This window comes from Meles meles, chromosome 10, assembly GCF_922984935.1.
Source record: "Meles meles chromosome 10, mMelMel3.1 paternal haplotype, whole genome shotgun sequence".
NCBI lineage: Eukaryota > Metazoa > Chordata > Mammalia > Carnivora > Mustelidae > Meles > Meles meles.
In genome coordinates, this window is record NC_060075.1 from 50,809,415 (window position 1) to 50,881,503 (window position 72,089).

Genomic DNA, 72,089 nt, shown 5'->3' on the forward strand with positions numbered 1-72,089 from the left:
TTAACATCCAAACTGGGACAGTTGTGAAGCTGAAAGAGAGGCCATTTATAATTAGGCCAGGATGACAACATAAGCCAGAACTGCTCCAGGCAAGCTGCCTACTTTTATGGGGACAAGCCACCCTCTCCAACAGTCATGACTTAGTCTTGCCAGGCAGTGATGTTTTCCTAACTGTTATTTTCAAAATGTTAATTTGGGGCAATCACCTTTATACATTAAAAATCTCTTACTATGGGGTGCCTGGGGGGCTCAGTAGGTTAAGCCTCTGCCTTCAGCTCAGGTCATGGTCTCAGGGTCCTGGGATCAGCCCAGCATCAAGGCTGTCTGCTCAGCAGGGAGCCTGCTTCCCCTTCTCTCTGCCTGCTTCTCTGCCTACTTATGATCTCTTGTCTGTCAAATAAATAAATAAAATCTTTTTTTAAAAATCCCTTCTATATGGATGACTACTGTATAATTTCAGAACAAATTTGAGAAATTAAAATGACAAGAAACAAAGAGTATACTTACATGCAGATATACGAGATCGCTCTGGACTTTCTTTAAGTGACCACGGCAAAGGGTAAGGGGAAATCTGGGCTGTGGTGTTCCTTTACTCCAAGCTCATGACCTGGGCCAACACATGGAAGTGTACTTACCGTCCCTTGAAGCATGGGAAACTGCACAAAGTAATATTATAGTCCCTCTCCATTTCACAAAAATCAGATTTGGGCAAATGAAACGCTCACCTTTTGGCTTGAAAATGGAATATACATCAGTAAATATGAGAATGTGTTTTCCTGGGAAACAACCCTCATTTAGAAACAGCCAGGTGGCATCCAGAAATTCTGACCTCAACTCCGGGTTGACTCAAGTGAAACTGACTACTTAGGATCCCTGCCTTCAAGCTGCCACCAGCCATCCGTTATCCACCCTTGGCTAGCCAAGGTAGGGTTTTCTGTATTAAAGCATGAGACCTTCTGCTTTAGGATTCTCCAGTGACCCTGACATACATGAACCTGAGGCAAAAAAAAAAAAAAAAAAAAAAAAAAGCTCCCTAGCATCCTTGAAGCGGCAGGGATTTCTCCAAACACAAGGGCTACATCTAAGATTATGCCCTACCTACCAGGCTGCCTCTCACCTGGGTCTGTGTGAAGACCAGCTGTGATAATGACACATATTACATGGATGTCTTTTGCTAACTGGAAAACACCGTAACAACATGATTTATTATTCTCATTTCGGTGTTTTCTGGATAAAGTTGAAATATTTGGGCAGTTATAGAATGAACAGTAGCATATCCAAATCCATGCATGATACACCGTGTTTTCATGGGGTTGTGTTCCACTGAAAGGCAATTTACATATCTCTCTAACTGTCACGAGCAACCTACACTTAGCAGGTCCGAAGTAGCCTCCAGCGAAGACATAGATGGGATCTCATTGAGCTCTAGGGAATAAATGACTTCCAAGGAAAGAAAGAACGAAAAGGAAGAACAAGAAAGAGAGAGAGAGAGAGAGAGAACTCGTGATGCTTTCCACAGAACAGTTTGCAGGGTATCTTAAGAGCCAGGGACAACCACCCATATGACTATCCAAAGGAAAACCTTGTTAAAACGAGGTCGTATTTTCCCTCCGAATAAGAAGATAGAAAGTGGCAGGGGAACTGGAAATGGAGGATGACCTTGCAGTGTCGGGGAGAAACCTGGTTTCTGTGCACGGTGTGACAGGTCTCAGGCGCCCATGCTCACAGGGCAGGGCAAAACCGCAAAGGGACAGCAAAAGTGCACACATTAGACACCTACTGTAAGGAACTGTTGACAGAACAGTTCTTCATCAGTGTATAAATTATCATCTTTTATTGAGATTGTTCACTCTCCTATCTCATGATAAACCTGTCCATGGTGTATGTGTGTGTTTGTGTATGTAGTCGTGGATGCAGGTTGTTGAGGGAGCGCCTGTATGTGCCCGTGTGGGTTCGCTATCTCATCAGATGTGATTAAGGGAAAAAAAGGGGGGGGTGCCTGTTCTTTGTTTATTTTGCAGATAAATCTCATCTCTAATCCGGATGCAGAGCAATGTCTCTTGCAAAGGAAAGGAAGCCCCTCCCCCGCCCCATGGCATCCATATAAATCACAGGTTTTATTCCTCTGCTGTGAGGGGCATTAGGGGAGCCGTACAACGTTGCGGACTCTCATTGGGTGATGCTTCATTATTTGGAGGAAAATCCCCAGGGCCAAAACGTTATTTAAATGTGCTATGAAAATAAATCTGATTTATATGTGTGTCGTCTGCTGAGCCGCTCGTCCCTGTTACTGCAGGTGTTGCTGGGACCAGGATTAGCGCCTGGATTTATCACCAGCTCGAGCTGCACACATGCTCCGTGACAGGACATTGTCTGCATCTCCAAAAGTTCCAGAAGGGAGACAGTGTTTGCTGAGTGGTGGGTTTGGGACATGCACTGGTGTGGTTGACTTTTATGGGCTGAAAATGTGCGTGCGCGCGTGCGTGTGCATGTGTGTGTGTGTGTGTAGCCTGGACCGTGTTCATTTGAAGCGTGCGGGGAACGGACACTTTGTACTCAGATGCATCCATTTCCAATGGCAGCAGAATGGTGTTTCTGGTCAAAAAGAGAAAGAAGAAAGCACGAATTTCCTTTCAGCTCGGGGCTGGGGCCCATATGTTTAGCTCAAAGTGAGTGGAAATCTCTGAAAAGCAGACTTGGGCTAATAAATGTCAGCAAGCCTTCAGCCCAAATGGGATTTGATTAGCAGGAAGGAGTGTGGTTGGGGTGTTTCCATTACCAAAGAAAGAAATGCAGGGAAGGCCTTGTGTTAAGGGGGTGGAGAGCCTCGGCGATCCCCTCCTTTCTCCGTGGGCGTGCACTTACGCTCTGTAAACCCGGGTCCCACCATGACCCCTACCACAGGCAGAGGGGTGCCAACCCATTGCTCCAGACACGGAGACTCACGGTGGGAAGGGGGTAGCAGAGCTAGACTAGACACCGCTTGTCACTCGGTAGGTGACAGGCCCAACCAAGACAAACCAGCCTGTGTGGATTCTTAAAGCAGCCCTGCCTTTCTGCCCATTTCAGATGAAGAAACCAAGGGCCACAGAGGTAACGATCTCATGATTTGGAATTCTATAGTCACAGAGCATCCAGGTCCTCCGCTTTCAGAACTCATCTTCTCCGGACATGTGCTTAACTGGTAGCAGCCTGTGTTTTGCTGGTCTTGTCTCCAGCTCTCATATCCTCTAGTTTTCTTCAAGATTAAGGGTCCTGAATTATATCCAAAATAATAAGAACCATCATCAAATCCGTTTTCAGATTGTTGGGGGGAAACAAATAAAGGAACTTACAAATACACTCTATTGGGCTTTTATTTTAAATATGAAACAGCGGTGGTGGTGGAGGGACGGCAACATGGGTGAAGGCGGTCAAAAGGTACAAACTTCCAGCTATAAAATAAGTTAAGTTCTGGGCACGTCAGGTGAAACGTGGTAACCCTAGTTAGCAATACTATGTTGCATATTTGAAAGTTGCTGAGAGTAGATCTTAAAAGTTCTCATCACAAGAAAAAAAGAATTCTGTAACTATGTATGGTGATGGATGTTGACTAGACTCACAGTGGTGATCACTTGGCAAACTAGACAAATACTGAATCATTATGTTGTACATCTGAAGCCAACATAATGTTATATGTCAACTATACCTCCATTTAAAAAATAAAATAAAAATAAAAAATAAAATTAGAGACAGTAACTCTGGAGACCTCAGACTTTTTGACTTTCAGTTTTGAAATAATTTTAGATCCACGTGAAAGTGGTAAAAATGGTGCCAAGAATTCCTATGTCCTCTTCGTTCAGATTCCTCTAGTGTTAGTATTATACCATGTTTGCTGCATTATTTTGTGTGTGTGTGAATTACGTGTGCATATCTGTGTGTGTGTCAATACTTTTCTAAATGGTTTGGGACTAAGTTGTAGACATGCCTCCCCTCTACTCCTGAATATTTTAGGGTCTATTTCCTAAATTCATTTCTGTAACCAGAGTGCAGTTATGAAATCCAGGAATCAACATTACTACAATAGTATTATCTAACTGGCAGACCTTATTCCACTTTCAGGAATTGTCCTACTAATGTTTTTCTAGAAAAATTGGTTTTACTTCAAGTTTGTGTGAAACTTGTGTCCCACTTGTGTGGACTTGTGTGAGTTTGTGCTAAAATTTTAGGCTATTAAACTAAAAACTGAATATTACTATATATGTACATATATATGTAGGTATGTGATATGTATATAAGATAATATATATAAATACACACACACATAAAAAAAATCCTCCCATATCATTAAATGTCAATTAAATGTCAATAATTAAATAATTAAATGTCAATAACTGACCAATTAAAAATGTTTATATCCTTGCACCAAAAACAAGAGCCAGGTTCTGGGTTACTCTGTGCATTCCTGTTCAGTGTTAAGTCTATATACGCCCTTGGTCCCCCAGGGGATCTGCACCTTTGGCTTCTCGAGGCTTTCTGCAAGGACACTCCGGCTCTGAACCCAGAGTGGGCAAAACGAAGGTCCAAAGGGGTTTTTTGGCAAAGTGTTACGAGAAAGGGCACTTCAGTCTGTAAACGGCTTTCTGTGAGACTCGGCTCCTAGCGAAGTTGGGATACTGGAGGGGTGTCCCTCGTCAGAGCTGCGACAAGTAGGTGATCTGGCTCCCAAGATCACATTGTGTGTCCTAAGACCCACAGATAGGCAATTGACAGGATGAAAAAACAACATTGCCCAAGGATTTAGTGCTGTCCACCAAGAAGGATTAGTGGAACGCCTTTATAATACCGGTGCTGACAGACAGGACTAGCAACTGTTTTATGGGCTACGGACTGAGTTATATCAGGCCTCGCCTGTGGGTAGCCGTTATGTTTCAGCCAACATGATTTGACCTGTGGTTTATTCGAATCGGTGTCATAATAAGTTGGGTTTTAAGGGCGTTTACTTTTCCATATATACGCTCGAGTATAGTAAACCTGTTCTAAAACCAAGCCAATTGGGGCTTCCGTTTCCCCCCACTGGTGCACGGGGAGGATGCGGGTGTCGGCAACGCCTTCCCCTCCAAGATATGTCCATCCAGAATGTCTGTAAAGCTCTTTATTCCTCAGAGGGAAATGATTTTGGTCTTAGGAAGGAAACACATGGCTTTCTTCTTACAGCTTCAAACTCCGTCTTGCCAGCTGCCTTTCTTTCCCTCCGCTTGGCACTAATGAAAGGAGACTTTGATGAGCCCAGTGAGTGGCCCATCCAGAGGGAGGGATGCAGAGAGACTCCGCTTTCTGGAAGGTGCTCCCCCGAGAGCGTTTCTGCCTTATCTCTGACACACATCCCAGAGAAACATCATACGCTTTGGACGCAGAGCCCCCAGAGGCCTGATTTACCTGCCGGAGTGAATTTCTTTGGGTTCCGGTCCTTGGAGAAGCAGCTCTGGGAGGGCAAACCAGCTCCCACGTTCTGCTGCCATGTCTCCCCAGTCCCTCCTGCGCCTGGTATGCCCAAAAGTAAATTCCTGCCCTTTTTTTGTTGTTGTTTAAATTTTTTTAAAGGTGTGAGCAATCTGTCCTACGTTCTCCCACCCCTGCTGGGATTTATGATCCAGTTCCCATTTTACTACATGATCTTGGCAGGCTCCCCTCGTTGAAATTCAAACCGAAGCAACTTGATGGGGGAACGGACATAAAAATATTAATTTGGTGGATATTAAAAAAAATCACACTGGTTATAAATCAGGGGCTGTCCACTGCTTCCTTTCATCATCTAAATGGTCCTTCTAACCAGACCACAAATCTTGCTGGGGAGGAGGAGGGGGTTTGGAAGGTGGGGGTTCCCTTCCTGAGGTTTTGGAGACAGCTTACATCCAACACACTTCCTCAAACCTGGCTTTGTTTTCCAAAGGTAATAAAAAGTGAGTACTTCTGGTACAGGCAGGCTAATTAGCTGGCCTCGCAGAACAGACGGGGCTTAAAAGAAAGTTGGCTTGGTCTAAAAGAAATCAGGTTGTGGAAATGTCTAAATTTTGATTAAAAATCGTGTTTGAGAGACTCAGGAGGAATGTTCTACTTCTCCAAGGCTGTGGAGACCATTGTGTTGCAATGGTGGCAGACGGAGATTGGGTGAAGTAGGGTTGGGTTGGTGAGCAGGCATGGGGGCCGGCAGACCAGGGCAGGCACAGATACCTGTGACCAAGACCGAGGAGGAGGAAGGCTTGCCCCTGACTCCACTGACACCTCCCAAGCCAGCCTTTGGATTTTAATAGGGAGCCATGGCTAGAGATGGCTAGGGGAGGGAGGGTGGTTACATTCCTGTGGGGTAGAATTCAGAAAAAGTGGCAGAGAATTTCTCTTCCTATAATGAGAATTTAATGGACTCTTTCATTTCCATCTTACGGCTGATCTTTACAGTTAAAAGACTCTTGATAGGTACTTTAAAATTTCATGAAAACTCCGGTAATTGGTTTTGAAAAACTGTGGGTAGTTGGGAGGCTAAATACTCTTATAAGAAGGCAGTAATACAAATGGAAAGGCGTCCGCATTACGAGGGCCCACATATGCAAATGGGTGTGTAGCTATGAAGAGAAGTTCATTAGCGTCCTAGAAGTCCAAGGGTTTCTTTAATGCTGCAAAATCGAATAAAGCGAACAAATCAGAAATTTGACCAGGCCAGGCTCACAGCTAACGTGTGTGCTGTAACAGAGCTCGGAAGACATCTGGGTCTTGACATTAAAGAGAGAAACCTGCAGTAGCTGGAAAAGAGGCAACCGGTTTTCTATAAAAATCAAAGCGAGGTCTCGATTCAAAATATTACCTTGATAGCAGGAAGAAAAACGACTGTAGACCGTTTTTTGAAGGGAAAACATTTCTAACCAACAATTGGTTCATTTTACTTTTCTGCCATCTTTATAGGCAACATTAGAGAAGGGGCCTCCTTTCTGCCTAACGAGGATACTGATGGGAATTATTTCGTCTTGAACAGCTTTTTCTACTTGGTTACCGTGCAATCTAATACTGACAGTGCCTTGGACTTGAAAAATGATATTCTCATCTCTGAGAAATGGAAAATGGGAGAAGGTGCAGTCGTTCTGAGCCTCACTCTAAAGCAATTATGATCTCTTCACAACTCTCAGACAAGAATTGATTTTTATTTTTAGATTATTAAGCTGTGGGTGTAAGGAAGTCAGGGTGTGTGACCTAGTTTTGACCTTGTTGATTGAATTCTCCAATTGATTCAATATTGGAAAGGAAAGCTTTAAAAAAAAAAGTGTTTCTTGCTTTATACTCTCCCCAAATTGACTTTGCTTCTTTTCCACCTTTACCAAAATCTTCATGTTCATACAGACAGACGAATAAACAGGGTAGTAGTGCAGAGTATTGGAATAGAATGTAAACATATCAGAATTAATTGCAATGTCCTAAGGAAACCCAGAAGTAACGAAAACTGCCAAAAGATGATGATGTTGGGTATGTTCGATGCCATCAATGATGCACTTCCTCTCAGACATCTGCAGTAGTCAGGTATCCAGCTTTTATACTCACATCATGGGTATTCACTTTACTATGTGTTTTGGGAGTCGTGGTGTTTCCATGTGCTCTTATGTGCTGACTACAACTGTTCCACTGAGTCTAATAGGGTCCTCTAGCTAGATTCAAAGCCCCACCCAAGAGGTAAAAGGACCTGCTTGACTGTATGTCCCTGTGGGTCACTATCCTTCCTTCTCTGATCACACTGAACAGCTCAGATATACACCTCACTTGGGCCAACTTCCAAATTTTTAAAATTTAAATTCAATTAACATATAATGTATTATTTGTTTCAAGGATACAGGTTTGTGATTCATCAGTCTTAACACAACACACAGTGCTCACCGCAACACATACCCTCCCCGATATCCATCACCCAGCCACCCCATCCCTCCACCCACCCCCCTCCAGCAACTCAGTTCGTGTGTTTGTTTCCTAGGATTAGTTTGTTTCCTAGGATTAAGAGGCTCATACGCAGCCATCAGAAAAAATGAAATCTTGCCATTTGCAACGACGTGGATGGAACAAGAGGGTATTACGCTAAGTGAAATAAGTCAATCAGAGAAAGACAATTATCATATGATCTGACTGGTATGAGGAATTTAAGAAACAAGGCAGAGGATCGTAGGGGAAGAGAGGAAAAAAATGAAACAAGACAAAACCAGAGAGGGAGACAAACCATAACCATCTTCCAATTCTAAAACCCAGCCTGGAGTGTGCACCCTAGAGCTCACCAATTTCCTGCCGTCCCAGCCTGGGCCTTGAAGCTGGCTGGCACCCTCCCTGCTCCTTGAGAACCTGTATTAATTCCTCACTGGGCTTCTCTGATGGAATGTTTCCTCCTGCCCATACAGCTATCCAGCGCTCACCAAACCTTCCATGCGTTTCCCCTACACTGTCTCCTCCAGCTTGAGCTCATCCTGCTCGCTTCCCAGCCTCTGTGGCATTTCTGGCAGGGACAGGCTGGCTTAGCATTTCACAAAGAGATTATCTGTTCTTGTCCCCTGGAGATAACGTCCCTGAGTTTCCCATTTGCCATCTGCAAAATGCTAATATATGCAGAGCTGCTGTGAGGATGAGACCAGACAGAGCTCAGGGCTTGGCTTCCAGGAGGCGCTCAGGGAACGTGTTCAGCCCTCCCTTCTGCCTGAGGACCATGTCACGTTTCTGCTGTATCTTCCTCTCCACCTCACAGTGTCAATGAAAGTGTACTTGTGTGTTGCGGTTGCAGTTGAATTGTTAAGCAAAAATGGAACCCCTGCACTCTATCCTACTTAAGTCTAGGCAGAATTATACTTCTCCTTGACCTGGGGGTGGGGAGGGAAAGGGAAGGTCAAATGCTTGGGCCGGGATGACCTGGTCTGATGTGGGTTAGCCTAGAAAAGGGAGAGAAAGCTGACCACTCATGGCAGAACAGTCCAGAATTCTGCGTCTCTGAGCTTGAGGGGCTTTGAAGATGAGCCAAAGCAAATGTCTCATATTGTTGAGCACTGCAGGCTCTAGGATACCCTGTGGCAGGGAGGGCCCCAGTAGTAGACCAAAATAATCACCAACACAGTATTCGCTACTTAGAGAAATGTGGTTATGACAAGGAAAGATTCTCGGGACGTGTTGACCCCTCCTTAAGACAAAAAAGCAGGAAACCTGGAACAACTTAATTTTTTCGAAAAGAGCTGTGACGTTTGCATCCTATCTGTCGAGCTGGTGATTATCCCTAAACAGGCAGTCTGCTCCTTTCCTCCTGAAAGGACCTCTCAGCAAAGCAGAGCCGCGGGGAGCACTCGTGATTCCACGAGGTGGGACCATCCCGGCTAAGCGGGCTTCTGCTGAAAGCAGAGACCAGAGACTGGAATTCATATTTCACGCTCGTTGTATTTGGTTTAGTCTGGGAAAATGGACTAAAATGCAATGCATGTGCATACATAAATGCCATAAAATTAGTGTAGACAGCTGGCAAATCATTAATTAACAGCAGTAATGGTCTTCAAATAGCGCTCAGGGGAGGCCACAGAGAGAGGAAGTTTCCCGGACCCGGTTTCCGTTTGGTCCACGACCTGAATCCATCTTCCTAAAAAAGAAGGCAGGTGGGATGAGGCAAGGAGCAAAAGCCACAGAAATGTCACTCTAACACCTTCTGTCCGCCCTCCCTCCTCACCAGCCCCAAAGAGGACAAACGCTGAAGGAGCCACACCAGCCGTCTGTCTGCAGGGCTTCTCCCAAACCAGACAGACGCCAAATAAGCAGCAGGCACGGGAGCATGGGCCCAGCACAGGATAATTGTGCCATAAATATAATTAAAGTCAGCAGGAAGACCATTATGGAGGAAACCAAACTTAGAAAAAAATTAGTGCTAGTGAAGAAAATATCATACATTCTTTTTATTTCCATTTAATTTTGTTTACATGATTCATACAGTTTCTAAGAGGATCCCTGGAGAACATTAGGCCGGCACCACATGCATAAACATTCATATATAACATGTAAATTAGAAACAATCTCAGGATTTATATAGAAATTACAGCCACTTCTAGCAAATTAATTCAATGACAGAAAAAGGGTTACTGTCTCTCTTCAAATCAAGAGGGGGAAATATTGAGCAAAGCAGATTTATTTATTCAAGAGGCTTATTCCTTGCCAGGAGCTGATGTCCCCTTGGCCTGGAGATTTCCATTTTTTTATTGGATATGTTTTGGTGATTGAATTTACTTTGAATACAGGAGCAGTCAATGAGGACCATAATGGGTGGTTTTAAGTTATAGTATTGCTAATACAGTCATAAAGTCGATTAGGCTCAAAGAGTTGGCTGTGGGGAAATGATGGAAAAAGGCAAGTTGCTCGAGTTAAAATATTCAAGAATATCGAATCTGAGAGCTGCATGGCCTTGAGAGTATAAACTTACCATTTTATAGATGAAGAAACTGAGTGCCAGAGAGAAATTGTTCTGCTCAAGAAAAAAAAAAAAGGAAATAAATGAACTACAAAGTCAGACTAGAACCCAGTCCTTCTCCCCTATAATTAATACCCTAATCACACCATCAAACCACTCCTCTTCTCTATTTTAATACAATGGAAAAGTGACATTGGAGTGAGGTTTTTCTTGTAGGTTTTGTATGGTGATTTTGCCATTGGGGATTATGGTAGATTGATTGTCAAAATGGCCCCAATTCTTCACCTTCCTCCTATCTGTCTTTCTCAATGTGACTTTAGAGTCCTTGAATCTGGGCCGGGCTTGTGACTTGCTTTGGCCAACAGAACCCATGGAGCCATGCATGTTTCCACTGCTCTTTCCCGACATGATAAGGAAAAGCCAGGGCTCACCTGCTACAGAAAGAGAGACATAGCTGGGTTTGCAGCAAAAAGAAGTATGGGGACATACTTCTATTAAAAAATTCCTTTAAAAAATTCCTTTTTTAGTCACCTGAAATTCTAATTGAACTTGGCGTCCTGTGTTTTATCTGCACGGGTAAGAGAAGATACTATTCTGTATCAGTTAGCCAACTCCTAAACATACGTGAGAGCCCAGTCAAGATCCGCACATCTGTCTGCCCAACCCACGGCTGAGCGCAGGTATATAAGTGAGGCCCCACAAGGCCAGCAGAACTGCCCTTAGACTCACAAGCAAAAATAAATATTTACCCGTACAAGACACTGAGGTTTGGCAATTGTTATGTGATGCTATTGTGGCAGAAGCTAACTAACTTAGGGACCAGCCAGTAAAAAACATTCTAGGAAAAGGAATTTGATTTGGGCTTCAGATGAGGACAGTCTAATTGTTGTGATGTGCTGTATGCAAGCAGAAATAGCAGGAAAGAAATATCTTGACATACATTCCAAGGCTAGAGACTTCATGCATAAGTACATGTTAATAGAATATGAGTCTTACGCATATTTTTGCCTTTGGGGGTCTTGCCTTTGCTCTGGTGTTTTATTTTAAATGACCCACTTTGCAATTATGTCTTTGTGACAGAGAGCTTTCCAGAATGAGATAATGTGGCTTTTTTTTTTTTTAATTTCTTTAGGCTTGTGATAAACTCCCTGGCCTAGTGCTTACTTGTGCTCTTCCTTTCCTACCTTCGTGTGTCTCCGTTCCCGTCCTTCGGGGAGGCAGGTGGTATAAGTGAAGGTTCATCCCGGGGCCCAGTAATTGTGCTTGATCTCCATTTACGGTGACATTTTGTCCAAAGGTCAGCTCCACCAGTCAGAGGCCTGAGCTATATGTCGTGTCCTTGTATCTGTACTTTCCAAAGCCCACTCACCCTGACTGCCCTCTCTCTGTGAAAGCCATCAGGGCGGGTGTTGGAATCTCTCTTTTGCAGATGAGGAAACCGAGGCTCGAAGTCTTCACGTGACTTTCCCAAGGGCATACAGCCCAGCTCCTGGCAGATTCAAACCCAGAACCCAGATCCTAGTCCACTACCTTTGGACTCTTTCTGGCACACTCTGCTGTCACCCTCACCCTAGGGCTTTGGACAACTGATGTCATGTCTGGGTGGTAAACGAGTGCTTGAGTAACGTTTCTGTCCGCGGTGAACGGGAGTGGAGGCAGGATGTTCTGAAAGTCGCCGCTAAGAATCCCCAGATTCCCAGCAGTGTTCAGTGCACATGACTGACGCCTGGATCAAGTGTTCACGCTGTGACAGCCAATCTCAGCCTCTGTAGAACTCCAGAGCAGAGTTCTACATTGTGGATGAATCAGTCCATATCTCTGTTTTCAGATTATGTTATGGTTCCTAAAGGTATACTTTGAGATATAATGTTCTGCCTGGAGCCACGGTCCATTTAAAAGCAGGGCTGCTGGGGCACCTGGGTGGCTCAGTGGGTTAAGCCTCTGCCTCCAGCTCAGGTCATGATCTCAAGGTCCTGGGATCGAGTCCCGCATCGGGCTCTCTGCTTGGCAGGGAGCCTGCTTCCTCCTTTCTCTCTCTGCCTACTTGTGATCTCTGTCAAATAAATAAATAAAATCTTAAAAAAAAAAAAAGCAGGGCTGCTTACAGGTTGTTGGTTGAGAACAACTGAAGGCAGGTAAAAGGAAAAATACCAGGACATTACCCCCAGGAAATTTCTTTTTCTCCAAATCCATAGAACAAAGGCATGAGCCACCCATGCAAATGTAACACTTGTCTTGATTCTCTGTTTGATTCTGGAGTATCAGTACTGTTAGTATTGGGTTTAGGGTGAACAATTATCCTGATTTGCCCTGGACTAAGGTACTTCTTGGGCTGTGGGACATTCAGGGCTAACACTGGATCTGTCCAGGCAAACTGAGATGCTGTCCCTCTTTCTGGTCTGCGTAGCTCTTTTTTTTTTTTTTTTTAAGATTTTATTTATTTGACAGAGAGACACACACAGCGAGAGAGAGGCAACACAAGCAGAGAGAATGGGAGAAGGAGAAGCAGGCTTCCAGCCAAGCAGGGAGCCGGGTACAAGGCTTGATCCCAGACCCTGGGACATGACCTGAGCTGAAGGCAGACGAGTAATGACTGAGCCACCCAAGCACGCCCCACATAGCTCTTTGAGATCAGCTGACGAAGACAGATCTCCTCCACCTCCACCAAGGGGCACCAAGTCACGTCTCCCACACTGTTGGTCTTACACACAAAGATCCTTCCACAGAGAAAAGACACCATATGCATATTTTGAAAGAAAGAAAAAGAATGTCTCGCCCTGGCCTCTCAGAACTCATAGGCACCTGATCAGGGAAGAGGACCGGCTTGGGAACTAGGAGACTGACTCAGTTACTAAGTGGTTGTGTAAACTTTTGCCAGTCATTCATTGACTGTACTTCAGTTTTCTCATCTGCAAAGAGGGGCAGGGAGTAGAGGTTTCTAAGGTCCTTTCTCTGTTATATATTCTAGAGTTTTATAGTCTAGGGACCAATGAGGTCGTTCCACCTTGCCTTGACTCTTTTCACCCTGATGCCACAGGAGACCCTCACCAAGCTCTTCTAGAGGCCTCTCTTTGAACTCAGCCCAAAAGATGGAGCCCAGCTCAAGGTCAGACATGGGGCAGAGTCTCAGGGTTCTTGTTTGAGAGTAAACCCTTTAGATCAATGCTGTCTCGCAAAATTTTCTCTGCTGGTGGATGTGTTCTATATCTACTGTCCAACATTATGGCCACCAGTCATATGTGACTATATAAATTTAAACTTAATTAAAATAGAATGAATTTTAAAATTTAGCTCCTGAATCCAAAGAACCACATTTCAAGTCTTCTAGTAGCCACATGTGGCTAATGGCTGCCATATTGAACAGCATCTATCTAGGTCATTTTCATCATAGCGAAAAGTTCTATTGGACAGCACAGTTCTAGAGAGCCACCCCGAGCATCTTCTCAGTAGCCTGAGAGGTATCCAGGGTAGGAAAAAAAAGAGGAGGAAGGCAGGGAATGGGAGAGAGAAACTCCTTCATCATTAGTAATTTTTATGTATTGGTGGGATTGTGGGAATGATGTAATCACATTACTGGAGATGGAACATCTTAAGTCTTCGCACAGGCTATGGCCTTTTAAAAGTTAGTAAAAAGGACATGAAAATATGTGCTTCACTAAAGCCAAAGTAAAAGGCCCTGATAACTTTTTTCCCATCCATATCGCCTACGGAATTAACTTTTCAGTCAACTATAGAAAGCATCAAGAAAGAAAATTAAACAGCTAAATGTGAAAAGTTGTGGAAAATTCTCTCCCTTTGCAAGAATCATGGCTCAAAAGTTTTCCCAGGCATCCTGTAGGATGAAAAATGCCTGGAGACTGCTTTGTTTATCACTGAGATTAAGCAAAAATCAAAACGTCGGGTGAAGAGTTCAACTCCTGGAATAGCATTACCATCCTTGTTGTGGAAGTGAGTAAGGGATGCTTTGTGGAACAGAAACCCCAATGATGATGTGGGGGATGAAGAACTGGAACCCCAGGAGCACATTCGTAGTTCCAGCTCTGCCACTGGGGGTTGTGTGACCTTCAACAAGGGGGGCAGTCGCTCGCTTGCTCGCACCAGAAAGCTGCCATGCCCCCTTTGGCTTTGGTGTCAGCGAAGGACATCTTTTCATGTCCTTTTTATGAACTTCTACAAGATCATTGCCTCTGACAAACTGACCCTCCCTGGGCCTTGTTTTTTATCTGCAGTTGGAGAAAGATGATGCTGGGCAGGGTCTTGGACATCTTCGTTGTTCTCGGGTCACTTTTGAGACCACGTTGTTGACTCCTGCTGTGGACACTAGAGCTACCTGTCTTATCATATCCCTAAACACTTTCTCTTAACACTCACAAATGATCCGTGTTGTCAGTTGCCCTCACCGAAGGCTTCCATCATCACACCTCCAAGCATCTGAGACCTGGCAAATGTTTAGGTTTTCTGGAAGCCTCACACACAAGGATGTTCAGCATTTAGCTACCGTCTCAGAGCCAGGAGCAAACACTTCTCAGGAAGCAGAGGCCCCAGCAATCCTGTATGTACACAAGTGAGAACTGAGGCTCTACCAGACTTGGAAGTACAGCTGCAGGGTCAGGGAGACCAGATGATGGGGAGCTGCTTCCAGCTCTGCCTCTCGTCAGCTGCACCACCAGCGGCAAGTTCTTACATTTCTCTGGACCTCAGCTCTTTACACTGTGAAGCACAGATAATAATGTGGTGGCAGACAAGGCTGGTTCACTGGGAAGCTGAGGAAGCTCAGGCTTCAGGGCCCCTCACTTGCAATAGCCCCTTTCAAGACCCTGTGCTTCATTTTGGCTTTTTTGGTGATGGTTGCTGTTGCCATCGTAATTTCATGATCTTTTCCTCAAAGAGGGACCTCCAAATTGTATAAGCTTCAGACCCCAAAAACCAGGTGCCGATATTTAAAAACAACATGGCGCCCAGATAGGCTACCCTCCCTAAAGAGATTACCCATCAAACAAGCTTGTGGAGCCAGCCCAGTCTGCAGCTTTTCTATTTCTTCCAGATGCCGTTCTCTCTCACAACCCAGCACACCTGTAGGCCATGTTAGTTTGTGCCTCTCAACAAAACAGGAAAGGGAACACCCACTAAGTCAGGAGCACCTCTCAGGGACCACAGTGCCTGTTCTTAGAGACCACATAATCATGAAATCCAAGGTCTAAAAATTACCTTCAGGGGTCCTTTACACACTCCCCCTCTCAAAAGATATTCCTTCCTCTCCTTTCCTGCAGGTTCCCTCCCCAAATGGAGATTCCACAATCTCCTTTTAAAACCTGGTCTGGTCTTATGTCATCAACATCCTTACGAACGTCTCCCTTCAGCCTCCCCCTAATTTACTTTCCCTCCTAATTCAAATATGACAATGCCTTTGACTTCCTTTTTTGTCCTGTTTTATGCAGATCACAAAACACTTCCAAGACATACTTGCTTGCCTGTTGCATACTCAGAATTTGCTGCATTAGCCTTTTTAGAAAGAAGTAACTGAGGTTCAAGTGGTACAAGACTTGCCCAGAATAGTAGATGGTGGGGTCAGGACCCTGAAAGGAAAGTTCTGCTCTGTTATCCCCATTGTTGCCAGAGGCGGGTAGAAGGCATGGCAGACATAAAATGATTTTTGGAGGAGCCAAAGCTCAGGAACAGCTTGAGCCGAAGGCAGACGCCCAACCGACTGAGCCACCCAGGTGCCCCTCCGGAACAGCTTGACTCCCAGGGCCTGTTTCTCCTCTGGGGCAGCTGTCTCTGCTTCTTCTGAGGCCAGAGGCTCTGTCATTAGAACCTCCTTCCTCGGTCACTGGACTCAGAATTATCAGTTCCTGTTCTTGGTGATAATCCAAACTTCCAGCAGGTGGTAAGGAAGGTACTCATGCCTCAATTCAACCTCAGGCTCCCCACACCACCCCACCTCCCCATTATTAAAAAATGAGGTTATAGTTCACTCTTATTCATTCATTACAGAACTGCTCAGTGGGTGCCTATCATGGGTATGGCACTAATGTTATAGCAAAAACAAAAACAAAAAAATGAAAAAGAAGAAGAAAGAGGGGGGGGAAACACTTACAGAAGCTTATTAAAAAAAAAAAAAAGAGGCTTATTTATGGCAAGTGACATCAGCAAGATGGTGGAGAAGGAAGCCCCAGGCCCTCATTGCCCCACAGAGATACCTGGGACATCCACTTAATATAAGGACCAAATGGTCTTTGTGACAATTCCTAAAGAGTTTAAAATCCTGTCTTCTAGGCAAAGGGAATTTCTAGTTATTTAGTCAGGTTAATAGTTACTTGTATACTTAGCCAAGAAAAGAAATCTGATTACCACTAAGTGTCAGGCCACTAAGAGCTTTATGAGTATTAATGAAATTTTCACCCTGATCTTATGAGTTGTGGATATTATAATTATTCTCGTTGTACTGATGAGGGGGAAAGAACCATAAGAAGCTTACAAAGCTGGCCTAGGTTCACAAGGTGGCCCGTGGCTGAGCCAGCAAATCAGGCACTCTGGCTCCAGGGCCTACGCTCCAGGCTGTGTTTAAAATTGGAAGTTGGCACAATCTGGGCACATTTCTGAGCTGTTCAGATGAACAGATGCTCGAGTTATGCTGCTTTTAGGAATCTGCCTTTCAAAACAAAGATGTGTTCTTCAAAGGAGTAATTGAATTCACCCGGTCTTAACTCTTGATGTATAAACAGAAGATGGTGAAAAGGAGCTGGTTTAAGTTTTGGGTCTCCATCTTTGATCCTAACTCTTGATGGATTTTGCCAGAAAAAGGAACAAAATGACCAGTTAAAGAGGACAGCAGGCAAAGATAGAGCAAGATCTTAAGAATAAATATTTCTCACTGTTCAATGCAGTCTGGAATTTCCCCAGATTTGCATATGGAAGGTGGGGAGTACTTGACTGCCCCAGGCACCTTCATATTAGCGATGGATACCCTCAGACACATTAATAAACATTTAAATAGCTACATATAGGTGGAGATAGAGTCAGAGCTCCTTGATTTTTCTATAGCTCAGAAAAAAGTGGGTTTTAGATAATATTTAGTTAATGTACAAATTTGGGACAAAAATTAGAAAAACCCAGGTGACTTTTTTGGGGAGGGGGTGGGGAGGAAGGATTCTTTCTTGTGTTAATCAGGAAGATAATGAATATCTCTGTTCCTGTGGGCAGCGGAGGTAGACCTCAAGAGGGATGCATGTGCAAAGATTTAGTTTGCTTGTAGTCAATATGGAATCGACTCATGCCAGAACCCAGAAGTTCTATGGGATTTTTTTTTTTTTTGAAAGACTTCATGCCTTTGTAAACAAGACTTACATAAAGAAGAGCCAGACGTTTTTTGGAAGATCAAATGTTTCTCAGCACCTTTCATAAGCAATAATAATTAATTTCTCAGAAAGATAAAACCATATAATTAGAACGGGTTGGGTGTCCTAAAAATTTTCAAACATGGGATGAGCAAATGGAAAAGGTTTCTTTCCTTCTTTTCTTCTTCTTTTTTTCCCCCCAGTCTCTTCCGTCATTTTTTGGAGTTTGTGTGAAACACTGAGAGGAAGTGAGCCCATCTGTTTCTGATCCTTCCAGGCTTGAAGGATCAGAATGTTTTGTAGCAGTTATTTGATGTCTAGTGTGCCTCTAAAGTATTTTCCATAAGCTGTAAGCCTGTGCTTTTACCGACAGGAAGTTTGTTTTCTTGGCGCTTTCGCATCAGTTTGACACTCAGGAATGGGAATGGAGTAATTGGTCAATTTCTAAGTTCCCCTGCGTTTAAGTCACCCTGCGAGAAAATTCGAGAAGAAACAAAAATGAACGGAGTTGCAGATTATTCTTATTATTTACATCGCTTTTCACGGGCTCCCCTCCCGTGGCTGCCCCGTGCCCCCCTCTTCCCATCCTAGGAAAGAGTGACCCCACCGGGGAGACGGGTAATGGTGGATCTCACAATAGAAGGAAGGAAGCCGGAGGCTCATCTCCTTGTAAAGGTCGCGGGGAGGGAGGATGAGGTGGCACGGCGCTGTCACAGCTGTGTGCGACGGGGTCCAGCCTGGGCCCCGAGCCCGGCGTAGCGCTGCGAGGGGCGGGCGGGCGGGGCAGGGAGAGCCAGGGCTGGGCTGCGGCTCGCTGGTACCCGCCTGGGCTCCCCGCGCTCCGGCCGCCCTCCACCCGGGTCCCTCCACTTCGCAGCGAGGGTGACAACACCACCCCTGCGTTCCGCCAGGAGCTCTGAGCTCTCCATCTCCCTCTGCCTCCCCGAATCTAGGAGAAAGAGGGGGCACGACTCAACACTCGTGCAGTCACGCGCACTTTCTGGGCAAGCGGGGGCTTCCTGACGGGATTCTATTCTGCTTGGTTCTAAGGTGGCTTATGAAAGGGAAAAAAAGTCCCGTCTTGGTGTACATTTTCTACATATCTTTTGGACACTCTCTGAGGTAATTTTTTGATGGTGCTCCTCAGGACACACAGGAGGACTGTTAGGGATTTGATTCTCTGGGCGGTCCAGGGGACCCACTGGGCATCTCTGGGGATTGAACACACTGCGGGCTGACTTTGCGCTGAAGAATGGGTCACGAATTTTTTTTTTTTTTTTAATTCTAAGCAGCCTTCCTCCAGTTGTAGAAAGAAAATAAGGAAGTCATTAGCTTCTTTAGCTCAGCTGATATCTTCATTTTGCCTGATCACTGAGAATGAATGCAGTTTGAATTATTATCATAATATTTAAGGCTATGTAGCAGAATGGCATATTTTCTCTATGTACACATATGTTACCTGTAGATACATAGAGAGATGACTGAAAAGCTACACACCAAACTGAGGAGGAGGAAGCTGGTCGATGGGAACCTTAGCTTTTTAATTTTTTAATGTCTTGATTTTGAAAAACAAGAGGAGAGTGCTTATGGGTGACTTTATTGATTAAAAAACAAGCAATCAATCTGAAGCCAAGAAAAAAAAAGCAACCCAATACATACACACATGCACACACGCACACACGTAGAAGAAAAAGAAGAAAGAAAAAGAAAAGAAAAAATGAAAAAGAAATGAACAAAAAGCTTTGAAAACATGCAATGCCTCATATAGGAATTTACCCTACAAATATAGTCACAGCTGTGGACAAAGATACAATGTCATGTACTACATAGTGTTTATAAGGTCGGAAAATTCAACACAACTTAAATGGCTCATGATATAAAATAAGTAGAATCAAACCAGTTATGATCACTGAAAGTAGACCTGTCAGCCAGTCCAAATAATTTGTAGAGGAATCCTGGACCGTGGGAAAATTCCCATTATTTATTAAGTGTAGCAAAAAACCTCTACAGTTTCCAAAGCAGCGCGTACAATGTTCACTTTTTGAAATGCAAGTATATGCACAGAAAAAGATTTCAATGCTACATGTCAAATCTGAGCAGTGGCTTTCTTTGGTTATGGATGAATTTTACTTCTTCCTCTGTGCCTTTAAAATCTTCTTACAATGCACATATGTTATTATGGTTGAAATACACACACACATATACATACATACATACATACAAGTATATATATATATATATATAGTTTTGAAACTGCATTAGCCTATACATGGTAATTTTCAACCATGGATGACTCTTTAAAATCTGGACAACCCGATCCCAGATGTTCTAAGTTATTTGCCCATTTCATTCTTTAATTTGGTCATCAAGATATCCATTTGCTTCAAATATTCCTACGAATAATACTTGTATTGAAGAAGATAAACCAAATGGAGAGAGAAAAGACTACGTATGATGATGAAATATATTTGTTTTTCCAGGAGTAATTCCTCCCAAAAATATGTACCGTTACCACCTCTAGAAGTCAAAGTACTATTTCACAATTTTAAAAAAGAAATATAATGTTGCCTGGCATATTGTTGTTCACCATCATGAGAATATGCAAATCACTCTGTAACTGAGAAGCTGCTCCATGAGGGATACAGGAATTTTTTTTTCTACTCAAAATTCATTTTACAATCAAGTTTAAAGCAATAAGATTGCTTAGTTTGGGGGGGGGGGCTGAACATTACTTTGAAATCGCACTTGAACTCCCTGGATCATGATATAAAGGGAGAAAATCAGGGTAATTTTCAACATAATCCAAGTTTAAAAGAAAAAATTTTTTTTATATTTTGAAAATAGGCTGTTTCTTTATCTTTTCAGATACATTTGACCTTTGCATAGGAAGTTGGTATTCTGACACCATTCTGTTTTTACTCTCTATATTGCATGCTTATAGCAAATAGAAGTTTAAATATTTCACAACTGCTTCACACCTTTTGGAAACAGTCTTAGAATATGGGATCCTTAAATACAGTAATGATTAGTAAAATCTCATTTTTTTCGAGAGTCTGCTTTCATTGCTTAATATGGCACTCCGGCACAAAACATTTCTTGTTTACATGAAAAAAATATATTTACCCATCTCCAATGGTGAATTCATGCTGTTAAAATTTTTAAAAATATATATTCATGATGAAAGAAACCTGCAATAAACAAACACTCCCTACCAGGTTCTTAATTTCCTTTCTTGTGGGTGGTGTTTATCCACAAAGGCAAATGCAGTCTTTTAAAATGTATATAAACAAGCACCTTCCAGCTGAGAACATGTAATTGGTCAATCAGTTCTTAGATTTTAAAATGCCACTGTATATTCTTATGCAATTCTTGGATTCTTGCATCCATAAAGAGTGGCCTAAACTGTACCTTCTATGGGGCATATCCATTTCCATGTCTTTTTCTTATAAAACCACCCTGGAAAGAATGAAGAAACTATCCATGTCAAAAATATCCATAATTTTAAATAAAACAATAACACAGAACAGATTTTGACTTTCTCACAGTTGGCAATTTGGTCTGTATATTTGGAACAAGGTTAATTTCTATCACTTGAACGTTTGTTTAAATATGTTAGAGTTGGATATTACAGGAAACTAAAGGGAACCAAGATTTAAAAACAGATTTCTTTCCATAACAATCTGCCACCACAAAGAAATAATTTGGCTTAGAAATTTACAGGATATGTGATACATTATGAAGGCTGTATTGCTATGCGTTTATGATTTAATGATTAACAGTTCTATTTGCTTTGTTACTAGAACCATAATATCAAGATGAGGAAGATGTATATAGTATGACGACTAAAATGAAATGGTGAGATATGAACATTTGCTTAATTTAGACACCGCAAACATAGCTAATCATGCATTTGGTTAAATACTTGCTTGATGATATTCTTAATTACATGTCCTTTGTGGCTTGCTGGTATTTTCAGGTGCTATTAATAAAAATCAGTATTCCTAAAAGTGTAAGTAGATTGGAAGCAGATGCTGTTAGTAAAACATAATTGGGCTAAAGGAAAAAATTTGCAATTTGGAAACAGACCAATGTCTTTAAAGTGTTGGTTTGCTGTGAGTATGCATTCATGTAGGATTTGAAGCAGGAATAATGAACAAATACATCTTAAGAGAAATAGAAAATATAGGGAAGGAGAATTTTTGTAAAACTCAAAGGTAATGTTTGCATAAACAATATTGGAATTGTTGGCATATGCTGCAGAAAACTCTCCAATCAGCTTCTGCTAGATTAGAATACGAAAATGGAACTTTAGCAAATAACTTTTTAAGGTATGCAAAAAGGCAAAATAATTTAGGGTGTATTGTTTGTTTTTAACCCAAAGGTCCTATTATGTTTAAAAGTGATAATATTGTATTTTTTTAAAAATGCAAACAAGTGACATGGGAGTTATTTATGAATAGATCCTTATATATTTTATATATATTTTGGTTCTATTTTTTGGTAGTTACAAATGGTTATCTTATGAATATGTACTTTTTATAATAAAGTGAAATTGTTAAAAAGTATGAATGTTATAAAACTATGAATTCTTACAAGTTTAAATTATAGGTCAAGCAGGAAATAAAAGCAATATGAATCTAAGCTTTGAACAGTGAGTTCTTAATTTAAAGCCCAATTTGAATTTTATAACAAAACAAAAGAACAATCTTAGCACTTATACATAGAAAAAGGTAGGAAGGAAATATAAGAAAATATTAACTTAATTCTTGATTGTGAGAGTATGTATACATTGTTTTTTCCCCTTATGCTTTTAAATATTTATCAGGTTTTCTTTTTTTTTTTTTTTAGGAATATATATTGCTTCAGAATTACATAAGCCTTATTCCTAAAGAAAAGAATTAAATCCCCTAAAACCCCAATGTGATAGCTTGGATTAAGTAGATTTTCATTTACACATCTAAAATTGGCATTTTGTTCATCACACACAGCTTATTAAAACAGAGCCAACATACTCATATAGCGCTTACTCCTAAAACTGATTAATCTGAACATATAATTCTTTTGCCATTAGGCTGTAAAATTAGCCACTTAAAATTAGTAAGAATCAAGTGTGTAAAAGTGCTAATGTTTTATTAATCTATTTCAGTTAGGTTTCAGTTTCAAAAACCAATTTTGACAAATTATCAACTGACATGCTTCTTGGCCTAAATTTGTATTATTTTAATTGCCAGGAATATCATAGGCACTGACATGTATTTTTAATGTTAAACTACTTGTTAGCAATGGAATAATATTTTTGAATATCATTGAGGAGGCATAAAATAATGTTTCAAGCCATTTACTTTTAAGACTACAAAATTAAATATTAGTTGAGTTAAATGTAATGAACACATTGATATAACTCCAGGAAAGCAGTAATTAAGCAAAATTTCTACCTCTATTATAGGTGAGAAAGTGTTTCAAAGAAAGAATTTAGACCACATTGACCTATCAAACTTTCCCTTTCCCCTTGATCTTAACTTTTCCGGAACTATGATTCTCTGTTGAGAGAATGTTCAGGTTTTTATTACTGTGGAAATTATTTAGCAATCTCTTTATTTCTGCGCCGTGGGACTAGGAATTGGGGAATTGGAAAGGTGTCATTTATCTTCCAGGAGGGAGAAAAAGACAGAATTTGGAGACAGGATTCTGTACATTCGTTTCTGCTATGAATTTTGATTTTTAATTTCTGTTTAAATAATCCCGCCAGCCCGCCCTCCCCCCCAAACCCACCCACCCTCAATTTTTATTTCATTAAAGCGCGTTGTTAACTATTCAGATTTTACTGAATAATCTAAATTAAGGAACAAACACTCCCAAATTTTAGTTTGGAACGAACACGCTACCGTGAAAGCCGTAAGAAATATTATCCGATGTAAAGGTACAGCTAGTGTTTTAAAACTCAGTTTCCTGGAATTCTTTCATTTTCCAATTATTTGTCGCCTGACAGCTTATTTCACAAGTCCTGAAAAGTAACTTTATGTTCAGTTGGACATAAAACAGAAGAGAAATTTTCCTAAGAAAAACAAAAAACGATAAATGAATCACAAAAATAATTCTCTTATTTAAAAAAATGTCAACTTAGTATCCCCCGGGCACATTACCGTTGGAAACAATTTTAACACTCGCATCATTCACAAGCAATTCACAAACGCTTAGCCCGCAAGAAATTTCCATCCTTTCTCAACTTCTTACACACTTCAACTCCGCTTTCCCTCTGTCCACTAAGAGAAAATTAGGGAGACAAGGAATTCATAATAAAGACAAAAATGAATTCTCATGAAAGAGTAATTTATTACAAAAGTGGGGGTGGGTTTTTTTTTTTTCCGCCCCACAAAAGGACCTGAGAGAGCAGCAGACTGTACACAGATTGAAAGGAAATTAATTTTCTTTTTCGATCTTTGGTAATCTCTTCTTATTTCCTGACACAACCCCGAATAACTTGTAAAAATAAACGAAAAGATAAACTTGAAAATATATAATTACTTTTAAAGGGTGAATTAAAACGAAATTAAAACGGTTTTTAGAAAACCGTTTGTTTCCTTAGCTAAATCCAGGGCGGAAAGCTGGGCGAGGCTGGTCAGGACCCACCCCCGACCCGCCCACACCCCCCGGGAAGAGGGGCGGGACAGTAGGTTCTCGGGTTGCGAGCTCTGGACTCCCTGCCCACTTATTATGCAAAAAGAAAAAAAAAATCGCCCTCCTCAATCCAGCCAATGAACAAACCGCATCTCGCCTGGCAGGAGGTGGAGCCAGGAGGAGGAAGCTCAGAGGTAAACCCAGTCCCTAGTGTCATGGCTCTCTCCGCCTCTTCCTTATTCTCATCCCGCCCCCGACCTGCCCTGATTCGACCCCTCCCAATCTGATTCTGCCTGCCCCAGGAAGAGGCGGGGAAGTAGGCGGAGCGAGAGACTTTCGCAGTCTCTTATTTACATGCTGCCATTCTATTGGCTAAGGCTGCCTAAGCGCGCTGGACGGAGGGGCGGAGAAGCTTGTGAAAGTGAGCTTCACGGATTGGCTTAGCTCTACGATGACGTAAAAGGGGGCCGTCTGAGCAAATGAGAGCTCCCGGCGAACGCCTCTCCTTACGAAGCTCCTCCTTCTTGCCCCACCTCGGTGAGCAACCCAATGAAAGACGAACCTGTGCGTCTCATTCCTTTGAATATTTAAATAAGAAATCTAGAAATTTGGCTGTTTAAATATTCATGACGAGGCGGGGAGATGTACTGTGTCTTCCGGAAACGCTTCTGATTGGCTGGCTTTCTCAATAACGCGTTAGCTTTAGGAAACCCGTGAACACCTGGCCTTAAAGGACTGTTTCCCGCATTTTTTTTTCCTCAAAAGCGCCACACCATATACACCTATGTTTTTTTCCTCGGTAATTGATTTCATGTGTGGTCCGACCGGCTCAGCTTTGTCACTCTTTCGCTTTCAATATATTTTCTTTTTTTGTAACCCAAGTCCCACTTTCATCAGTTTTTAAAATGCAAAGATCTGAGACAGATGGAAACAATTAGAACCTCCGCTCTGCTGATGTGTATAATCTTATTAGTTTAATGGGTCACAGGGCGCAGGACCTATTTCCTATGGATCAAAGTGAAAACAAACACGGTTAATATCCCATTTTGTTTTAGAACCACATCGGATCGGGTTCCCTCTGTTGGCTGTGGTAATGACAATATTAAGAGATCTTGGTTGCCTTGAAGTTTAGAAGGAAAATGGAGTCATTGAATATTCTGGCTTAAAAACACATTAATATTAACACCAGGTAGCCGGTCACCAGTTCCCTGAGCTCTCTTGAGTTTATCACAATGGCATGGCTATTAAAGGATTTCAGTGTTGCTTGTTCTGATCTATTGCCTTCAAGCAAGCGAAAAATCCTGCCCAGTTCGCTGCTAATTATACCAGCTTCTCAGATTTCGTCTATTCAGGCCTAAATGCAAGCATCAAGCTCTTCGTGTAAATTTCAATTTAGGGCTCCTTAATGATTTTTTTCTTTATCTGTGGGTGATGGTCACAAACTTTCTTAATTCTTAAGACGTTAAAGAGCCCCATAACTACCACCCAAATTTAGCTTTTCATTTCAGGGAGTTCTAACTCCAGTTCACAGACCCCCCTAAGCATCCTGGACCCTAGTTAACAACCCACACCTTAAGGAAATGTTTCTCATATTTTGGGTGTTTTATATATAAAATCTTCTAAGCACCTACAGGGTTGGGCCACGGCCTCTCTCCTCGTGGCAAAGGCCCCCTTTGGAAACCTCCCGCAGTAACTTCTCACCCCAATAAATTAAATGCAGCCACAGTGTGGTCCATTACCCCGGAGTGTGAGGTGACGGCGCCTGTCAAAGGTGGCTGGCCGAATACAGACCCTTAAATATTCCTACAGATAATAAATATCTGTGCAAGGAACGGATGTAAATAATAGGTTCATATTCGTTTAGAAAGCTCTGAACTACAGCAATGAATAAACGCACTGCAGACTTGATGAATGCCCCAAGTCTTTCACAGAGGTGGGGGGGCAGGTCTTGAAAATATTTTGCCCTGTGTTGGGAGGCTGGGCTGTAGGAGCTGAAGGCACCAGCGTGTGTTAGTTCCTCGTAGGGGCCTCTAGGAATGTAAATACCACGAGTTGAGACAGGTTGGGCCCGGCAAAGTGCGAGCAGTGGTTATTAGCAAATCATGTTAATTCCGAAGCTGTGCTTTCACTTGGCGGCGCGGGGTTGGGATTACTGAGAAAAGTCTGTTCTTGTCATCCTCTCCTTGTGGGCTGGGAAGCAGCGTCCCTGAGTCCTGGGCTCTTCTTACCTAGGCTTTGTGCAGAGTTCACGCACGCAGGTAGAGGCGAAACTTGCCTTACCCTGGCGGCTGCAGGCGCGCACTTCCCCGCGCTCGTTGTTGGGCCCAGAAACCGAAGTTAAAACACAAGGAGCAAGCTGCAGGGGAGTCTGATGTCTGGAACATATGTGACTGCTCCGTCTAGAATGGGGCTGTCCCTCAAATAAATGTTCATTGCTTTCTTTTAATTTGCCCTTGAATTTCGTTATTTCAGCGTCTGATCTTTAAGCATGCCTCAGTGCATCTCATAATCTTTTTCCCCCTGATTTATCTCTTGAGGTCCTCCATGCCTCCTGTTTTTATCAGTAGTGTAGCTTTATTTTGAAAAAGGATAATTTTCCCTTCAGAAGTGGGGAAAATGGTCAAATCTCCAACCCGTCTTTTCCTGGAACTTAATCCGTGCCTTTACTCCTGGATCATGAAATATTGAAACTGTTAAAGACATCCATCACTGATCAACTTTAGAATTATTATTTAAAATTTTTTTTTAATTTTAGTGTTTTTTAAAAATGGAAATAGAATCTTGGTGTGTGTGTGTGTTTTATTATAGACCGAACATGTTAATCTCCCTTCCAGGGAAAAAAGAATATTTGCATGTGTGAATCTAAGTAATTGTTCATCTAGAGTAACGATTTCTACTGGGCTTGATTTTTCATTTTCGGATACTTCTTTGCATCTAATATTCAGAGATATTAATAACATTCAAAACCAAAACACCTCTTCCAGTGTTGGGGAGAGACCTCACCCACATCCAACAACAGATGCCCTTTCGTATTTTTTTTTTCTATCTCTTTTTTTCCTTTAGTCCCCAGTCTCCTCTAGTTCTTTATTTTAGCCAGATAAGCCCAAGCTGTAAACTCTATGTAAACCAGAGCCACGTGGGTGGGTTCTCCGACAGTCGCGTCCCAAGCGCAATCTGTGATCTGTCGCGCAGCTCTGGGATATGCAGAAGCACAAGCTGTCATTTTCAGAGGAAAGAAATCCCACGTTAATGCCCGCCTAGGAAGAATCCCGGAAAGCCGAGAATTCCACTAAGAGACCACCGGGACTGCAAGGATCACTGCCTCTTAGACTTTTGACAACATGTTGCTTGGCCTTATTTTGAAAACTTGTTTATTTTTCTGCTGGGAACGTGGACCTTTATGATGAAGACTTTCCTGGCCTTCCGGGGCAGGTCGGCTCCCTGGCCTCCACGGCAACGGCTCTCATTTAGGGAGGGCTGTCCGTCAGGGGACGTTTCCTCCAATCTAACAGTCAACTGCAAAGTTGTTTGGCCCACATCTGGGCTTTTCGCGCAGAAAAGCCGGTGGAAAAGCCTCGACTTGACTTTTACCATCACACCCCAAAGCGGGCCCCCCTCCAGGCTGCTCGCCTGGTCCAGTCGTGCCACTAGCGTGGAGTTACAGCCGGGACCTAGCCAAGATCAGAGGCCGCACGGCTTGCCCGAGTTTAAAGGCAGCTCTGCTACCGGAAGTCATTTGACAGATCTCAGACAGGCCTTTCTTCTAATCTTTACTGCTCTGCGGAGCTTTGCAAATCTCTAAACACGCTGTAACCTTCTTCAAACAGTGCTCCAGACACACTTGAGGGTGGGGTTTTACTTTAGGGCTCGTTGGAATGGAAGTTGCATCTGCAGAGGGTCTGTACCATTTCCAGCTCTTCTCAAGACCCTTACTTCCTCCAGTAAGCCGATTCCAGCGCATGCATCCGCCCACCCAGCCCCAGGAGCCCTCCTGTCCCGGGAGGCCTTAGACGACCTCCTGCTGGAGAATCACCCCGCGCCCCTACGGCGGGCGAGCGGCGGCGGCGGGAGAACCCTTCGGGAACTTAACGGGACTGGCGGGGGCGGGGCAGGTGATTTATGACCCTGATCAGCTTTTTAGGAAGCAGAAATTAACCTGAAGGGGATTAGGCTTGAGCTTTGAAGTTCACGGTTTTGTTTTCCTTCAACTCAACCCTGCAATCAAACAGTTCTTGGTTCTTTCCACCCGCCTCCTCCAACTCCTCCCTAGGTCTCTGATCTCCCCACTCCTATGCCCCAGCAGCTCTCCCTGTATGGATTTTCATACTTAAAAAAAAAAAAAAAGAAAAAAAAGAAAAACTCCAGACCAGCGACTTAATTTCCTGACTGTGACCTAGTGAACAGAGACAACGTACTGTCCCTTCTGACTTCTTGGAATCATGTTTTACATTTTAAACTGTTATTTATATTTGGAAGTCGGGAGTAGTAAATTTAAATAATTTTTTCTTTCTTTTTTTCTTTTTGGCTCCTTTCTGCTTGTTCCATTCTCGGCGATTGACCTTCCCTCGCAGAGCAGAAGCCCAGTCGGGGTTGGGGTGGTTAGTGGCTCTGTGGATGACCACTAACTTTTCAGCGTGTCCTCCAGGTACTGCAGGTTTGTGAATTCCTCCCCTAGTTAACCAGAAAATTCTGATCCAGACTTGAGAGACCTCCCTTGCCGCCTGGCACTCTTACCTTGGCCGCTTTATTTCCATACCTCCAGACTCCGCTCCCTACCCCCCAACCTTCTCCCCTCGCTCCCCCACCCCCAACCTCCCCAACTGCAGGTCTCCAAGGGGGATCTGTCTCCTGCGGTTTTTTCCCCGCAGGCGCCTGCTGAAAAGGCAATTTCCTTGGGGGTGTGGTTGGGGCGAGAGAAAAACAGAAACCAGGATTGTTTGGGGCCTGAAACCATCCAAGTTTTATTGCATCCGCTACAAAGTCAACTAACTCTTAATGAGCATCCAAGCGGAAAAAGGCCGAGGTTTACTCGGTGTTAAGGCAGAGGTGGTGGTGGGGGTAGTGGTGGTGGTGGGGGGGGGAGTTTGCTTATTTCTTTTTCTTCCAACCAAAGGTTACAACACCTTCCTGAGGGGCTCTCCCCAACGCCAAGAGTACAGACAAGGAAGTCGAAAGGCATCAGGTTTCAGCTCCCTGAGATCGAAGATCATTCGGCCACGAGGACCTTCTAAGTTGGCCCTGTCTACAGCTTGTAATGAAAAGGATAATCTGTCTTGTAATAAAGAACAGGACTCACACAAACAAACCCAGCATCCAACGGCTTTCCAGCGCGCCTCACTCTTCCCTAATAAGGGCCAGTAACAAAATTGCCATCCAGTTCCACCCAAAAAAAGAGGAAGCAGTAGATCTTCCTTTTAATAACTTCCCAAAGTGTTACAAATAATAAAAGGAACGCATAAATCATCGCGGCCACGACTGAACGTGGACCACGGAAGGATTTACTCTTCTGAAACCTTGACTTCCAACCGCGTTCTCATTGGCTTCTTCCTCGTAGCCCGGCCCCCAAATCCCCCCTCTTATTGGTCTGTCAGGATGGGTGACGCACGGAAAGGGCGTGGCATCGGTAGGGGCAGGCTTCCAGCAGTGCGCATGCTCCCTGAGGCGTGAGTGTATGATTGACAGCAAGGGGAGGTGTGTGCGCGTGCGCGAGAGTGTGTGGCGGTGGGGTGCTGGGAGTGTGGGGGTGATGGTGGTGATAGTGGTGGCGATGAGTGCTCGAATTGAGGCTGCTTCTCCCCGCTCCGTGGGTGTAGTCCTCTTGGAGGGCATTTTCCGCTGAGTCAGAAGAGCTGATAGTTGCAGACTGGGACTCCCGGGCTCGGGAGACAGTCTGGAAGCGTTTTACTGAGGAGGGTCTCTAGCAGTAGGTTAATTGGAGAGGGAGTAGAGAGAAGTAGAAGGCTTGCTTTACTGTGCCTGAAGAAGATACTTAAAAATACCCAGGAAGAGATTTAATGTTACCGCTGTGTCAATTTGTGCGTTTCTTGTAAAGCACACACTAAATCACAGTCCAGTCTTTCCATGCGCCGCGCTCCTCTTGCCCACCTTTTCTCAGCTCCGACCAAGCCGGGTCCGGGTCCCCTACAGTCACAGGTACAAGCACGGCTTAGCCTCTCGTAGTCATGCAAATCAGGAGGAACTTTCAAAAACACCCGAACGCTGTGATGATCCTTAATTGGAAGAGACAAACCAAAAAAAGTTAAAAGGAAAGGAAGAAGTAAAGAAGAAAAAATGAAAGAGGAAAGAAAAAGAAAACTAGAAATATGTAGCACCAGTTAAACAATACTGTCAAAAATAAATAAAATACCAACGGAAAAAATCCGCTAGTTACTGAATGTAAACTTTAAATTAATTTCCCAATTTAACTAATGTAGAAGCAACTCCAGCGTATTGCACTGGTGGTGTTAACGTCTAATACAAAATTCTTCAGAGGCGAGGGCCGGCTTAGCCGAGAGGAGAAGCGTTGCTCCACGTTGCCCTGTTGCATCCAAATTCTCGTTTCGGACAAGTTTCTCCGGCGTGTTGGAGCTGAGCAGACAGGCTGGGGAGTGTTTTCCTATCACAGGCTGTTAGGTCGTTGCTTCGTGTTTGCATATATCTTAGGGAGATAATAAAGGTGTTATAGCGCTGAACATATTTTAATTTACAGTCGCCCTGCACGAATTTTGTAGCTGGCAACCCAAAGCTTCGGTTTTACGAATTCTGAGATTTAAAACTTGCAGTTACCTCTTAGCAGGCCCTGAGATTCCCCCCCCCCTTTGTTTTCATTTTGGAGTGTGTGGTGGGTGGAAGAAGGAAAGGACAAATTAAAGTATTACAGATGATCCATTCAAGTACTGTCCTGTCTGTGAGTGCACAGTAAATAAATATAAAGCAGAGTCATAGAAATATATGATCCTTAAAAGCAAAACAAATTTCTTTTAAATTTTCCCGTTGGTGCATTTTTTTCCTTTGAAGCAGTGCTTTCAGCTTGCCTAAGTCTTGAAAGCCCTGTTTTTATAAAAATACTATCACAGAAATTTTATTCAGAAGCCTCATGTTCACCTTAAATTTGGAAATAATCATTTACGACACGAAATTATTAGCATGTATATTCTCTTTGCTTTTTATTTTGCCTTTGACGACTTATCAATATTTTAAAGCAGCAAACATCAAATAAAATTAGTAACAAGGCTTTGATAGTTGCTTGTTTTTGTTTAACTGGATGTCTTTATTTTATTAGGTAAATATACGCTTAAATTTATTTTAAAATAACGAGCAAAACAACACTTTTCTTTCGCATTGCTAGAACAAAGTGATTTTTCATTCTTCTCCGTTGGTTTCTTTACTGTCCAGCTGCCACAGTCGACTGACAAGCTCCTAGAGATCGGAGGACTAGTATGCAAATTTCAGATGATTGACACCTACAGTAGAAGCCAATCACGCTAGAGTCAGTTGCTGATTGGTTGACAATGATTTGACGTAAAATTGACGTTTTAAAAGCTTAACAGCCAATCAAAGCAATTCATGCAAATGAAGGAAGGTGTCGAATTACCAGGGGGCCAGAAATACTTGAGCACGCCCTCAAGTGTTCAGTGGTGGATATTGCACAGTTGCCCGCCCCATTCTCTAAATAAATGCAGCAAAATATTCAACTCTACAGCCCGTTTTGGCCTTTCCCAAACTTCTGTGTCACTGGAATATAAATGTATCCTTTTTTAAAAAAAATAAGAGCCGTGTATGTTCTCCACAAATATGATGGTTTAGGCTGGAAATCTATGTAATCGTGGGCTTCCAACGCACAGAATTTCCCGCTCCGTTCTCACCGACACAGGGAATCTGTTTTTCAAATGAATCCTTCGTGAAGGAGGCTGTTTCTCCCCCTTGATTTCAAAAGGAGGAGATTGACAAAGCCTTTCCCTGGAGAAACCTACTCTAGGCACAGATGGTCAGTAAATTTGGCTTCTTCAGCGAAATTCCGCATGGCACCGCCAGATGGCATTAAGGATCTCCTTCCAGTCGCCGTTCCTCCCCGACTTCCCCTGTCACCCTCCGCCCCGTGCCCCGTAATTTAGAAAAATTGAAAACCAAACACTTTTATATTTTATAGCTAAATGAAGTGAGAACGTACTCGCACTGTTAAGGAGCTACATGTTACGAAAATAAGCTTTGTTGGTTGTTGCTTTAGTGTGAAACTTACTCTTGAGATTTTGCCCCCGGGGAAAGTTGGCGAATAAAATACTCATCCAGTGAAAGTGTCTGCAAACACATTCCCTTCAAGCAAAGTGCTCACCTTAAGCACAACTCCAAGCAAGTTAAAAAGGTGAGAGTAGGAAGCGGCTGGGTTTCTGAGGGTGTCTTTTCTGGGCCACTTAGACATTAAAATGAGATCGAAGGTGAAGCCAAATCTCCCAGCGAGAGGTCCTCCCGCGTGTGCGGAGTTTGGGGGGGACACATGGGTTCGAGGTTGGATCGAGCTGCTGTAAAAAGCAGGGTAGCTGTAAAAAGCAGGGGCTTACTTTGGGATCCCGATTAGAGATAGGGAACACGTTCCTTCCATTCGCAGATCACTGTCATTAAAAGCAATGCCTTTGTTTTGCCAACCCGGGCGGAGGCTGTGGGGAGAGGGCCTGGAAAGAATTGATTCCCCCGTCTCCTCTGCCTTCCTTTTTATGAATATGTCTGTTTTTCTGTTTGAATTTGTCAGAAAGAGAGGGATTCGTGCCGTCCCTACCTCAAGGCCAGACTAAGAGCTAATGGTATTTGCACAGGGGCGAAGGGAAGAAAGAAGGAAATACCCCAGAAAAGTAGCAAGTAAGGCCATTGATGACGCTGACCGCTCTCTTCTTGGGAAACTTCATGTTTTCTTCACTCATTTTTACAAGCAGAGTAATTGTACATTTGCTTTTGATCACCCTACTCCATAATTATGCATTTTAAACTTGCAGTCAGGAGTTAAAAATAGATCTTAAGCGGGCATATTTATTACTTAAAAAAATGTTTCTTAAACTAGTCATTAAGCCCTCCTTTTACAAAAAGGCAGATTCATTCGGTTTGTTGCTTGTGCTTTGTCTGTTGACTTTTGTTTAGCCAGAAAGTAATGGTTAGTGTGCCCAGGAGGACTCCTGTCCCCCCCCCCCCCCCCCGCGCCCCATGCTAACTGTGGGTAATCATCTGGCCTAATGTCATAACCTAGCGCCTGCAGCACAAGGATCTGCACGTTTGAAACTGTAGGTAGGAAAACTCATCACACCCAGTCACATACGCATACAAAATTGAATACAGGGTTTTTTTTTTGTTGTTGTTGTTTGTTTTTTTAACCTTAGAGCGACCCCTTCGGGTTTGTTAGTTCAGGTTGAAACATACGTTTATTTTATTCGCTATCTGCACTCCTCCTCCCCTCCTTTCGAAGCAAAATTACGATCGGAGAGCATCATGGACAGGCTAAAGGTTAAGTAAAAATTTTAGGGATCGCTTATTTCTCTTAGGTAGTAAGAAGAGTAATGAGGAGAAGCAGAGAACACAGCAACCTAAAGTCTTCGGCGATTTAAAAGAGAAGCTCAGGTTTCTGAGCACAGTCTCGCTGCTCTCGAGTTTGTTTTCTGCGCCGCAAAAAGGGAGCAAATCGTGTTTAAAGCGACAGAGGTGCGGCCTAGGGGCCTCTCCAAGGCTTCGCCCGGGACCTCAGGGAGCTAGAAGCTTCTCTTCGTAATCCCGGAGTCTCTTTTGCCCAAAGCTGCGAATGTGGCGCCCCCCGCGCGCTGGGACGGCTGCACTCGGGGGCTTGGCCGCGCGGAGCGGAAAAGACCCGGGGACCGAGCGGCGGGAGCGCGGGTCAGAGGCCGCGGGGGTAGGGAGTGCGGGGTCCGTCGCCTCTCCCCGAAGGCCGGCCCGCGCAGGGAGTCGAGGCTCGCCTGCGCCCCTGCCCCCGCCGCCCTCGCCCCCACGCCCCCACGCCTCTCCCCTTTCAGGGCCTCTTCCGGGCTGAGCCTGGGGAGTCCGTTTCCCGGTCGAAGTGATTTCGGCCCAGTCGGTCCGGCGCGGCCGTAAATCAACCCCCGCAGCCGGCCCCGGAGGCCCCTCCGGAGCTGGGCGGGGGGGCGCGGGGACGCAGGGGCGCGGGGACCCGCCCGCGGCCACCCGAGGCCCGCGGCCGCAGCTGGGCCGGCCGCCTCCGGCGACGCGGCGGGGGTTAAGCGGCACGAATCAATCAATCAGGCCCGCGCCGCCGTCCCCGAAGTCGCAGCGCCGCCCGCAGGGCCTGCTTTGTGTCTCGCTCGCCCGCCTGCCCCGGGTCCAGGGCCGCCGCTTCCGGGTCCAGGGCCGCGGCGCGTTCCCACGCGGGGCCGAGGTGGCCAGAGAGCCGCAGCACCCCGGCCACGCCGTAACGCGGGGCCGACCTCCCGCGCCGCCCGCCAGCGCAGCGGCTCCCTCCCGGCCCCTCCAACGGAAGGAGCCAACGCTTTCTTTTCGGGCGGCTGGGACCCCCAAACCCCATCGTCCCAGAAAGTGCAGTCTAACTGGGCGGGTCGGGGTCGGGGGTCGGAGATTAGTGAGTGGCAACCAGAGACCCCGAGCAAGTCACAGTATGTCTCTGGGCCTCAGTTTCCCGTCTGTAACACCAAAGAGCTGTTTTAGGATCTTTGCCTTTTTGTTGTTGTTCAGGTCTAATGTTCTTTCGTTTGGTAATGGGTTTTTCCGGCTGGGTTTCCATAAGTTCCCTTTCCCTCCCCTCCACGTTTACTGTTCTTCCAGCCCCCTCCCCGGGGCACAGCCTGGCCCCTAGGGTCAGGGCCTTCGAACCTTTGAGGAGCTGAGCCCCCGCTACGCTCGTTTCGGAGAACCCACCAGGGGGCGATAGAGCCCAAGGATAGAGCCGCCAGGCTGCACGAGATGTTTCCAAAAGTTGGTCAAACTCGTCTTTGCTTCCTTTTTCTATTTGTGTGACTTGTAAATGGCCCAGAGTTGTTTCTTTTAAGATCTCAGTTGGTCAGCACTGAGGTGCATGAATGCAGCGAGGGGCTCATAGGGCATGAAGTACACAAGTATTAGCGAAGAACAGGCTTAGCATGCCCCCCAAGACCAAGCACGATGGAGTGAGTGCAAAAGGTTAACTTGACTAACAAAACTTTGGTTCTGATGCCATGCACACGAAGTGGGCTTTCGGTCTCGGAGAAAGAACTGGAGACAGGGGCCAAAGGCATTGAAACGGTGGGGACGCACACTAGTGTATTTTTTACCCGATCTTTTGCAAATATTGGGTTTCTCTTGTGATCACTAATGGGGAGTAGGCTGATAGGGTGTGAGCACACAGAGGAAAACAGAAAGACATTCTCTGGGTGGGGGAGGAGATGGGGATGGTTTAGCTTAGAGAGCCCCCCTGCAATGACCTTCATCTTTGACCTTCGTAAATTCTAGAAAGATTCTGTTTGCGAATGAGAGAGAAGAACCACATCCCTACCCCTGTCTCCAAATGACAGCGTCGGATTGTTCTTTTATTTGTTTCCTGCGAATGTTTTACAGTACGGATTAGCAGGGACTCAGTGGAAACTGGGGCTGGTTCTCTGGGAACAGCCAAAGGATCTTCAGGAGAAAATGTGTTAGGCTGAAATAATCATCTTTTCCCACATGTGCAAGCCTCTTGGACTGTGTTTGCTTTCAAAGTCCATAAATGTTTTTATTAAACTATATCTTTCTTGTAGCCCCTGCGCGTATAAAGTACAGCATATGTAAACGCTTCCATTTTGGTCCTCCTTTAGGAAAACTTTGTAACTCGCAGTAAATATTTGCTCTAGGGTGAACCTTGGCAAGCAAGAGCTAACGTCTAAAATCTGTTTTCACTGTATGTGTTTGTGTGCACATGTGTATGTTTTAACAGTATATATACATATATTGGAAAATGTGTAGCACAGCTCGGTATTTTTACTCCTTTGCCACACACGGGGAGGTCTAATGACTGTAATTACTTGGATGACATTTAAAAATTAACAAATTCTCTTTCAAATGTGATTCTACCTTGTGTGTTGTCGGTCCTCTCCCCCCAAATCACGTCTGTTAAATGTTCTTACAATGTCACCCTATAATCACCATCTTTAATGTAGTGATTTTGGAGGTATATTTTATTTTATTTTTTAAGATTTTATTTACTTATTTATTTGACAGAGAGACACACAGTAAGAGAAGGAACACAAGGAGAGGGAACGGGAGAGGGAGAAGCAGGCTTCCCACTGAGCAGGGAACCGGATATGGGACTTGATCTCAGGACCCTGGGATTGTGACCTGAGTCGACAGCAGAAGCTTAACAATGGAGCCACCCAGGCGCCCCTTTGGAGGTATATTTTAAAGCAGTCAAGTGTAGTTTTTGCTTCCTAGAGTCTATCTTACTAAGAAAAATATAAAAATCAAATCACGATCTTCATTGTTCTCCTTCTGTTTATTCTTTCAGTTCTTTTAATGTTTTGATTTGTAAACCATACCAAAAAATTTCAGAGAGAAAAATGAAGACAGTTCAGAAGTATGACGCATACAGAGCTAGGATTTTGGGTTCTCATCCCTGGAGGAAAATTTGACTTGCAGCTACTCCTCTGTCATGAAAGGGACTTCAGTTTCATGAAGACGTTGAATCCGCTGAGACTGATGAAAGAGAATGCTATGGAAAATTATTTCAGAGTATGAAAGCTGCTAGACGAGGGCTGTGTGTTAGTCATCTTTGAGGGAATAATCGGGAGTCATTAACTCAGATCAGCCTGACGAGCCCTGACATGCATACTGCCCTGTGTGGCTCCCGGGTGTGTCCTGCGCCCCTGGGCTGGCTGGAAGTGGGATGGCCCTTGCCGGAGCCCTAGCCTGCCCTCCTTCGAGAGACATCCTCTCCTTTCTTCCTTTCCTTTCCTTTTTTTCTTTTAGGCCATAGACACTAAAGGGAGAAGGCGATGCTAAGCGGCATATCCGGAGTTAAACTCTTTCCTTCTGTTCTAGAGGGACACAGATTTGCCTTTTCCATTGGAGGCCCTCTTGAAAGACTATAACTCATTGCTTTTGAGTGATGGGAAGTGAGCACTGGGCAAGCTTTGTTACTTGTTTCTTTTCTTTTCTTTCCCTCATCCCCTTTCCTGCCCCCCCCCCACCCCTGCGCCCACTGTATCACAGACATAGTATGTCCTCTGCTCCTCGTGTTGATTTTATTTATTCCAGTGACAGCTGCAGAGAGAGAAGGCAGCTCTGAGCAGGGAGAACAAGGGACCCTAGGTAAACGTTTGCTGTGGGCTGGGCTGGCTGTTAAAGTTGGAGTAGCCTTAGTCCAGAGAGCTGAATGCGCAGCTCCCTCTCCCATGCAGACAGCGTCCCTGGAAAACATCACGCGGATCTGAGTCACTCTCCGGAGTACCTGCTTCTCAGAGTTTGGTTTGGCAGTTCGGGCACGTGTAATCCTTCCTTTCATAGTTTCCCTGCGCTTCTGAGAGCAATGGTTTCCAGTTCACGTGCACCGGGGTGCCTTAAGAGAGGGCCTAGAACTATAGGAACGGGAGGCCTTTGGGCATGGCCTTCTGGGAGCTGACAGTCTCTGAGGCTGTCCCAGTTGCGGACTGTACCCTTCCAGTGAAGCGTCACACAGATGTGTGAGCCAATCCATGGGGACGAGGGGCTGGCCATCGCACACATCGGGGAGTTAGAGAATTCTGAGCCACGGGGGCTGGGAGACTCTGGAGGAAAGTAGGTTCCCTTTAGGGGCAGCTGGATAGGGCTGTTGCCTTGCAATCAGCCTCTATTCATCCACCCTGGCCAGTCACTGAAGTTCTCGGACCATGGAAAGCGCAATATAACTGAGAACAGCCGTAGGCAGGTTTGTTTTATGGGGGCTGGAGATACATCTTGGACCAGCAGCCTGGACATCTTTGGATCCTATATTTTTCTAAAAGACGGTAGATGGATAATTGAATCCAGTCCCACTGAACTTTATTCTAGTCCATTTTAGTCCAAAAGAAATACGATGTGAGCCACATGGGTAACTTTACATTTTCTAGAGGGCACGTTTGGAAAAAAAAAAAAAAAACCAGATAAAATTACTGTCACATTTTTTATTTAACTCAATATTTCCAAAGTAGTTTTTCAGTGAATAATCAATATAAAGTGGGTGATGAGATTTTTACATTCTCTTTCTTCTCCCACGTCTTCGGTATCTGGCAGGTAATTGACAGAGCACACCTCAGTTAGCATTTCAGGGGCTCAGGTGCCACGTGTGGCCAGTGGTTATTGTATCAGTCAAGGCAGTTCTAGAGAGCTCTAGCTCTAGGAAGTCTAGATGTATATACAAAGTCGGCAGCGGATTTCCTCCCACAGTTCTGTTAGGGTCAACAGAACTTTTCACTGTGGGAGAAAACACCAAAGACAATAGGTTCAGAAACTTTTAACAGGGTCCTTTCAGCTTGAAAAAGGAGAGTCCTAAGCCCCAACCCGTGTATCTGAGGAACATCCGGTGTTTCAAAGCAGTGGGTGTTGCCTTTCAGAGATTTTATTCTATTTTAAAATGTTTATTTTTAATTATGAAATAAATCCCTACCTGCTATAGAATATCTAGACAACATGAAGTAAAGGAGAATAATAAAACTCATCTGTAATCTCACCGGCTATCGATAACTGCCATTCACATTTTGGGATATTGCTGTCCTTATATGCAGATCGTTTCCCTACCTGTGATTATACTGAAATTGTACTTATCTAGCTTGCTTTTACCCATTTACTGTTATATCAGAGGCATCTCCACACATTGTTAAAAGCTCTTCACAAGAATAATTTTTAGCGCCAGGATGGGTGCGTCATAGTTTACTAAAGCTGGTGACTTTTGGTAGAGAAAAGCCTGCAGTGTGCTCATTATGGCATGACCAGGACAAACAGACCACGTCAGGGAAAAGTCACCCCACAGGGTGGCCGTCCTTATCCTTATGTGGGAGTGCATGCCTTCCATGGCTGTCTCACCATAGACAACCAGAATGCCTTCTACACCCATGTTGTTTTTTTTTTTAAGATTTTATTTATTTATTTGAAAGAGAGAGATCACGAGTAGACAGAGAGGCAGGCAGAGAGAGAGGAAGGGAAGCAGGCTCCCTGCCGAGCAGAGAGCCTGATGCGGGGCTCGATCCCAGGACCCCGAGATCATGACCTGAGCTGAAGGCAGCGGCTTAACCCACTGAGCCACCCAGGCGGCCCCCCGTGCTTATTTTTTTAAAGATGTATTTATTTATTTTAGAGTGAGAGTGCATGGGGGAGGGGCAGAGAATCTCAAACAGACTCCCCGCTTAGCATGAAGCCTGATGTGGGGCTCAATCTCATGACCCTGAGATCATGACCTCAAGAGCCCAAGTTGGTTGCTTAACCGACTGTGCCACCCAGGTACCCCCCCCATGCTTATTTTTTTAGAGAATGGATGTAAATACCTTAGAAAAGAATCGTCCTTCTTGTGCCCACTCACCCACCCAAATTTGACACCTTTGGATTGTGACGGAAGGGTAAAAAGTCAGTTTTTCCAAAGAGATTTTGAACGTTATGACAACAAGAACATTATGAAGATACTCATAGAACATTTTCTTTCTGTTTCGTTGAATCCATGCCCCCTAGGATATCACAGGACCCCTTGGGCACAGGTACTGGGCTACCTTTGGTTGAGTCATAGTTGGATTTCTTTTTGCTTCCCCTTTTGGCCCTCTTTCCCACCATTTGTCTTTCCCGCAGGCTTTTGTGACATAAATCTTGTGGAATGTTGGCTATGCACATGGCGTGAAGGATTCAAGCTCTCCCATTTCAGGCGGGTTAGCCAAGGTAAGCAACAGAGAGTGGTGGAGATTGGGGACAGATATGATGGGAAGAGGCTGGAGTGGTGGGACTCTGGAAAGCACCCATGATATATGACAATGACAGCTTTGAGGTTACTCCACTCCTGGAAGTTTAGCCAAGGGTGACTGCAGTTGACTGACGATCACCAGGTAACAATAAAGTCTACTAGAAATGGCACCATTATGGACTGCCATGATTACTTTTTCCTCTCTATATGCAAAGGCCTGGGGGCCGTCTCCAACCGCAGTCTGCTTCTCTTGACACAATCCTGCTTCAGTGTGGAGCCCGGATGTGACTGACTTCTCATCGGGGAATCCAGAGACCTTCCCTGAAGGGAAAGCCCCAGGACAGAGTGTTCCTGTAGTGCATCTGTTCTCTTGCCCATGATGGGTTCCCAAACTTCCAAGCACAGTTGGGCTGCAGTAGGTGGGGGTTCCTTGACACCCTTCTCTTTGGCCTCACACCTTCTGCCACAAAAGAGCATTTCTCCTGACTTGCCGAAGATTCTGCAAGCACGCAAGTGCTGGAGGGATTTTCTTAAACTGGCAAATAGTCACACAAGTTTACTTCAAACCAGTGGCTCTTCTCTTTCCCAATCCAGCCGAGTTGCTACTTTCCTTCCCCATCTGGAGCTCTCGTTGGCCCAAGCAATTCAGGACAGGGAGTCTGAAGGGTATTTTGTTTCTAAAGTGGGCAGTCTGTAAAATAGTGGACCCTTTAACATTGCACTGACAGACACTTTCAGAGCTAATATAATTGATGTATTCATAGGAGCTTAAGCGAAATAGCTTTGCAAAGGGGAGAAAAAAACTCATCTTTTCACCTAAGGACTGACCGATTTGTGGTTTGGATGCATACACCAGATATTAAACAGACTCGATGGAAAAGGTTTGTTCGCCTCAAGTTTGACTTTCCCTCATCTTGTAATTTTTGGCCCCGTGTCAAGTTTTTGTCCATTCCCCTGCACGCCTTGGGTCGAGGCCAGCGCCACGGGCTTGCACTCTCCGTGGTGTTGACAGAGTGTTTTTCAGCTGTACCAAAGGCCACAGATTTTATGTCAGACTTCAAGATGCACAGCTTGATAAACATGTCTGCCTCTGGCGATTGGCAGCATTCTTTCTGGAAAAGAAAACAAAAATTGTTTTACATAAATAAGGGAAGTGGTATGAATAGCATAGAATAACCCCATTGGAAGGTGTGCCTGGCTCCTGAGCCTTTCTGCAGTGCCTTGTGCTCTTTAGATCGATTTAGTTTTGAATTCCGTCTTTGCCTTCACCACCATCCGATGGCTTCCAGCAGCCATGTGTGTCTGGGTCTGTAACGAGTAAACAAATCAACAACTGATTTGTTTGGGAAGTCGGAGAGTGGTAAATAACTCCAGGCTGGGGTTTTGGAAAAGGATCTCGGCTTTCTGCAGCTATTCTGTTTTCCCTGCTGGCTGGAATGGCGGACCCCAAACACCTTTCATTCACTGTAGTTTATTTTTTTAAAAGATTTTTCAAATTTATTTATTTGACAAAGAGAGAGACCCAGTGAGACAGGGAACACAAGCAGGGGAGTGGGAGAGGGAGAAGCAGGCTTCCTGCTGAGCAGGGAACCTGATGCGGGGCTCCATCCCAGGACCCTGGGATCATAACCTGAGCTGAAGGCAGACACTCAACGACTGAGCCACCCAGGCGCCCTTCATTCACTGTAGTTTAAAGAAACTCTGTGATGCTGTGTCTCTTTACTATTTTCTAACTGAGATTTCTTTGCCTTCGCTTCTTTCTCTTGACTGGATGTCAGGCCACGAAATTTGGTAAAGGGTCAGCACACCTGTAGGACAGAGAGCTCTGCTCTGCCTTAGCCGGAAAACTCACCATTTTAGGGCTGCAGGCAGCTCGTCACTGATGCCCACAGTGACTGGGGACTGGGTACTGGGTACCATCTGACAGCTTCTGATAATCAGGCTTATCACCTGGACTTCCAAGGCTCCTGCACCCCCCAGGGGCAGTACATAGAAGCTGCTTTGCCATTGAGCAGATGCCCCAGAAGCCTGAGGATGATGCTGGCTCCTTCAGGTTGAACCTCCCTTTGCAGGATGAATGAGATGCCGAAGGGGTCTGAGCAAGCCTGTGTGGCCGAGCGCAGGGGAGTCTCTCAGGACGTCCCTGCTCACTTGGATGCTGACCTCTGAAAGATGCCCGCCCTTGGGACATCTGCTCCCGGGATTCCTCGTTCTCATCCACCCCTCTCCCCACTCAGAACCTGCTAGAAAGCCCAGCACCAGACCTCTGATGTCACTGCACGCCTATGATTAAACACCAGCTCAAAGAGCAGCCTGGTGACAGGGAGGGTCAGCAGTAATGGGTCTGAGAGGGGTCTCAAGGCCCAGGGTAATATTTTATTCATTATCAGTGTCGGCGGAGGAGCTGTGAATCTGTCTGTTGTTTGGTAGCACTCTATCTGACACCTCCCCAGGGTCAGTGCAGAAGCTCGCGGCTGCTGGAGTGCAGTTTTTGTTTGAGGGGTGTGTGTGTGTGTGTGTGTGTGTGTGTGTGTGTCGGGGGTTGTAAACACTGGATAGTGGTATCTTATCAGGTAACAGATCTGGATAGTAACGAAATAGTTCATCTGTCAACTTCTGAAAGCTGCATCGAAAATAAAAATGGCTGATTTCTAGACATGGTGCTCTACCCGTATGTACATAGAGAGACTGATATACATATGCTTGAAGGTCCGCAGGTGTCTGTGTTGTTTTTGGATGTTTTAGAGTGAGCTTTGAATTTAGGATGCCCCCGTCCATGCTGAAGAGCCCTTGTGTGCACCCTGTGAAGGGCAGGTTCCTAACCCGGGGTGGATGCCCGGTGGCCCATGGTGGGGGGAGGGCTTAGCAAAGTCTGGGAATCCCTGCAATTGTAAGTCAATGTTTGTATGGGGGGGCTGAGTTATGCAGCCTCTCCAAGCTCTTTTAGGCATCTGTAGGATGGGGGAAAATAATTCTGGCCTCATCCAGTTAGTGTGAGGGTTAAAAAGAAAATGCACGCCAGGGTGCCTGGGTGTCTCAGTTGGTTGGGTGACTGCCTTTGGCTCAGGTCAAGATCCCGGAGTCCTGGGATCAAGTTCCGCATTGGGTTCCCATCTCCATGGGAAGTCTGCTTCTCCCTCTGACCTTCTCCCCTCTCATGCTCTCTTTCAAATAGATAAACAAAATTTTAAAAAAATGCACGCCAAGCACTTAATACAGTACCTGGCCCCAAAGTGTTCTCTGAATATCGGATGCTGTTATTATAACTATGGTTGTTATTATGATGTGCCTGTGTGAATTTTAAGTGGGTATAAAAAGCCATAAATTTTTACCAATTTTCAGAGGGAACTTTGGGCCAAACAGGGCAAGAACCACTGTCCCTGATACGGCTACCAGAGAATAAATCTCTCACCGAGTCTAAGTCTGTTTGTCAGAAACAGGAGAGGAGGGCATGTGATTTGTGAGGCTGACCCATCTGGGGGAAATTCCTACAGTCCCCGGGAAGCAGGAGGACTCAGCAAAGTTTTTATGTCACTCCTGTTTTCCTTCCACCTTCTATTAATTAAAAACAAGTTTTTTCCTTAATTTTCCCACTTTTGTTTTTCTTTTCTGAAAGCAGCCCAGGGGGCACAGCCCTCTTTTCTGCACATACACAAATCCTCTTTTTCCTCATGTTCTTTTGGGGGTCTCAGCTCTTACTATAACAACGATAACTTTTTAGCATTTAATTTCAAAATTACCAAATAAAAGTGCTAACCCTACACTGCAGCTTTTCTTGTGACATGAGTAGATGTGGCTATTTCCACTTTACAGGTTTGCAAACTGAGCCAGAGGAGGACATATTTTTATGTATGTACAGAGTCAGAAATAGTTACTCTCCGTTCAGGTCATGCCAAACCCATGTGCCAAGTAAAACATCACAAAGGGGACTTCCTCCAGTGCAGTGGCCCCAGGAATCCAGTTACCACAAACTCTGTGGGGGAGAAAGTGTCTCTCTCCTGTCATAAATCTGCAGCCCCTTAGCCATGGCTGAACGGTTGAAACTACACTCCTGATAATCTCCGTGATTTTTCACATAGAAATGAAGACCAATAGCTGTGAAAGTTACAGAATACCAAATTACATGTAGTAAAAAGAGACAGTCAAGCCCTTCATCTAAAAATTAACTTAACTGCTTGAGGAAAGATATGGTTATAAAGTTAAATGGCGTAATTTCGTGTATGGAAATGGCTGTCCTTTCTTATATTTAAAATTTACCTTAGGACATAATTACCTCTCCACAAAGCCAATTTCTAAATGGGAAACATTCCTCTGGCTGGATGTTCTTTCCATTTCTTGGGGCCCCAGTAGAATAGTGCTGCTTGGCAATCGGGGAGGAAGTGTCAGTGCTCGGAAGCGAACCTCCTCAATGAAAGCCCCCCTGAAAACTGGCCTCATTCATCATTATCTCTTCTCATCTCGAGGCAGCACGCCAGCTTCCCATCCTATGGAATTTGGCGGGAATTCTCCGAGAAGGATGTTCCAGGGGGTGAGAAACTGACCCAGCGTGCGGAGAGGTCTCTGGTGGCGTTCCCAAGGAGGAGACTGGAGGGATCTCAGTTTAGTCAATTCACGTTGTCTTCTTCGAGTCTTCCAGTTGACGCGAGGGTCCACCGTTGTTCTGATGTGACATCCCACTGTATACGAGCAAAATGCTAATTTGGGGTCATTTGGCAAATGGCATTCTCTTTTCCTATTTGCAATAACACTGATCCTTTCTGGAATTCGGTTCACCAGGCCTTCCTCGTTTCCACAGCTCTTCCTCAGCCCCGTAGAAAGGTCTGAGGTTGATTTTGTCTGAATTTTTGTTATTTGCAAGGAAATGAAGTCTTTCATGCTCTTCGGATCTTCATTGGAAGGGAATCCCTGTGCAATAACATCGTGACTTATAATGCGAAATAACTGTGCTTCTGCTGGTTCCCCGAGTCCCAGAGTCTAGAGACCAGAGTTGCTTTGTTCATTCACGACACACTTGTCCAGCCCCAGCTCCACTGAAAGCAGAGTTCTGGGTGCTGTGGAGACTGTAAAGATGGATGGGATCTGGGTCCTGCTTTCCAGGGTGTAGACAAGGTTGTGAGGATGAGGCTTGTGCATACGGAAGCAGGAAGGTGGTGTGTTGCAAAGGTGCAGGCGGATTCCCGTGGAAGGTCAAAAGCAAGAGAGACCGTTTCTGGCTTTTAGTCAGGGCAGGGCTTCTTGGAGGAGGTGGCATTTAGCTAGGTGAATACTGTGGGCAGATCCAGAAAAGGGGACGTAAAGGGGGAACGGGGTTCTGACTTTATGTTCCTTTAAAGAATAATTCTTGGAACTTATTTTCTTTACGGACGTTAGGGTTAGTGATGATCCGAATGTGCCTTTCTTTCAACCCCCAACTTCAGATTCTTTTGTTCAAGCCATGTGACCTTAAGGCAAGAAAGTGTAAAAATGAAAAATGCAAAGACAAGGAGCAAGTCGATGGCACGGGCGTTATGGATGATAGAGAGCGTCTCTTCCACACTGGAATAATTCACCAGGTCATTGTGCCGGAGAAATATAATTTCGAGTTGAAAACAGAACCAGGGTTTCAAAGTCCTGAATTTACAAATGGCAATCACTGGGCCTTTATCTGTTTACAGAAGAAATCGCAGCGGAATAAGGCAATCACCCTTTCCCAGAAAGCAAGAAGGATGCATTTCCTCGCACTGTAAATAGAGCCTCTGTGAGTCTGGCCACCCCCTCTTCTCAGGAGACTGCAGACGCTGGACGGTAATAACTGGTCTCTCAGGCAGGAATAATTAATGGAGTAAGTGTAGGTTTGTGGCTTGTGAGCAGCCAGGGTGAACCGGCTTGTCCATTTCAGCTTTCGCCTAAACCACCAGGACGCTTACTTCCTGAGTCAGTGGTGATCTCGCAATGCTAACAAAAGACCCCCATTGATCATTGCCCTCTCATAATTGCTGCCAGTGTGAGGCTGTCCCTCACAACTTGTTGACATCTCTTGACAATTTAAATATGGCCCGTGCTACAGGCCCAAAGCCATCTTAATGCGGGGCGAAGAATGAAAAGGCAAATATGGACTCTTGCAGCAAACTCAAGTTCAGGGTGCAACAATGCTTCTCCAGCGATGACATTTAATTGTGCATTGGCAGCCTTTCCACTGGAGCCTCCAGGTTCTGCTTGAGCTGAGAGGTTGCTGGTAAGCTAACTCTTAACTAACCCCATAACCTTTCAGAAACAAGAAATTAGGAGGCAGTGTGTATCCAAGAGCTCTTGTGTGTTTGGTTCCTCCGGAAGGAAAGGTCTCGCCCCAGGGGTCGGAGTGGAAGTTGGCAGCCTGTGTCGGAAAAACTGCTTTACAATTCATCCAGACTCATGCTCAGCAAACAGTCGTGAGGGCTCAGCAAACTGTGAGCTTGGCCAAATCCAGGCCAGCGCCTGTTGTAAATAAAGTCTTACTGGAGCGCAGCCACACCTATTTGTTTACATAATGTTTATGGATCTTTGGCTTTTGCAGGAGCAGAGCTGAGTGGCCGAGACAGACTATATGACCCGCAAAGCTAAAAAAATCTTTCCTATCTAGCCTTTTAAAGAGATTGCTCTAATGTATATGGCCAGATGGCAGTTTTCATATAAAATCACTGAACTGGGTGCCTGGGTGGCTCAGTTGGTTAAATGTCTGCCTTCAGCTCAGCTCATGATCCCAGAGTCCTGGGATCCAGTCCCACATTGGGCTCTCTGGTCAGTGGGGAGCCTGCTTCTCTCTCTTACTCTCCCTCTGTGCTCTCCCTTTCTCAAAGGAATAAGTAAAATCTTAAAAAAGAGAAAGGAAGAAAAGGAAAGGAAAGGAAAGGAAAGGATAGGAAAGGAAAGGAAAGGAAAGGAAAGGAAGATATCACCAAACTGAGCCTTCAATAGAAGGTTCTGTAATCTTAGAGAAGCCTTGCAATTAATTGTGCTTTGAAGCCTAGAGAGCTGGACCTGAGACACTGAGGTCACCATCTAGGCTTATCACGAAGCTATCAAACTCTTGGGCATTACTGTGGTTCTATTTCCCTAAGACATCAGTGCCTATAGCTGATAGTCTAGCCTTCCGTGATTTCAGGAACGTGGCAAAACTGGGAGAATCAGAAGGCCCTTGGAGCCCTCAAAGTCTAAATGGCCGATTTCTGAAATGGAGGTATAAAAGCTCAGCACAAGCCTTCGAATCGCATTTGGTTTGGGTGACTATAACGGTTTCCAGCGTCACACATAAATTTAGCAAAAGTTAGGCATGCTCGTTCTAGCATTCCATAGTTAAATTCAAATTTCTGGACTACTTAGAGAAAGAATTCTTCTTTATAGTTGAGAAGGAATTAACCACCAAGGCACCAGATTGCTATGACTGTTAAAAATCTAGTAGTTGTTTGGGTCAAAAGCTTATATACTCTTAGTATGAAAGTCCCCGATTTAGGTCTATCGCCAACATGGGTGGCAAATTGAGACCCAGCCCTGGGAGCTCCCCTTCCTGTTGTCATCCATGTTCTACCCCCAGCTTCATCAGCTCTCACACACGTGGAGAAGATGTCCTTTGCCCTGAATGAAAGCCAGCGGGCTGATGTGTTGAGAAAGATTCTGAGGATGCCTCTAGGGGCAGTAGAAAAGAGCTCCATGACCCTGATTGGTGTGTGTGATGATTGCAGAGACGAGGTTAGGTACCATCTACTTCACCATTCTGATTCTTGCTCTGTGGCTTCCAGACCCTCTGCATGGCAAAGTCATTTTTTGTAGCTTTGTTATCAGCTCTTTACTCTGCTGATAGTGGATCTGGGACTCAGCATTCCTGTTGCTGGGTCTCAGCATCACCACTCCTTCTGTTCCTCTGGTGACTTACTTCGCTTCTCTCCCCTCCTTTCTTACAGTCGGCCTTCTATCTTCTGGGCTCCTCTGACTATAATGACTTCTCTTGAGATAAGTATGTCTTTAGACACTCTTGGTCACGAAGGTGCTTCTTTCTGTTCCCCAGGGCCACTGTTTATAGGTGCGCAGACGGGGACCTGGACAAGGTTGCCTGGGCAAAGACGGGGATGGAGGCTTTCGGCCAGTGTGCGCCCTGCCCCTTTCACATTGACTCTTCTGCCTTCTACTTCCCATCTCCTTCTCTCTGTTTTTTAATCCACTACCCCTGCATTCTTGTTTTAGTAAATGGACTATCATCCATTTGTTTTGATACTCTGATTGGTCCAGATTTGGCCAGTGGGAGCCCTTTCATATTGGTTCCTTTGTTCTGTTGACACATCTTTATTCTTTTTTTGGTGAGTACTTCCTTCCTCTTTGCAAAACACAAAATTCCAGATTCATCTTTCATCTTTACCTTCCTTGCCCCAGCCCTGGCATCAGCTCCTTCTGTAAGAAGCCCTGGTTCCTTTTAGTTGGGGATGATATTTAGCAAATCGAGACCGGGCGCTATGCTGGCAGTTAACTGGGGGTGTAATAGCTTTTAGAATTTAAAAATGTTTTAAAAGTTATTAATGATAGCATGAGTTGATACTGATACTTCCAAGTCCAATCCAAACCCATAGGTTCTTCCTTGCTTTTCCTGTTCCATTTTTGTAATTTTCTTGACATGTAGAACCTTGACTCTCAACAGTACATCCTGTCTATTCATTTGATCAATTCTATAACACATTTAATTTCCATTTGAATTTGTTCTGCCTTGGGCATCTTGTAGTTTCTGAAATAGTTTTTGTCTTTTCTTTCTATTTCTTTCTTTGGTAAAATGAGTCTCATTTTGAGTCTTCTTGTTTCTTGTCTGTTTTTATTCTTAGTATTTGGATATACTTAGTTACATGTTTATTTGAAAATAATTCAATTTGTCATATTGCGTTAGAGGTGTCTTCTGCTTCATGGTTGGATTTTGGGGGATAGTTTTTATTAGCTGAAATACTTTTTACACTTTTATCTCCTTCTAACAGTAGTGTTCTATGCAATTGGTTAGATTTTTTTTTTTATTCCTAGGCATTTGGGGATGAGTTTTCTAATTGAAAGCACCATTTTCTATCAATATAATAAAGTTCAGTATCTTTATTTTTTTAATTTTTAAAAAAGGTTTTATTTATTTATTTGAGAGAGACAGAGATAGTGAGAGAGATCAGGAGCGGGGAGGGGCAGAAGGAGTAGCAGTCTCCCTGCTGAGTAGGGAGCTGGACATGGGGCTCGATCCCAGGACCCCAAGATCATGACCTGATGCTTAACCAACTTTGCCGCCCAGGCCCCTTAGTTCAGTATCTTTAAGGGATAACTTTGATGATGATGGAGGTGGGGTGGGCTGGGAGTGGCCACAAAGTCTTACCTTTTTATTTGCTTCAGCAGGTTTCTTTTTTTTTTTTTTTTAATATTTTATTCATTTATTTGACAGAGAGAGATCACAAGTAGACAGAGAGGCAGGCAGAGAGAGAGAGAGGGAAGCAGGCTCCCCGCCGAGCAGAGAGCCCGATGCGGGACTCGATCCCAGGACCCCGAGATCACGACCGAGCCGAAGGCAGTGGCCCAACCCACTGAGCCACCCAGGCGCCCCTCAGCAGGTTTCTTATCTTTAGTTTCTTGCTTCCTTTTTGGTCTTCACTGCTGCATATCCAGGCAACACTGCTTCTTTTTTTTTTTTTAACTTTTTTTTTATTTGTTTATTTTCAGCGTAACAGTATTCATTGTTTTTGCACCACACCCAGTGCTCCATGCAATACATGCCCTCCCTATTACCCACCACCAGCTTCCCCAGCCTCCTACCCCCCGCCCCTTCAAAACCCTCAGGTTGTTTTGCAGAGTCCATAGTCTCTCATGGTTCATCTCCCCTTCCAATTTCCCTCAACTCCCTTCTCCTCTCCATCTCCCCATGTCCTCCATGTTAGGCAACACTGCTTCTTGTCTGTTTTTCTGATTCTTCCCCCTGACAGTGGTTCTTCAAGGCTGCCATTGCTGTCCTGTTCACTTTCAAGTCCCTTCCCAGTAACAGATTCCCTAAACTACCAAGTCCCTGACCACTGTTTAGTATTTGGTAGTTAGTGTTGGACTTGCTGTTTCTGCTCTTATCTTCAGACCTGAAATTTTCTCCTGACATTCCTTCCTGCCCGAGATCTGGAGGTCAGCTCTGACTTGGCTTGGCCCTAGTGAGTTCTGCTCGACTGAAGGACCAGTCCCTACTTGAGGCACACTGTCCTCATAGCACAGGGCAGGAGCAAAGAAGTTGACCCAAATTATTCAAGCGCGTTTGAAGATTCTGCTTAGACAGGGTGTATATAACGTGTGAGCATATTCACTGACAAAGGCAAGACACATGGCCCAGCCCCCCAATGAGGCCAGGAAGTGATCGCCTTCCACATGGAAACACAGCAAAAGTGAGGAGTGGATTATACTCTTACTGGGAAGGGGGAATTTAAAATGCTCACGTGCATAGCAAATCCTTCAGTGGGAGATTTTTAAAAACAGATTTACCCAAATTAATTGACCACAGGGCCCTTTCCTTGAGGTACATCTCAAACTCCCCAGCGAATACTTTGGGAAATGCTGCTCGGCTCCATCTTGAGGCGTGCGAACTAACCTTCCAAAGACATTTCTTTGAAAGTCCGGGTAAGTGGAGGATATAGTTCTGAAACTCATGTTTCAGTGAGTGAGAGCCAGACTTTAAAACCTTCCCATGCCACAAGTCCTGGACCCCTTTTACAGCTAACACTTCTTTAGCCCTGAAGTCCTAAAAAAAAGCAGATCTGGAAAATAATTAAGTTCTCATTCTTTCTTATCCTTGTGGATATCAGTGATATCTTGTTACGAACCATCCCCTCCCCCAACCGTGTTTTTTTCTTCCCCTCAAATAATCCATTATTAAGGAATCTTTTCTGCTTCTTCAGATAAGAAAACCAAGAGTCTCCCCATCTGATTGTTTTAGGTCTCTTTCTGTATGAGTGGTATCTTTCTCCGATTCAACTCACTAACTAGCGGCAGTTGGCATGGTATCCCATATACGAATAGTAAATTGCTTTGAGTGATGAAAAATTGCCAACTGAGCAGGTGATGTGCTCATGGTGGGCGACGTATCTTCACTCTGTGGGCTTTGGTTCTATGGAAAGCAGAGACATAACATTTAAATCAGAAACATATATTCTGTTTTTGTAGCATAAGGTAAGTGTCTCATAGTCTTGGAGTGATGAGATACAGGTCATTGGGCTAAAAGAAGAGGGGAACGAGGGTGTCCTCATTCATGTACCCAACCTGGTGTTTGCCTTGGGCAATTTTCTGTCAGTCTTCTCACGTGCCACAGAAGAGACACTGAATGAGACCTGAACGAAATTCTGCTAATAACGCTTGCAAAGATGAGAAAAGTGTTGCAGAAGGTGGAGATGGGCTGTACCATACTGTGTCAGTGGTGTTCGTTTTCTTTTTATCTCCAGCATGTGTCTTTTAAGGTCCCCCCCCCAAGGTTTTCATTGTGGTAAAAAATATGTAACATGAAATGTGTCATTTTAATAATTTTAAATGCCGAATTCAGAGCATTGAGTACATTCATAGTGTTGTGTAACCGTCCCCACACTTCACTTACGGAACTTTTTCATCATCCCAAACAAGTCTGCCCATTAAAGAAATCCGTCTCCCCTCCCCACAGCCCCTGGCAACCTCTATTCTACCTTTTGTGTCTGTGGATTTGTCTATTCTAGGCCTGTCCTGGGAGTGGAGCCCTACGCTATTTGTCCTATTGTATCTGTTTCTTTCAGTATAATGTCTTCCAGGTACATCCATGTTGTCACATTCATCACAATTCCCTTCATTTTTACATCCAAATAATATTCCATTGTATGTATACACCATGTTTCGTTTATCCATCCATCCGTTGATAGACATTTGAATTGTCTGTCTTTTGGCTACTGGGAATAATGTTGCTATGTGCAACAGTGTGCATGTGAAGCCTCTTCTGGAAGGTTCCCGTCCACCTCTATAGCCTTGAAGTCCCGACACTCAGTTGGGTGGAGGTATGCCTCTAACAAATAGAAAAGGGCAACTAGCAGCAGGCAAATGGTTAATGTTCTGGCTTAAAGTTTTATAAGCTCAGCTCTCTTCTCTTTTTTTCCTCAGGGCAGACCTTTTCCTGGAATCGAGTTCAGCTCTTAGAACCCCTCCATGGGTGGCTGATGGATAAAGCAATAAAGCTGACCGAATCTTGCTCCTTTCCATATTAATGGGACCATTTGCTGTTGTGGGATTGAAAGTATTATAGCTGAGTGACAGTTGTTTAATATTCTAATTACATAAACTTTCTGTGTTATAGTTTTGCCATTTGACATATGAGATTTCATAATGTGATTGAATTTGTATGTTGGAACTATGTTTATTAATGGGGACTGACATGGTTCTAGTAAGAATTTGTGTTTAGCTGACTGAGTGAGTGGTGTGGGAAATCCACAGTGATCGTCTGGGGGAGGTTGGAGTACAAACTGACCAGAGTCTTTTCTGTTTCAGTTTCACAAGAACATTTCTTGGAGACGAAGTTCATGTTTTCACTCATTTGGACACATTGAGGGCTGATTGGATGTGAGATGAGGGAAGACTGGCTCAAAAAACGGGAACTTGTGGAGGTCTGAATTCAAAGGAGCGGCTCCGTAAAGAGATTGTCTGATGGGGGGAGGGCACAGAAACACACTCAGACCGTCTGATTTTATTACCTTTTCTTTCAAAAGTCTTTCCTGGCTACGGGTATAAATACATACAAGTTAGCAGAGGCTTTAGGCTTTTTCTTTGGAGAACAACCAAGTTCTACTCATTCCAGCCTAGATAACTGGGTTGGGAGCCATTTTTCAGAGTGGCTGTGGCCTAAGAAGGTGGCAACATGATTTTTGCCTTTGACTCAGCTTAGATCTGAATCAAACTGGGCCTCAGCCAGGAGGTTTCAACAATTTATAATTTAGTGAGGTTAGGCTCATCCTGGTCTCCAAAGGTAGTTTAAACTGCGTTTAAACAGATTTATGCAAAACTCCAGCACAATATTATAAGATCCAAATAAATCAGAAAACTATAGGCATTTTCATCTTCTAGGATATTACAATTTTAAACCAGCCAAGAGAGTTTATACGCTAGCAAGGTTAAAAATTATAAAGCAAACAGATGAGTTCGACCCCCAATCAGATTTCAATTTTTAAAAAAATGATTGTATATATATTTTTTAAATTATGAAGTTAATAGAATTATCTTACAGAAAACATAGAAAAGAAAAAAATTTCTCCTAAGACAATACCCTTTAGCAGCCTCTAATGCATTTTGGTATAATTCTTCATAGTCTTTTCCCTTAGCGTAACTATTTATCTTTTTTTCTTTACATATTGGTCATCATAATTTAAGGACAAATTTATATCTTATTCTTTTCATTTAATATTGCACAAAAACATTTCCCATGTTTCTATATTGTCTTCATAGCCATAATTTTAAATGACTTAATGAGGGAAAACAAGTAACACAGAGCATTTTCATCGCTTCCAGTTTTGTAGTAAACTAGACCATGGGCATTTGCAGATTTCTCATTCAAGATTTCAGCCATTTGCAAGCAATTCCAAAGGCCCAGGGCATGTAAAAATCAGTAATTTTATCAAAGCATTTGGGGGAATTTGAATCATAAGATCAGAGTCCAGAAGCTAGCCAGCCAGTCCATGAACTGATTGCCCAATATCAGGATATTAATGTAGTATTTCTATTTTCTGTTTGTCCTATATGCGTTTTATGGGAAATTATTATATTTGTTTTTGCTGCATAACAAACCACTAGAAAAATGCTTAAAACAACAAACATTTTATTATTTAGCTCATGATGCTAAGGTTGCCTGAAAAGGCTGGGAGAATTCTGGCCTGGGATGGCTGGCTGGGTCTGGGGGGCCTAGGAGTCACTCAGTCACTCAGGTATCTGGGGTTGGCGGGGTGTTGGCCAGAGTGAGGGGCTTGGCATTTTCAGCACGTGACCTCTCTAGCTTCAACTGCTGGTGGTCCCATGATTTTAAGCACAGAAAGAGAAAGCAAAATCTATATGCAACTATTTCTCAGTCATTTCTCAATGTGCTTGCATCCTATTTGGTAATGTTCCATAGGAGAAAGCAAGCTGTATCGCCAAGCCCAAATCAAAGTCCATTAATAGACTTTACCTTTGATGGACAGAGAAACAGTATCATATTACGAAGAGGCAATGCATACTGGAATAGAAAAAAATATTGTTTGCAAGTGAACTACCACAATTTCATATCTAGTGTATGATCACATTTGGGAATCTGCAAAAGTCTGGCAGAAGTCCAAGGGCCACACCATTTGTGATTTATGGGGAGGAGGATCTTCTAGTTATGGGCAAGTATTGTAAATAATACTTTAATACTGCTCTTTGTATATATATTTTCTAAAACTCTTTTGAGTTATTTGGTTAGGATAGATTCCCAGAAGAGGAATTACTAGGTCAATGAGAATGAGTATTTTTATGTCACGTAATACTTATTTCAAGCTTGTTTTTCCAAAAGTGGTGTTGAATCATGGGCTGTCAGCAATGTATGTTTGATTATGCACAAGATGACCTGTTTTGCCGCACTTCTGTTAGCTGAATGTTAACTGAATGTTATCATTAATAGATTTTGCTAGTCAAAAGCTAAAAAGTGGTTCCTAACTTCCACCGGTGTTTGTCTTCTAGGGTGGCCATACCAGATTGCCACACTGTAGCTGGCTTAAACAACAAAAATGTATGTCCTCACAGGTTAGGAGCGAGAAGTCCAAGATCAAGATGTTGGCATGTTGGGTTTCTCTGAGGCCTCTTTCCTAGACTTGCAGACGCCCGCTTCTTGCTGTGTCCTCCAGTGGCCTTTTCTCTGTCTGTGCACATTCCTGCTGCCTCTTCCTTTTCTTAGAAGGACATCAGTCATATTGGATGAGGGCCCCACTCTGAGGACTCACTTAACATTGGTTACCTCTTCAAAGGCCCTATGTCCAAATGTAGTCACACTGGGGTTTGGGGCTTCCACATATGAATTCTGGGGGAATACAATTCAGTCCATGACAGGGTGCATCTAGGTCTTGTGAGGGCTGAAGCTTATCTAATTTGGGGACCCTCTTTAAAAAGAATATAGAATCACAAATATAAAATTGTTAGGTGCGCTTCCTGGTCTTAGAAGGGCACTGAGGGTTAGGACCCGGAGTGGCACAGTTAGCCCACCTCTGCTTGTTGCTGTTTTGCACTTTAGTTAATAGTGGGCATAAAGGCTACTCATTTGTGTATCTGCCAGGTGTACAGCTCAGGATATTGGTTTTGAATAAAAAGTGGCAGGAGAGGAGTGTTACCATTTAGCCTGGAAGGTTCTCAGGTTTGAAGCTTTGGGTTTAAGCAGACATGGTAAGGTTTTTTAGGAGAGGCCTCAGTTGCTCTGGCTGAGCAGCAAGCCACTTAGGTGGTGTGTTTGCCTTGGGGACAGTGAATGTGTCTTATTGCCTCCAGTATTTTACCTCGTCCATCTGAGCACACGGCTGGCCCATGATCAAGAGGGAACCACTCTTCATTCTTTAATTAGACATGGGGCTCAGAATCTGAGTTCCCTGGAGAGAGGGAACACAACAATATAAGTTGACATTAAGATAGAAATGCCTTATGCTAGATTCTCTAGAAGTAAGTTTTCATAGGGGGAAGTGAGGTGGCACCTCTCCAAAAGAAGGTTTTGAAAAATGGAGTTTGGGATGCCAATGAGAAGCTTCACTCTTAAAAATGTTGGACGTAACACTTTTACTGGTCACAGAGGACACAATACTGTCTACAGAAAACCCTGAAGACTCCAGAAAAAAAAAAGGGCTAGAATTGATAAATAAATTCAGTAAAGTTGCAGGGTACAAAATTAATACATAGACACCAGTTGTGTTTCTACACACTAATAATGAAGTAGTAGAAGGAGAAATTAAGAAAACACTTCGATTTACAATTTCACCCCAAATAATAAAATGTCTAGGAATGAACTTAACCAGGAAGGTGAAAGATCTGCACTCTGAAAACTATAGAAAATATGTTGGATGGGCCCGTGCTGGCTACGGAGGACACGGATGTTGTGTCCTAGCACAGAGCTGACTGCATGGAGAATCTGTTGTCTTAGCAATGTGCTTCTGCTACCATTCCTGCTTCCTTCCCTGTCAGCTACAGGGGACTGAACACTATCAGGGACTTATGGGAAGGGGCAGGGCTATGCGGTGACAGGCATCGCCTTAGACCAATGAGACTGTAGAAACGGATGAACCAGGCAGGGATCCTTGGGGGGAACAATTACTCAAGCCTGAGTCTTTAAGTAGAGATTGTGGGGAGTTTGGAAAGTTGGTTTGGCAGTGGGCTGGGTGCAAAGGAGAAGTCACATGGGAGTGGAGGTAAAAAGAGAAATTAAGAAGAGAAACCCTCATGAAATGACACATTTAAAGATACTTTAACTACATATAGAAAAGGTAAACCTAACTTTCTTTCCCTCTTGTTAAATAATACGGATAATTCATAGAGCTGTGGAGATCATTGTTCAAAATCACCATGAACCTTCTGGTTCCTGGAAGACAGCCAATGAAATTCCCAGAGCTGAAAGGGGCCTGTCTTAACTACCAGCCTGAGTTACCACTGACACCCAGCAAAACATGTAGGAAAATATTAGCATTTCCTATTCAAACAAATAGGATATAGTCTGGGGACACAGGTTTATCTAATTTGCCTTTGAAAAGATAACATATAAGAAAGCACAGGGCTTAAACAGGAAAATCACTTTGCACAAAGTCACCAGTGATCCGAGGTGGGGTAGTAGTCCTCATTGCCTCCGAGAACAAGCAGAGCATTGTCTCATCCATGAAAAGAAAACACCCTCTGATTTTCTCATTTTGCTCCGAACCAAATTCTCAGTTAGCATCTAAGGATGTATTTTCTTTGTCCTTCTCTTGCCTCCCTTCTTAATTTTCTTAACCTCCGATTTTTAATGGGGCTATCTAAGTGGATGTTGAAACAGGCTGAATGTTCAGAAAGAGTACATTTCCTATGTAAACAAACACGGCCCAGCTTAGAGAGAAAGGAAAGCAGTCTTGTCAACCAGAAAGGACCCAGCACATGGTAATTTTCGTAACTGAAGTATTCCAGGGATCGCAGAGTACAGGAACCATCCATAAAACGGGAACTGGACCACACAAAAACACACCCATGGCTCCAGGCGGGCACGTTTGAAAGTAAGCAGACCTTGAGGAGTAGGAAGCAGGGGGCTTGCATCAAATGATCTTTATAAATGCCCCTCTAAAATTAAAACCCTCTCTAAGCTTCTTCCAGGTAAAAATGTTGTTGTCTGGGGGGCTGGAGGCCATGAAACCCAAGCGCTGTGTAGAGGAAGACAAATAGACTGCTGAGGTCGGGGCTGGAGTGACATGACCTTGAGATTTTTGTTTCCTTTCTCAAGGTCTTTTGACATGCATCATTGGATTACAGTTTCAAGTCTGGGATTCCGATAGAATTTGCCTCCACTGAGAATTTACAAGGCTTTAGGCACAGAACTAGATGGTTGTAGACAGTCTCTCGTTCGAGTTCTTCAAAGACAACACCTAATTATCCCCAGAGAAGTCATGGCCAAAAAGACAGGATGGTGAGAGTTCCTAAATGTAGACATGATTTTCTTTGGAATATCTATGCTGCTGTCAAAGGTGATTTCTTGCCCACCTGCTGGGAAAATTTTTGACTCTCTGAAATCTCTGAATAATAAGTGTTATTGGAGCAATCATGATTTTTTAAAAAGATTTTATTTATTTATTTATTTTGGCAGAGAGAGAGATCACAAGTAGGCAGAGCAGCAGGCAGAGAGAGAGGAGGAAGCAGGCTCCCTGCCGAGCAGAGATCCTGATGCAGGGCTTGATCCCAGGACCCTGAGATCATGACCTGAGCTAAAGGCAGAGGCTTAACCCACTGAGCCACCCAGGTGCCCCTGGAGCAATCAGATATTTTAAGACAGCAGGCGAGATGTTCATGTTTTAAAATAGAGTCTATCTGTGATTCTCGTAACTTCCATTCTAATTCCAGGTGAAGTGCTGTGGGTGCCAATGTCCAGACGAGCATTTTGTCACCTCTGAGGATTAGCAGAACATAGGGAGAAAAAGAGACCCTGTTATCTTTCCATAGGGGCAGCCATTTAACTTCCCAGAGATGGAAGTCAAAATTTCCTTTGGTGTAAGTGGTAGCTTTTGACTGGCTGTAAGGAGAGCCCGAGTTTGTTTAATTTGGAGTAAAGTTTTATGAGTTAATCTCCAGTGAGGGAAAGCAGCAGTAAACACAGAACATATTGGTCATTATTCCAAGTATTTCTACACTCTTTCTCACGCATGAAAGGAGAAAAAAATTTCAAAAAAATGGGGAGGCATGGTGTTCAAACGTGTGTGTGTGTGTTTGTGTGTAGGTGGTTGTGTGTGCATATACACCTAATTTTGTTTTGACCAAACCATCTGGTGTACAATATACTTCAGTAGTGTGAAGGCAAACATTTACCAGGAGATTCACATGGTTTCTGCTGTATATAAACATACTTGCCGAAGACTCTTACATTTCTAGAAAGTGGAGATAAACATAGATCTCTCTAGGCATATATTAACACAGTTCAATCCTTTACAGACCAAACTGTGATTTATTTTGGTGGCCCTTATAAACTCAGATGGGTTAAAATGCCAGAGAGACATACACAATCTGGAAATGATCACTGTCGTGTCGGAGGAAAACTACCTTTCTCCTCAACTTTAGTAATAGGAGCGAAAAATTCAGGGCTATTGTGATGTGACTGTGTGCTGAAAAGTGGATTAAATCTCGATTAAATTACAACATAAATAATATCTTAACTAAAAATGGTAAAAGTGAACTTGAAATGGTCTTAAAAACAAAGGAGGTAATTTGCCTGATTTATTAGGGGAGAGAAAAAATAGCTTTGTGTGTGTTCTGTGGATTTCATGTTTAATGGGACAGACTTCTAGGGAAACTGCTGGGATTTGGGGAAGCTAGACTAAGAGCTCCTAGCATGTGGGCTGGATTTTTAAGAGGCTAGAGGGAGGGAAAAAAATCACCCGTCCATCCACCCAACCAACCAACCAACCAAACAAGCTAAGTGCCCAGGCCCTGGGAACATGGCCACTGTTTCCAAAGGGGGTCCTGGGTATCAGAAGAGCACTAAATGAGGGAGTACTTAAACTTCAAAAGGAAAAAGGGGATTTATTAGGTGGTTGGAGGGGAATGTTCCCATAACTGGGGCCCCTGCTGTTCTCATTCGCAGGCCTGTGGGTTGTTGAAAACCCTCCTGTCAGATACAGATAGGGCTTCGGCTCTTGGGCGTTAGCGGCAGCTTGCACATTTTGCACTTCCGTTTCTCTGAAAAGTCCAGGATGTAAGGTGCTTCCTTCGAAAGCCTCTCTGTCCCTCACCAAGAATAGGCCACATTCAGCTTCACTATGGGGTGGTGGTGGGGGTTGGTGGGTGCTGGAAGACATGCTTCTGGCTGGTCACGAGTCCATAGGCAAGGGTGTCCCCTCTGGGGCCCTGTTTCCTCATGTAAAATGGGGGAGTTGTTCCTTAAGGAATTTTCCAGCTCTAAAATCCCGTGATTCTCAGTGGGCCAAGAAAATCCAGCTTCTGAGCAAACAAAGCTCAGAATGGCAGAGTGGAGTTATTTGTCAAAGGTCCCACAGCAACTGATAGCTCAAAGAAGAACTTGAGACCGTATCTCTCTGCCCACAACTAGACTCTGACATCCAATAAGGCTGAGGGCTTTGGGAAGGCGATGACCATGCCTATTTTGTTCACAATTGTATATCCCATATGCCTGGCCACAGCCAGCACTCAAGAGACATTTAGTGACTCAGTAAATGAAAGGATGAATAGAAAGCAGGGACTTCTTAGGATCAACCTGGTTTTGAGGCTAGGACCTGCTCAGTTCTGAGGTGTGGAACCCCATGAATTTCATACAGAGGAGGGCAACCTCTCCAGCATGCTGGGAGAGAGACGGACAGAGCAGCTGTGTGGGAGACTAAAACATTTCTGTCATTAATTCTGACGGCAAAATCTGGCTTGTTGTTTCACAGACGCATACGTCAAGTGTCATATTTCTGGAGGCAATGCAAGGAACGTCGGATGATAGCTCTGAATCTGAATATGGGTGAGTCAAGAGGCAAAACTTGAACTGTCTAGGGTTGTACAACAGAATTGCAATGATCAGCAGTGTGGAACAAGTAGGTTACCTGAGGACTCTTCATAAAACATGTCATAAGTCTTTGAAATAGCACATTGTGACCCCGTGCGTACTTACCCAGTGAAAATTACAGATTTACGAGATGAAACTTTGCTTTTACTCTGTGCTTGTAACCTGATATTTTAGGATAATTCCATTGTTTTTATTTTGTTGTTTAAAAATGTGCAGTGCAATGCACTAAAAATTGTTTTCATGGACTAATCCATAATCTTCAAACAATAAGGGATATGTTTGAAGTGGGACAGTTTGGATGTGTAATGCATGTGTGCATTAGGTATTTCCTTTGTTTCATGTTGATTAAAAAAAAGTTTTATTGAGATCCAGTTTGTGTGCCAAACAATTCACCCATTTAAAGTATGCCATTCCATGCTTTTTAGCACATTCCCAGAGAAGTGCAAAGGATCCCCGTGATTTTAGAATACTTTCTTCCCCTCAAAAGGAAACCCCACGTTCTTTAACTATCACTCCCCATCTTCCCATTTCCCTGGCTCCCTGGCCCCAGGCCACCACTCATCTACCTTCTGTCTCTCATAGATTTGCCTATTCTGGACATTTCACATGAAAGGAGTCAGAGAATATGTGGCCTTAAGTGATCAGCTTCTTTCTCTGAGCATCCTGCTCTCCAGGTCCATCCATGCTGTCGCACGTGTCAGCCGTCCGTTCCTTTTTATGGGTGAATAGTGTTCCGTTGGGCGGGGTCTACCACGTTTTGTGGATCCCTTCGTGGAAGCATTTCATCTTTACTTACAGAGGCTGCTGCCTGTTGCTGCTCAAGTCTTTCTGGAGTAACTAACGCTGAGGTCCGACAGGACCGCAGAGTGGAAGCCGGGGACCCCGGCACTGTGAGAATCTCCCGGTCCCACCGCCCCGCCTTCCTGGGTCAGCCTGGATTTGCACGGCAGCCGCGAGGCACGGAGGGAGCGCGCGGGCAAGGACCGCTGGTGCTGCTGGAAACGAGGGGCACAGAGCGCGCGCTCCTCCCTTCGGGTGGCCGGTAGCCACCAGCCTGGCGAGCGCAGGAGCAGCCGCGTGACAGGGCCCAGGAAGAATGCTCTGGAATGTCCCTTCCGTCCTGTGAACGACCCTCGGGGCACGGAGCCGCGGGGCAGGAAGGAGACCTTGTCCGCTGGCAAGATTTCTGGTGAAACCCCTTCCACAGGAGGAAGTGGCTCCCAACTGAGTTTATCACCTCTCCTTCTTTAAACCTGCCCTTTAAGTTCCTCAGCCTCTCCAGAATCACAAAGACAAACGACTAGCAACCCGAGCCTCTTCTCAGGTCAGTGTCACTGTTTTTTTTTTTTTTTTTTTTAATTAACTTATTTATTTTTTTCAGCGTAACAGTATTCATTGTTTTTGCACAACACCCAGTGATACGTGTGCAGATGCCGCAGGTGGAAGACAGTGGGCGCACGCTCGCCCCCAGGGACCTTACAACACTGCACAGAGGGTTTGATTTAACGTTCACCGCCTTTTAAAGGCCGCCTTTGGCTCGACCTAATTTCTGGAATTTTCTGGGGTATTGAAGCTGGGCAGTTCTTCATTTTCTTGGCCTCGGCCGTGACATTCCATGCTGACATGGCTGCGTCTGCCTGCTCTGTGTCTGAAATGTTCCTGGCGTTTTCCGTGGGTGTCTGCTCACCCAGCGTTGCGCAGATGGCTTCAGAGAGGAGAAACCGGGCCCCAGAGCAGGGGTGGGGAGGAGGTGGTGCCCTGGGAGGGAACCCTGGGCCTGCCCACGCAGCCGGTGGTAAGCGGAGCAGAGGGCCGGGCGGTGCTGTGCGGGGCCGGGTCTTGTCTCTCAGCCTCACCCCGAGGCACCAGACGCTGGTTCCAGACAGGCCTCGGCCTGCCTGTCTGAGGACGACCTGGGGGAGTGGGTGGGACTAGTTTTCTCAGGCAGCAAGCCCCGGGAATCAGCCACAGGGATGGTTCTCGAGAAGGTGCAAGCGAGGGGTGCTTTTGCAATCAGGAGGATTTGTGTTTGGAAGGTGTTTACTGAATGCTCAAACCCACCAGGTAGTCCCGTGGGCATTCAAGTTACATGGCAGGACACACTGGAGATTGTTTCTAACTTTAGGGTTTCCTTTTTTCCACCGGAGGTGGGAATCCAGTGATCAGATATATAGGAATAATATGATTCAAGCTTTGAAAGAAAAATAAAGCAAATACGGAATATAGAGTGAGGTCCTCTCATAGACAGAGGTTGGGGAAGAGTCTTTCAAGGAGGTGATGCTTAGTAGGGATCCGAATGGAGCCAGAAATCGAGCTGGTGGATTTCTAAGGATTTATATTCCAGATCGAGGAGGTGGCAGGTGCAAATGTCCTGAGGAAGGTGCTTGCTTAGCATGCTAGAGGAGCAGCAGAAGGTACAGTGTACCTGGCACCAGGCAAAGAGCAATGTGGGTGAAGTTGCAGGGACCCTGTTATATAGGACCTTGCAGAAAAGTAAGAGGCCTGATGTGAGCCTGGTTCATGCCTCAGCTTCCTTATTTCATGCTGTGTGAGATGATAGGATGTAAAGCGAAATGTCTGGATGTAGGAGGCACTTAGGGAAGGCCAGTTATCATTCTTGTCTCCTAGGAGATGGCAACAGGAACATTTGTGATGCCCACAACCTCACCCGACTTGTCCAGTTTACCAGGATTATCACCCTTTCGTTTTGCCTTGGGTTGGGTATGTAAGAAGTCTAGTTTATCTCTACTTTTAACTATCACTAGATCTCCTGGGTGTTGACTTTGATTACGGTGGAGAAATGAAATGGAAGACCTATGCCATGGGAATGCTTTCCTTGGCTAGCCAGCATTTCTAGTTGGTCAATATATTTGCCCATAGAAGGTAGAAACATATGGTGCTTCATGAAGCCAGAGAAGAGGCCTGGGTGCCAGCAATCTCTTGAGCTCTCTCCTGTGATTCTAAGATAATATTGTGAATGTTCACTTTATGCTTCAGCACCTTAGTTGGTTGGTTTTTCTCTGACAATACAAGACAAAGTTCTTCAGAGACCAAATGATAATATAAGTGGAGTGCCATAGGACCCAGTAATGTAGCTAGGAAGACAGTGAGAATGTTGGTCCATCAGTTATGATGGAATAACGTATTTATTTTGTCAAAGGTCCGAAATCATCCCGTTGCACTGAACCCCGTGTGTAATCTATAGAATCCATAGCCCCCAGACCCTCCCAGAGGACTTTCCACCGGCTTCCAAAGGAGTAACATTTAGGTCAATGGTTTCCAAGCTGGTATTGGGTAGGAAGGGTCTTGTCAAAAATTCCAGAAATAGTAAAAATTAAAACCAGGTCGGTAAACTAGTATTTAGGAAGAGTTTATTTCGCACAAGAAGTACAGTTCACTAACTGGGAATCTTCAAATCCAAACCTGATCCAGGGCCCAGATCCTTATTACAGATGGCTTATGACGTGACGAGGAGGACGTCGTTGAATTTGACAAGGATTTGTTATCACAACCAAAGTTTTCAGATGGCGTGGGGTTGGTGAAAAGTGACCATCTTATACCATTTTAGGAAGATGAGTTTAGGTTTTTTGTTTTTATTATCAGAGGCATTTATAAGAAATAACCTAAGATTCTCTTACATTAAGTAAGTTACATTCAGGGTTTGAATGATGTTGTTTGCCTGGGGAATTTTCAGTGCTGGTGTCCATTTTATTTTATTTTGATGGAAGGAATTCCCCAGGAGTGGGCAAGATGATAGTGTGTGGGGAGGCTGGAAAAAGATGGTGAGAACTCTGATTTCAGTTTTAAAGATCTTATCCTTTGGCAGTTCCTCAACTCTGCCTTCTGAGGTCTAGCCTGTCCTTCCTGTACTAACTTACTAGTTGAGAGATGAACTTTAGAACCAGATGACCAGGGTTAGAATCCCAGCTCTGACACTTCCCAGTTGTTTTCCTTTGGGTAAATTCCTTACTCTTTTGGTGCCTTAGCTTCCTCATTGGCAAAATGAAAAAAATACTACCCACCGTTCAGGTTGTTGTGAAAATTAGAAGTGTGAACGTATGTAAAGTGTTTGAAAGGGGGCATCAGATACTGTTCTAGACTTCTTTGTCCCTATTTTCCTATTATTCCAAGGTGATAATTTGTTCATAAACAAAGATGAAAATATTTTTTTTTTCAATGATGGCGTGGATGATTAAAAAAAATTGGAGATCACTCCTTGAGATCATGAACACCTATGTGTTCATCTAACAACTATGACATTAACCTTTATAAGGATACCATTTACTAGTGGCTATATATTTTTTTAATAAATGGTGCAGGTTTCTGTATCAACACTAGGGAGAAAACATTTGAGATATAAAGGACCAAAGCCCCAGAAGTGCACCCAGTTACTTTCCAATTATAGATCTATTTTATGAGGCTTGTCTACAAAGAGCTGAGCTGCCTTGAGAACATAAGGATGTTCTAGTCTTAAGAGCCTGGGAAAGCAGATTGTTCTGGAATAATTGCACTTTCCATACTTTAGTAACAGATCCAGAGAGGGATTAATTTTGAAGATCAAGATCTTGGAGATCCTTCAACTAGGAATGTCTTTTAGAAGTGTTGGGGGAAGAGAAAAGAAATAAAGTAAGATTCGTTTTAATTCAAGATATGTTTGCCAGATACTTCCATTTTTTTGGGGGGGGCTCTCCAGTTCTCAGGGCTTCCATCCCCAGTGTTTCCTGTTAAAAGAGCCCTAGTTAACCCATTGTTTGCCAGATGCCTGACAGATACCAGCATAGACTGAGCTTTCCATTTTTGGCTGAAAAGAAGAATTCCCTTCAGAGCTAGGCATCCCTCCTGCCCCTCCCTCCCCCTCTCCCTTCTCTCCCTCTCTCCATGGACCTGAGCCTCTCCTCCTTCACCAGCTCATCCTCTATGAGTCACTTGCTGGTGTGGGGTGGACATGCCAAGAGCTCTCTCCAAGTGGTCTTCTATAAGCAATACATGGAATTCTGCCTCGAAGGGACTCCTACAGCATGGGTTTTATAGGACTTAGTTCTGGCTTTGGCTCACAGAGCAGTAGCAGCATCTGTTTATAATAAAATGAAGGGTCTGTACCCTGACTCTGTTTGCAAAGGGCCACCGACCTACAGCCATTCAGAGTGGACCAGACATTAGTGGAGGTGGCCAACAGAGAGCGGCAGGTCAGTTCTCCGATAGGAAAAGGAAGCAACAGCCAAACCCCAAACAACAAACCACTTCCTAACAATAGTTATTTAAGTACCTTTCATTATTTTGAATATAATACTCGGCCTTTGTACCCATCACCCAGGTTCCAAAATTACCACCTCAGAGCCAATCTTGTTTCATTTACAGTTCTTAGATTTCCCCCATGCCTCGGAATATTTTGAGGCAAATCTCAGACATTGTATTATTTCATCCCCATACATTTGAAAAAAGACCGTTTAAGATACTGAACCACATGGTGAATGGTAAGAAGCAGAGAAAACAAAGCAAAACCCAACTAGGAGCATCTAGTGTGTCTGTGAACTCAAGAGGGGCCTCTATAAAAAAAAAATTGGGTGAAGAAACAGCCAAACTGTACTCACTGCTCCATCTCTGAGACAGCTCCTAGGGATGCCTCTGGCCATGAGTCTTTGAACGTGTTCACAGTAGCAGTGGATTCAGAAGTAAATTTTACACATTCAGCATTTGATTTCACTTGACTAAAATTACCACCATGACAAAGAACATATTAATGGAGGAATAAGCTAGAATCTGGGAACCGGTTGTAGTCTGAGAGGAGATCCTGATGTTCCTATTAGCTTGGGGAGCGTGCTACGGATTCTCAGATCTATCAACCAGGGACTTTCAAATTTCTGAGGAAAAACGGCAAAACTGGTATAGAAAAATAAATAATGCCCGATTTGCCTTCTGCAAAGGAACCCAGGGAAGATTTCAGAGGTCTTTCAGTTGCTTTTCCTCGTCACCTTGCTGGAGAGTGGGGTAGGTGCCCATTCCATTCCCTCCCTGAGCATGCTGGTTACGTGGGGACAAGCCACTCAGGTCATTTTTGAAATGTTGCCCACTCCTGATAGAGATATAATCTGAATGAGGAATGGGAAGTGAATAACCTTGTTGTTGTTGTTAGGAACTTGAAATTCTAGAATGTTTTATCCAACATTTCTATCCCTTTTTTGGGGATCCTAAAGAATTTTTCTATTTCACATATTTTGCTCAAACAATTCTATTCTTCTCTTTTACCACTATCCTAATACATCAGATTCAACTTCCTTTTTCTTTCTTTTTTCTGTTTTTGTTTTGTTCTGATGTTTTTCATTTGGTAATCAGTGCCACAGGAAAAGACAGTTTGAACATTAAAGCGATTTCTCTTCCACCAAAGTAAACCATTAAAGACAATGGGAAGGAGAACAAATGTGCTTTTCAAGAACCATTTTTCCTTTCCATTGTATCAGCTCACAGCAGATGGCATGTGTACAATTTACTTTTGACTGAATCATAATAAATATGAGACAATATGGTATAAACCACTTTTCATAATGTGATGTTCACCAATAAATTCCAGTTCTAGCCTTAAATCAAATTGGTGCAGATGCAAAAATTATGTAAAGCTGGTGGTACCTGCTCTTGACCTTGTGCAGACACTCCCCCCACCCCAGATTTGACTCAATAAACTTCTTCTTCCCTAATGATCTGGCAGTTATTCCTATCAAGAGAATACCATGGGGGTGCCGCAAGATGGGGGAGTGAAGCAGTGATTCAGAGACCACCACGGCCCTAGAGAAGATTAATTTGTATGAGGAACCTGAAAAGTTGGAAAAATCTCAGTGCACTTCTGAATACACATATTCATTTTGACCTGATTTCTGTTCCTCTGGTGCCCTGTAAAATTTCAAGGAATGTAGTTGAGGTCTGGAGATTTCCACAAAGAGATTAAGAGAGGCTATAAAATGAAGAAGTAGTGGTTTTGTATGATTGTTGGGCATGAAATATTTTCAGTACCAACATGTCCTGATTTTCAGTATGGAAACTGAGTAAACACCTTATAAACATTTAGGGAACATTCCTATTAATGCTCTTAATAATAGGTCATATGCGTTTAAGTCTAAAAAGGGCCTGTGTCTGTTATCTTTACTTGGAACAACATACGAGTCTCTTCTTGTCTTAGTTCATGAACTAGTCAGCGAAGCGGCTGCATTTTGTGAAGACATCTTGGTCCAATTTTGTGTTTTATTTAGGAGCCAACCCATTGGGGAATCTTAATAAACACTTTTATTTAATACTTGCTGGATTTCATTATACTAACCAAATATTTTTAATCTTTCTGCTTTTAAAAGAAGTAGGGTCTGCCTGGCCCCATGGAACCCTGGAAGGTTCTCTTGCAACGTGTCAGGCAGTAGGCTTTGTGGCAGGGGCGAGACAGACAACTTCCGGCCTCTTCTGGCAGTCTAGGTGCTGCCCTGATTCTGTAACTGCTTGGCAAAGGGAGAGCTAATTGAGCTCACTTAGAGTGGTAAGATTAGGGGATTTCATGGAGTCTTATCCCAAATTTGGGGTATTTCTAGCTCAGAGAGGCCCCAGGGGGAACGAGAGCAGAGCAGGATGGGAAGAGGAACCGTTTGGTAGGCGAGAGGAGCAGCCCTTCTTGAGCTATATAAGCTGCGTAGACTCAGGCAAGGGATGTCCTCTCTTTGAACCTCTGTTCAGCCTTGTAAATTAACCATAGTATTATTTACCTCTGGAAGTTGGTATGTAAAATAGAAAATTATTTTATTATCATCCTGTAGTTCAGAGCTGCCTAGCATGCCTGAGGGATTAAATAATAGTGCCGCAACTTTGAATGACAGGAGGTTTGATCATTTCAGCACCCTTGCCCCCATCACAAGGTAATCCTAATTCCAACTATATTAAATAAGTGGTCTCTATATGCTAAGGAGCGATTTTTTTTTAAACAATAGTAACAATCTATCGTAAGCTATAATAGACTCTAAACTATGTAAACTATTACTCTGGCTATTGAGAGATGGAGGATGTCTATGGGGACATATTTACTTCCCAGACAAAAAATATAAAACACGTTTGGGAGAAAGCCTTCTGATCACGTCCTTCTTTGTTAATTGCAACAGTTATGGGAAAACATGATGCTTGAGCTCTTGGAGCCATCTTGAAACTATAAGGCAATTAGCAAGAAAAGCCAAAATGCTGAAGATGGTGGAGCTGAAAGAGGGAATAAGCGTGACTTTTCAATAATAAATTTGAGCTGCTGGAAGTGTTGAATTCACCCACTTCTAGACTTCATATTTGTGCTTTGGTCCAAAGCACATTTGATAGGTTTTCCCTATTAGATGGGTTTTCAGTTATTTGTACACAAATCTACTTGCTACCGTAGACATCTTTCAAAGTGGAATGTGAGAAGTGAAGCAGGGGGAAAAGAGAGGAAGCCTTTTCAGTTAGGGAAGATGAATCAGGTGAGGAAGAAAGTAGATGAACATTTTAGTTATAAGGAATAGAATAGAGAGTGATCCAGAGGCACAGTATTTTATGGAGCATGTCAGAGGCTATCAGTAGTCTAGCTTTAGTTAAATTCAGGTCTTCTCAGCAGGACTAACCCTCAGGGAAAATTTGCAAATGTTCCAAGGTCCAGGAGGTGACTCTGGCATTTGGTGAATGGGGTGCTAACTGTTAGTGAGTTGGAAGGTTGCAGAATGAGTACAAACATCAAGCAGGATTCCATAAGGAAACAAGATCTCGGTCGTCTTCCTTGTCTACCTTGTGGATATAACATCTCCTTTAGGGACAAGAAGATTTCCTTTCTTCAAATATTAAGATTGAAGGGGTGATTTCATTTCTTAGGAGTGGGAGACCATAACCATGCTTAAAAAGCAAGGGGAGAGCTCCTGACCACCACTCTTTTGAATGTCATTAGAATTGTCTTCTTCAACACTTCAGTCTCTCATTCAGAAATTTGTTATTCTTGTTATTTTCTTTAAAGATTTTATTTATTTATTTGACAGACAGAGATCACAAGTAGGCAGAGAGGCAGGCAGAGAGAGAAAGGAGGAAGCAGGCTTCCTGCTGAGCAGAGTCGGATGCAGGGCTGGATCCCAGGACCCTGGGATCATGACCAGAGCCAAAGGCAGAGGCTTTAACCCGCTGAGCCACCCAGGCTCAGAAATTTGTTATTCTTATCGTTAAAAGACAATAACGTAGGAGCAAGAAATAAACAATCCCCACGAGTGAAAGGTTGTTCCTATGTTTAGATCAGATCCGCTCTCTGTGCAATAGGTTAATTCTAATCGGAAACCCCCAGCAAAACTCAGTAGCCAGCCTAGCTCATTCTTGCAGAATTTTAAGGACTAAAGGGTGGGCATATTTACAAATGTGAAATGTAAGGTTCTTTACATTTACAAAATGTGAAAAAACAAAGGTTGAAATATTTGTTTATTTTTCTGATTACAAAATAATATGTGCACCTGGTAAAACCATATGCTGTTTATAAAGTGAAAGTTTCCTACAGGTTCCTTCTTTCCGGACAAACACTGTTCATAGGTTGATGAATTAAAATGTTTCTATTGATAAAGCAATGTGTTTACTTCCACACATGAATGGAGAAGACCTATTTTACATTTTGGGCAATGTGCCATGTAAGGGAAGTCATCTCTTATAGGCCCCAGGCCAAGAGGAGAACTTTTGCCTCTTTTATTTCTTCTAGATCTGAAGGGTAAAGCTGGTATGCCCAGTCCAGCTGCAGTCTGAGCAGTTGTGGCATTGGTTCTAATGCCCCATAGTTAAATAGCTTAAATGTTGCCCCTTTGCTATGGACTGCGTCCTCCCCTCACCCCCCTTCCTATTCACTGGTTGAAGTCCTAACCCTCTAGCCTGGCTGTATTTAAAGACTGTTAATTCAGGTTAAATGAAGTCATGCGGGTGGAGTCCTGATCTGATAAAATTTGTGTCCTTATAAGAGGAGAAACCAGAGATTTCGCTTTCTTTTTCTGCCTCTCTCTTTCCATCACGCGAGGACACAGTTAGAGGATGGCCGCTTGCAACCCATGGAAAGACCTCTCACCATACATGACCCCTGGCACCTTGACCTTGGACTTCTCACCTCCAGAGCAGTGAGAAACAAAGTTCTGGTATTTAAGCCACCTGGTCCGTGATACTGTGTTATGGTGGTCCCGGCCGACTAAAAGATCCTCCTAACAAATATTGCTTCTCCCTGGAAATTCCAGCAGCTCATTTAATCATCATTAGGGTATGGTAGCTTGGAAGAAGATTTTGTATGTGTGTGCGTGTGTGTGTGTGTGTGTGTGTTGGTGGACATTTGCAATTGTCTGTCCAGAAGTAATGACATAAAAATAGATTTCACATTCAAATTTCAATAGCATCTACTTTTCAGATTCTGTATATCCAGGGCACCACCTCTGTCTTCTCTGAACAGCCGTGGGCAGAAGGAAGCCCCACTCAGGAAAATTTCCTCACATAATTACCAGCCAGGGGCTAACCCAAGGCCACAGTCTACAGACATCTTTCCTTTGCCCTTACCTTCAAGATCTTAAAGCTTGAGTAGGAAAAAACCAAAATCTTCCCCATGGAAATATTACACCTCATACTCTCTCTTGCCCAGAGATAAACCAAATAATCATTTGGACAAGTGTGTTCTGGAGTGGGCCATGGGAGCAGAAGGGGAGAGACAGAAAAACAATTTGCTTCAGGCCATAGTTGTTGCCGAGATTTGTATTTGCACTTATTTATTTTTTTATTAAAAGTATTTGCTTCCAGTTGTCCATGAAAGATATTTTCCTTCTTATGTTTAGAAAGAGGTGAATGCATTTCTGATGTGCATTGACATAATAGGACATGCATAAGCTAGGTGTTGTTGGGACTTTTGGTTTGTCTCGTTTTCAACTCAGATTTACTTGGAATCTTGTTGTTTGACAAACTATTCTCTGAAAAAAATTCCTTAACTTTCTTAGGAAAAGTTGGACCTTCTCATATTTACCTGAAGATAACTTTATTTTACAACTTATTAGATTTACAACTTAGTTACAACTTATTAGATTTCTTTCTTGATACTGGTTCTTCAGTATTTCTTACAAAAACAGTTTATTGGTTTTTTTTTTATTTCCTTCATTTCAAATAGCCTTTCAGAGGCTTCTTATGTAGATATGAAATTTCTTTGGTTAGATTGAAATTTACGTTAGTACATGATACGAAGCTACTTTTTACTCGTTACTGGAAAAATCTAGAGTAGTTTATTATATCAGTACCCCCGAAGGGTGGGGCAGACCCAGGCCTCAGTTGTTTAATAGAAATTCCTGTCTTTCTCCTTGCCAATGTTCTTACCCATTAGGATTTGGCCAGAATGCTCTTAAGATGCCTGTGTACCTTGTTCCCCAAAAGGACCACACTATGTCTAGAATGGAGGGAAATTTTCTTCACCCCTGGAATTTTCTGGTGTGAGAAGAATAGAGAAACTGGGTTGTTCATGCCCATTCCCTGAGCCATGGGCCAAGTTAAGGTAGAAGCTGGATTATATTTCACGGTCATGGTGGCTTCACCGTTATGACCGGTTGTCCATGT